This window comes from Paroedura picta, chromosome 2 (genome assembly GCF_049243985.1).
Source record: "Paroedura picta isolate Pp20150507F chromosome 2, Ppicta_v3.0, whole genome shotgun sequence".
NCBI lineage: Eukaryota > Metazoa > Chordata > Lepidosauria > Squamata > Gekkonidae > Paroedura > Paroedura picta.
Genome location: NC_135370.1, coordinates 56,038,526 through 56,110,614, shown reverse-complemented (window position 1 = coordinate 56,110,614; position 72,089 = coordinate 56,038,526). Strand labels below are relative to the sequence as shown.

Sequence of the window (72,089 nt, the reverse complement as noted above, 5' to 3'; positions counted from 1 at the left end):
GCAGGGACAGAGGTAATAATTTCAGCTGACCACAGGAAAGAGCTATTGGTGCATGGACCAGCAGAGCAGGAGGAGTCCTGACATGGGCAAAGGAGCACAGGCAGCCATCTTGAAAAATGTGGCTGCCTAATAAAACCACAAGTCTGGAGGTAAAAGAGATGAAATAGAACTTCTCAACCTCTTGAGATCTCATAGCCTGCCTTACTTCTGAAATCCAGTGAGGTATGTTTAACAGAGGGACAGAAGGACTGCATTTTAACCAAATTCTTTTAGATTCTTTTGCTTACATCTGTTCCATGCTAAAAGTATGTTTGTAAGCCTTTTCTTTTAATAAATCTTTTATAAATTTGGCAGGGGTTCTCTGATCCACATAGTGCTCCCCTGTCTCAGAAACACTATTCCAGAAAACTATATCAGAGGCAAGGAGCTTGGCAAACACCTACTCTTCTAGGTACCCTGCCATTAACTGATCCTATTGCTGCCAACATACTGGGGAGATGGTGGTAGAAAGGCTAAGCCTCAGTGTTAGAGAAGGGAAGCTAAGAGTCTGGCCGTAGCTGGAAGTCCCATAAACCGGACAGTGGTGATGGAAGAAACCCTAGAGAGAATGAGACAAACATCGTGCCAGGAATTAGCAGCTCCCAGGAGTGGGCAAAGAGGAATAGTGTTTGCAGAACTAAAGCAGGTCTATTCTGTCACAAGTATTCATGGCAAAGGGGAAAAGGAAAGATCTTTTAGAGTAGCTGATGGGGATATATACCTTGGGTGTAAACATTTTGATATACACCTGAGCTGATTCTGCACTTTGTTTATTCCATTGTAGATCCCGCTGAATTCATATTGATTTGAACTCGGGTCTTCCTCAACTCCCTCCCCCCCCCCATTGAAACAGAAAAGTGTTCTGCACATGATTAGGGAAGCTCAGGAGCCAAGCACAGCAGGAGCCTCTTTCTTTCTTTTCTTGAAAAGGGGGGGGGAGGATTGGACATAGCAGAGGAGGGGGAACAAATCCGAGAGGAAAATCTCTGGCAAGAGAAGTTACGTCTTCCCCTTTAAAGGAAACTTTGCAGCCTGAGAACGAGGAAGCCTTTGAACTGACGCCCTGGCCAATCAGGGCTTTTCTACAGCATTGGAGGCTTGAGGCAGCTAGTTAGTTCAGAACAAGTAGACAACTGCATGCTTTCTCATGCCAATTTTTCAAATATTGAGGGTTATATCCAATTCCAAGATATTGTGGGCAAAAGGTAGGGTCACTCTGGATCGATCCTGCTTGTTGCAGAGGGAAAATTTAAATTGCCCCAAATCAAAATGGAAATCGCATTCAGTGTAGACGGCAGGGACTAAATCGACCTGGGATTGGAATAAAAGCTCCATGCAGATTCAGCCCTTTCCTCATACATTTTGGTCTCTAAACCCCTCACCATCTTTGTTGCCCTCCTCTGGACATGCTCCAGCTTGTCTACATCCCTCTTCAACTGTGGTGCCCAAAAATGAACACAGTACTCCAAGTGAAGCTGTACCAGAGCAGAGTAAAGCAATACCATCACCCCCCGTGATCTGGACACGACACTCTGTTTGATACAGCCCAAAATCCCATTTGCCTTTTTAGCCACCGAATCACACTGTTGACTCATGTTCAATGTGTGGTCTACTAAGACTCCTAGATCCTTTTCACACATGCTACTGCCAAGACAACTCTCCCCCCATCCTATACTGGTGTAGATGGTTTTTCCTACCTAAATGCAGAACTTTGCATGCATCCCTATTGAACATTTTATTCAGTTTAGCCCACTTCTCGAGCCTATCAAGTTCATCCTATATTCTGATTCTTCTGTTGTGTTTGCTACCCCTCCCAGTTTAGTATCATCTGCAAATTTAATAAGTATCCCCTCTAATCCCTTATCCAAATCACTTATAAATATGTCGAACAACACAGGTCCCAGGACAGATCGCTGGGGCACTCCACTTAGAATCATAGAATCATAGAATCATAGAGTTGGAAGGGGCCATACAGGTCATCTAGTCCAACCCCCTGCTCAACGCAGGATCAACCCTAAGCATCCTAAAGCATCCAAGAAAAGTGTGTATCCAACCTTTGCTTGAAGACTGCCAGTGAGGGGGAGCTCACCACCTCCTTAGGCAGCCTATTCCACTGCTGAACTACTCTGACTGTGAAAAGTTTTTTCCTGATATCTAGCCTGTATCTTTGTACTTGTAGTTTAAACCCATTACTGTGTGTCCTCTCCTCTGCAGCCAACAGAAACAGCATCCTGCCCTCCTCCAAGTGACAACCTTTCAAATACTTAAAGAGGGCTATCATGTCCCCTCTCAACCTCCTTTTCTCCAGGCTGAACATTCCCAAGTCCCTCAACCTATCTTCATAGGGCTTGGTCCCTTGGCCCCAGATCATCTTTGTCACTCTCCTCTGTACCCTTTCAATTTTATCTACATCCTTCTTGAAGTGAGGCTTCCAGAACTGCACACAGTACTCCAGGTGTGGTCTGACCAGTGCCATATACAATGGGACTATGACATCTTATGATTTTGATGTGATGCCCCTGTTGATACAGCCCAAAATGGCATTCGCCTTTTTTACCACTGAATCACACTGCCTGCTCATGTTTAGTTTACAATCAACAAGTACCCCAAGGTCTCGTTCACACACAGTGTTACCTAGAAGCGTATCCCCCATCCAGTAGGCATGCCTTTCATTTTTCTGACCCAGATGAAGAGCTTTACACTTATCTTTATTAAATTGCATCTTGTTCTCATTTGCCCATTTTCCCATTGTGTTCAGATCTCGTTGAACTCTGTCTCTATCTTCTGGAGTATTTGCCAATCGTCCCAATTTGGTGTCATCTGCAAACTTGATGAGTAGTCCCTCCACCCTCTCATCTAGATCATTAATACATATGTTAAAAAGTACCGGGCCGAGCACCGAGCCCTGAGGTACCCCGCTACTCACCTCTCTCCAGTCTGATGAAACACCATTGACAACAACTCTTTGAGTGCAGTTCTCTAACCAATTCCCTATCCACCTAACTATCTGAAAATCCAGATTGCAGTCCTTCAACTTATCCATTAGAACATCATGGGGAACCTTATCAAAAGCTTTACTAAAATTCAAGTAAACGACATCAACCGAATTTCCACAATCCAGCAAACCTGTTAGTTGGTCAAAGAAGGAAACCAGGTTGGTCTGACAGGACCTGTTGGAGACAAATCCACGCTGACTTCCTTGGATCACCAAATTGTCCTCCAGATACTTGCAGATCGCTCCCTTTAACATCTGCTCCATTATCTTCCCCACAACAGAGGTCAGATTCACTGGTCTGTAGTTTCCCGGGTCATCCTTCCTCCCTTTTTTGAGGATCGGAATAACGTTTGCTATCTTCCAGTCCTCCGGGACATCTCCAGTCCTTAAAGAGGTCCCGAAGATGACGGACAAGGGCTGTGCAAGTTCTCTGGAAAGCTAAATGCCTCTCGACAACCTCTCTATCCATGTTAACCTGCCACCCAGACACTATCCTTTGGCTACTGCCATCTCTAGATGTGCCTAAACCCTTTGACCTGTGGGAGAAAACAAATGTAAAATAGGCACTAAGCCTTTCTGCTTTCTCTGCATCTTCCGTTAGAGTTTGTCCATCTGCACCCAACAGTGGGCCTATTGCCTCCTTTACTTTACGTTTGCTCCTCACATAACTGAAAAATCTTTTCTTGTTACAATGGGCTTCCCTGGCCAATCTTAGCTCACTCTCAGCTTTGGCCTTTCTGATGATTGATCTACAGTGCCTAGTAACCTGTAGGTACTCTTCTTTAGAGCTCTATCCTTTCCTCCATTTCCTGAACATTTTCCTTTTCTTTCTTAGTTCCTCTTGAAGTTCTCTGTTCATCCAAATAGACTTCTTAGAGCTCCTGCAGTGCTTTCGTCTTTTTGGGATAGTCATTGATTGAGCATGCAATAGCTCTTGTTTGAGTAGCGCCCACCCTTCACTTGTTACTCTTTTTCCAGTTACTTTCTTTCCATATCAGTTCCATTGAGTTGAAAGTCCTCTGCTAAGGATTCTGCCGTAAGTCTGTCAGCCTAAATATATTGTAATATTTATTGTTATGCAGTATAAATAACTACACAAGCAAATTGAATGAATTAACTGACATCCCCAATGTGATCACCACTTAATTTTTTAACACCTATTTCATATTGACACCTATTTTTAACACCTATTTCATATTCATATAGGATTTTTCTTTTTTTTAAGGACTAAAATATATTATCAACCTGTAGGACAAAGTGTTCCTTTTAATACAAGTACAAATGTTCAAATGAAAAGGATTAATATCTAATTTTATATCTTCATTTACTTGATGTACCAAAATTAACTTACAATATTTGTTATGGATGAAATGGCTTTCCGCCTATTTGAAGCTTCTTCTTCTCTTTTTTTACCCCCCTCCCCCCAATTCTAGAGACTGTTAACATAAATTGTAGCATAAATCTTTGCCTTGTAAAGTAGCAGAAGGCGCATATAAAAACCCATATCTTTACTGCACATATTTCCCATTAACCATAATCTATTAGTAATTGAAGTTCATTACAAATTCTTTTAGGCTTTATTGCTATCATGCTGCATGACATACTGAACCTGGCTTGCATAACAAGAAGTCCTTGCTGGGAAATATCCTATTAACAATGACAGTGAATTTGTCATTGTGATAATAAACCCAAGAGCTGCCTGTACATTATAAATTATTGTGGTGCCATTTGCAACGCTGTAGTTTAAAGTTTTGTCAGCCCTTCCATTTTCAGCTCCTTGTTTTTCAGCGAGTTATAACTCAACCATAAAAAATCCACAGCCTGCTAAAATGTGGTTTACAAGGTCTTGGTCCAAGTGGGTTTTTTTAAAGGAAAGAATTCAATGAAAGCTGGGTTCATTCCCAGTCAAATCATACAAAAAGAAGCCTTGTAATTGAATAGGATATTGTTTCCTTTGTACAAACATCCCAATTCATTCTGTTTTAAAACATACTATTTACAGAGTAACTGAGAGCTAGTGGCTAAGGGCCAGTGCAAATGTAATTCCCTGTCTATTAACCATCGTAAGTAGATCACTGTAGTGGGCAGCAAGATTATGCAACTGTTCCCAAACTTGATCAGTGCCTGTGCAAATTCATCAGTATTGTTATATATGGCAATTATGAACAGGCTTTGGCTACTTTGTGTGTCCTGCCCTAGCAGACTTCTGCTGACAAAGCTCCCTTACTATCCAGGTTTGGCAACCCACTTCAAACCCACATTGAGATGGTTTGAATTTTGCTTAGCAGTTCATTTTTCTTTTTCATAATTTCTATCTCCTGACTATGATTTTCCACAGCAAATGTTTCCTCTCCCTCACCTCCATGTGCCTCTTTATGTCTATGTGGTGGTGCCATTTCTGACATCAATTCTGTGGTAAGTCCTCACAATTTTATAAAATATTTTCTTATAATAATTTGTATCTATGGTGGGACAAACTAGTTGTGGATTTTATTTTCATATCCCACTTCTTCCACCAAATATGATGATGCTCTTCCATTTCCCTCCCTCAGAGTAAAGATTTTCCCTCGGTTTCTATTTGCCTTCCTGACTGAGCAGCCCTAAGTGGTCTGTTTTCTTCTTTCCTTAAAACTATGGTTGTCCTACCCTGTCTCAGACTGATATTTGGAAATTCAAAATTAGCAAAATATTTTATTCAAAATATTTTAGACATTAGATTTTGTGTTTCAGGATAATGAGAGTTTCTTTTCACAGTTACTTAAAAACTTGATGTTGAGAGGCTTTTGTTCCAGTATTTTCCAACATTCCAATACACTTTCTTTGAGTTTGTGCTGACCTATTTTAGAGCAGGCTGGCATACTCTTTCTAGTACCCAAACCCATTCTCTTGAGACATCAGCACTTGTCTTGCATTTTTAAACTGACTGTTAAGGTCTCTAAAAGCAGACCATGGATCTCTCCACTTTTCAGAGCGAATTCCCTGTTTAACTGAGTAGGGAAAGTCTCTTCTCAATTTAGAGGGTCTATCCCCTTTCCTTTGCGCAAATGAGAGTCTTTGTCCAACTTTCAAAACTTCCATGCCAACTTTCCCCCAGTTTTCCATCTGTGTTAAACTGTTCTCAGCTAAGGCTGAATTAAGACCCAGTTCAGTCAAGGCAGGAACCTCAGGTTGCAGCTCTTAAGTATTTCTCTGCTCAGCTGATGCTAACTAATCAGAGTGCTTGGAGCAGCCTGTCACTCAAGGTTCTTTGTTTCTGTGAAGAATTAACCCTTTACAGTTCTTTACTCTGTGTCTGGCAAATAGATGGGGAAGATGGGGAAGAAATGGAGATAGTGACAGATTTTATTTTCCTGGGCTCCAAGATCACTGCAGATGGGGACTGCAGCAAAGAAATTAAAAGACACTTGCTCCTGGGGAGGAAAGCTATGGCAAATCTAGACAGCATCCTAAAAAGCAGAGACATCACCCTGCCAACAAAAGTGCATTTAGTCAAGGCTATGGTCTTCCCAGTTGCAATGTATAGCTGCGAAAGTTGGACCATAAGGAAGGCCGAGCGTCAAAGAATTGAGGCTTTTGAACTCTGGTGCTGGAGAAGACTCTTGCGAGTCCCTTGGACTGCAAGGCGAACAAACCGGTCAGTCCTAGAGGAGATCAGCCCTGACTGCTCTTTAGAAGGCCAGATCCTGAAGATGAAACTCAAATACTTTGGCCACCTCATGAGAAAGAAGGACTCCCTGGAGAAGAGCCTAATGCTGGGAGCGATCGAGGGCAAAAGAAGAAGGGGACGACAGAGAATGAGGTGGCTGGATGGAGTCACTGAAGGAGTAGGTGCAAACTTAAATGGACTCCGGGGAATGGTGGAGGACAGGAAGGCCTGGAGGATCATTGTCCATGGGGTCGCGATCGGACACGACTTCGCACCTAACAGCAAACAACAACACTCTGTGTCTACAGTACTTCTATGTTTTTAAAAATTGCAGTCCATCACACTAGCAGTCTCAGACATCACTAGTCTGCCCTGGTTTCAGCTAGCCTTATAAGGTGGAAAGACCTGGGTATGTGTAGTTTGGAGAAGAGGGCAAGGGATGATATAATAGCGGTGTTTAGCTATGTAAATGGCAGAGATGTTGAAGAGGAGCCCAACTTGCAGCTTTAGAGACAAGGTCTAGGAGCAATTGATTTAAATTAAAGGAGGTTCCACTCAAGTATGACAAAACATTTTCTGAAGGTGAAGGATGTTCTCAAATGGAATATGCTGCCTTGGAGGGTAGTGAAGTCCCCATTCCTGGGGGTGCTTAGGAAGAGATTGGATAAACACCTATCAGGAGCCTATGATTTAGCAGCCACTCACAATGATAGCTGACCCAGTGATTCCACTGCAATATCTTGATGCACACCAATAAGCACTCTGGCTCCCCAAAGGGATATCTGTTAACACTATGAAGAAGAAGAGTTGGTTCTTATATGCCACTTTTTCTCTACCAAAGGAGTCTCAAAGTGACTGCTTGGTGTAGTGGTTAGGAGTGTGGACTTCTAATCTGTCAAGCTGGGTTCAATACTGCACTCCCCCACATGCAGCCAGTTGGGTGACCTTGGGCTGGCCACGGCACTGATAAAGCTGTTCTGACCGAACAGTAATATCAGGTCTCTCTCAGCCTCACCTACCTTACAGGGTGTCTGTAGTGGGGAGAGGAAAGGGAAGGTGACTGTAAGCTGCTTTGAGACTCCTTCGTGTAAAAAAAAGTGGCATATAAGAACCAACTCTTCTTCTCTTTCCTCTCCCCCTGTGAAGTAGGTGAAGCTGAGAGAGCCCTGATATTACTGCTCAGTCAGAACAGCTTTATCAGTACTGTGGTGAACCCAAGGTCACCCAGCTGGTTGCATGTAGGGCAGCACAGAATCAAACCCAGCTCACCACATTAGAAGGTTCACCAGATTAGAAGTCCACGCTCCTAACCACTATACCATGCTGGCTGTCTATGGAGCCTGATATTAGCTATGCACCTGTTGCAGTGAGCTGACTGTCTTACCTCCTTCCCATTTTTATTTCTGATTTTTTTCTTCTATGTCTTTTTAAAATATAAGACCAACTTCTTTAAGAAAAGAGGTCAACTATGCAATTGAATTTATCCAATGTAATGGATAAGACAAATCTACAAAAACTGCACACTGGGAAATCCATGCAAATAGTTTCACAGGACATCTGATTTCCAGTCCTATGCCTATCCTGACTGTGTGCCAGACAGTTCAACAACAGTGAAGACTTTTCTTTGGATAGAGTCACTGTTATTTTATTGATTTTTTAAAAAATTAAAGTTGCATTTTTGGTAGCTATTTTCATTGGGTATCATTTTGAATGTTCTGACATTCTACTGGAGCCCCTTAAAAGCCACAAATGGAGAGTCTCCAGGCACCTACCTTGTCTCATTACATTTTTCATGTAGAAAGAAGGGAGTGTTTTAAGGGATATCCTGGCCAGCTGCAGCTAAGCTATTTCTTGACGTTATGTCTATAAAGTGCATTCAGTCTTAAAATCTAGCAGATGTGTTCACCAGTTTCAAAATATATTTTGCAGCATGTAATGGAAGAATCTTGACTATAGAAAGCATTTCTCATCTCCAGTTGTCCCCAAATGCCTTACAGTCTTTAAATGTGAAAACTACTTCAGCTGCCACTGAGGTGCTGCAATTTCTGGGGTGAAATCTAACAGCTGTTTAATGGCCCTGGCACCATTATCTAACAATTTATGGCAGGAAGTGGAATGGAAAACTGTAGCTGAAAAATGTGAAAAATTTAGTAAAAGGGTTCTTAGAGCTAATACTATGGGAAAAGAAAACATAAAGAGCAATCCTTGCAGCCTGTAGTGATTGTGTTGTATAGGAGAACACACCCGAAAGCATATTGGTGAGACCAAATGCTTGTATGGTGCAGGAACTACTTTTAAACAAACAAATAAAAAGGCAACAATATTTGAAAATTTTATCACAGTTTTGTTATATCACATGCAATTTAACCCAGATAAGCACATGAGGAAATTCATGGAATGTGAGACCTCCTGCAACTATCCCAACCCAGATTTTGATAAACTTCAGTCAGATTTTGTCATCTAAAGTTGACTGCATTATAGTGCAGTAAAAAACTAGATTCAGCTTGGGAAGTGCTACACCTATAGAACAGTAGATATAGTCCTTGAGCACAGAAGGTATGGCTTTGAGAGCTTTCCTGTGCAACTACCAGATAGCACTAGAATCCCCCCCCTTTTGTTTTGTTTTGTTTTACTTTCACAAGGCAAAAGAATCAAACTGGGCATGTGGACCTAAAAAATTTTTTTTTTAATTTAGATTTTGGGAAGAGCATAAATGCCATTATTCTGGGTTATTTGTACTCAATTCTGATTTTTGTTTCCTGGTCTATTAATCCCCGTGAGGAATCATTTGGGGGAGGGGCTGAGGGAACTATTTTTCAAGCAAACACCAACATTGCAGAAAAGCTAGTCCTGCCTGTCTACAAAAGACTTTCTAAGTTTCAAACAATTTGGATCAATATGTTTAATTGTATGGCACCCTGAACGAGCAGGATCCAACAGTCCTACTTGTCTCAATATTTTTTGTATAAGACAGAAATTCAAAGAGGCCAATAGCCAAATACATAGAAACAAAAAACCACTGGCCCAAAATCTCACAATGCTAGCATAACTAACAAAACCAACAGAAAATCCTAGCAGGACCACAGATCAATGTGGCAATCCTAACACAACCAAGGTCAAATTCAATACCTTTATTGGCATAGTTAAAACAATATCCATGTAATAAATATGTAAAAAAATATGGAATTATATTGACGTCAGTCTTAATGTTAGGGTCAATCTTAAGGTTAGGGTCAAGGCTATGGTCTTCCCAGTTGCAATGTATGGCTGTGAAAGTGGGCCCATAAGGAAGGCCGAGCGTCAAAGAATTGAGGCTTTTGAACTCTGGTGCTGGAGAAGACTCTTGCGAGTCCCTTGGACTGCAATGCAGACAAACCGTTCAGTCCTAGAGGAGATCAGCCCTGACTGCTCCTTAGAAGCCAGAACCTGAAGATGAAACTCAAATACTTTGGCCACCTCATGAGAAGGAAGGACTCCCTGGAGAAGAGCCTAATGCTGGGAGCGATTGATGGCAAAAGAAGAAGGGGACGACAGAGAATAAGGTGGCTGGACGGAGTCACTGAAGCAGTCGGTGCAAACTTAAATGGACTCTGAGGAGGAAGGCCTGGAGGATCATTGTCATGAGGTCACGATGGGTCGGACATGACTTTGCAACTAACAACAACAACAAGGGTTACGTTATGTATGGCTCACGTTGGGGAGTGGTTAGGTTTAAAGGGAGTGTTAGGTCTAGGGAAGAGTTGGAGATATGGTTAGGAAAGACCATGGGATACATAAATATTTTGTACATTTTTTTCCATGTTAATATTGAGTTAACTTAGGTATGGTTTGGGTGGGGGAGTGGTTAGTGTTAGAGGGAACATTAGGGATAAGGAAGCTAAGCCTTACCCTAACCTTAAAATTGAACCCGATATGAATCTATAATTCTTTTCATATGATAAAAATATTTTACAAATATGGATTTATATTGAGGTTCACTTTAAGATTATGTTTAGGATTATTTTAGGCATAAAGGAAGTGAAAGGGCTAGGGAAGAGTTAGCAATATGCTCAGGAAAAATTCTTTTTACATTTTTCCCATGTCAAAAATATTTTTAAAATCATACATCCCCATGGCCATTCCAAACCATGACCCTACCTCTTCCATATCACTAACAGTCCCTCCAAACTACTCCCCATCCTGTACCATACCTAAGATAACCCAAACCATAATATTAAAATTAACCCCAATATGAATCCAGATTTTTTCACATTGAAAATAAGGTAAGAAAAATGTTTACAAGTGTGGTCCTGCTAGGATTCCAGTTGTTTTCAGGCAAACCAGTTTAAGCAAGGGACACAGCTGGAAAACCAACAGAACTAATTTCAAACCACAGAATTAGAACCAAACTAACCTGGCAAGCCAATACCAATAACTGGCAAAAATATGCTGACAAGACACACTGAAAAACTGAAGGAAAAACAACCCTGAGTCATAAAATGACTGCCCCAAGTATTTCCATACATCCCTCAACATTTCCAGAATTTTAGGACCCCATTTACCAGTATCTGAAAAAAGCTAAATACCACCCAGACACGTAATTTATCCAAAACATACTAATCAGGTATTTTTCAATACATATTTAGACCAGAAATATACTCATGAGTCATCATAAACTGTTCAATTTCTCAGCATGGACTTTAGATGGATGAATGAACTGCTGGTGAGAGGAGAAAGTGGGGAATATTTTTGACAATTAACACCTTCCCCTGACAGCTCACCGGACCCAACCAATGGTGTCAGACAAGAAAATCCATATATTTAATGAATTAAGCAGTGACACTTGCACTGTAAATGTCTAGAGCAAATAAGAAATAGCCTGGGAGACCAGCACCCACAAATGTGATAAACAGACCTTATAGATTGTAGTGAACATACATAATAGAATTCATTTGACTTCCACTTTCATTAGATATCAGGGGATATATCATCATTTCTCTCCTGAGATGTACTATCCAAAAGTTAAAAGAATAGCTGTAATCATCCAATTAAGAAAAACTGTGATTGATTTCACATGTCTAATTCTGAGGGGCCAGCAGTGCAGTAGCAGCTTTCTTTTTACTGAAGACAAGCAGGCAGACATATAGGGAGAAGTGCATTGGATTCCAAGGCCAAATTGTAATGTGTAAGGCCAGGACAAACCCCTCTGCTGGTGTCACCTTTACATTAACTTTGAATTATTATTTTCTAACTTTAATATCTGTAGGAGAAGCACCTAAACAATTTCAAATGTCAAAAAAGAAACAAAGGAAATTTATTTTGCTCCCTGTTAAAAAAAATTGTCTCTTTTTGACATGATTTCTTTCTAACATCCAAAACTGTGTAGGTGCTTCTCCTACAGATATTCACTAATCAACAAATTCAGGTTGTATCGAAGTAGCATAACAAAGTTTGAATCCGGTGACAACTTTACGACCAACCAAGTTTTATTCAAGGTCAAACGCTAACCCAAACCCTAACCATAGCCGCATCCTAACCCTAACCCTAACCCTAACCCTAACCCTAACCCTAACCCTAACCCTAACCCTAACCCTAACCCTGCCACATTTTAACCCTAATCCAAAACCTAACCCTAGCCGCATCCTAACCCTAACCCTAACCCTAACCCTGTGCTGCATACTATCCCAAACCCTAACCCTAACCTTAAACCTAACCCTAGCCGCATCCTAACCCTAACCCTGTACCGCATCCTAACCCTCACCCTAACCCTGCCGCACCCTAACCCTAACCCTGCCGCACCCTAACCCTAACCCTAACCCTGCCGCATCCTAACCCTAGCCACATCCTAACCCTAACCCTAACCCTGTGCTGCATCCTAACTCTAACCCTAATCCTAACTCTAACCCTAACCCTGCCGCATCCTAACCCTAACCCTCGGTGGGTGAGTCACTCCCCAGGCATAAACATCCTCGTCTCCTGGACAAGGGCATCTAAGGCTCTCCTCTGCTCCACCAAGCGCTCAAGCATGGCGCGGGTGGAGTTCCAGCGCATGTTGACATCTCTGATAAGGCAGTGCTGCGGCACGCCCATCAGGACCTACTTTCTCTCCAGCCTCGAGACGTCGTACGAGCTGTGAGAGAAATGTGTCATGATCTTCCGGCACTTCTCGATGAGATGCTGGAAGTCAATGGCTTCGGCGGATGAACCGGTTCCCTTGGAGCCGATCCCAAGGGCATCCTTAACCACAAGGTGGAGAAGGTGGGCCGCACAGGAGATGTGCTTCAGGCCCATGCCCTTGACCGCCTTGGTCATGTTGAGGGCACCATCTGTCACTAAGAAGCCCTTGGTGAACCCCGTTCCACTGCCTACCCACCCATCTACCATTCTAGGAATGGTGCCCTCGATGTTGTCTGCCGTGTGCCGCACATTGAAGGGCTCAATGTGCAGCAAGGCATGGCGATAGCCTGCCCGGCAGCCCTCACCCTGCCTAACAGGCTCAACCCCACCCAGCACTTCCCGTACGTCCCACCAGTGCGCAGTCAGCGAGATGTACGCATCCTGCGCATGACATGACGTCCATATGTCGGATGTGAAGTATACGGTCCCTGAAGCTCCGAACATCTCTACCTCCACGCGGCACGTGGCTGCCCTATAAAGAGAGGGCAACACAGTCTTGCTAATCGTGGTACGACTAGGAGGCGTGTACCAGGTGGATATGCGACGGCATAGTCGGTGGAAGTACATGTCGCCGGCCAGACGAAAGGGGTACCCACCCACGGCCATGAGCACAGCTAGGTCATTGTTTGCGGCCCTACACCCTGCCTCAAACCCCCCTTTTGGCATGCCACGGCAAGCCCGGGCAAGCATCTCCACCATGGTCGCTTGCCTCCCTCTAACTCCACCCGCCCCCTGAGCAGAACTCTTAGGGAGAGCTCTCGAGGTGGAGGTCCCAGGTAGACTCTCCAGCCCCGTGCTGGTAGGTTGTGCCTGCGCAGGCACCCCACTGCCAGCCTGTCTCTCCCCCTGAAGCAGGACAACCTGGTGGTGCCTCTTCAGGTGGTTCATGAGGCCGCTAGTCATGTAGTAACGCTCTTGCCTTCCACGACTAACCCTCTGCCTACAGAGCTGGCACTCTGCTAGGTGGGTTCCTTCCACTGTCTGGAAGTAATTCAGTAATATTGAGTCTGCCATGAAAACGCTAGAGGACATCACCCCAAGGGTCAGACATGACCCGGTGCTTGCACAGGGGATACCTTTACCTTTACCTTTTTACTATTTCTAAAGCTGTCATTTAGATTAGAAATAACACTTGCCAATTCTATTAATTTTAATGCTTTGTTTTTCACACCAAATAATATACCTTATGGCAGGGGTAGTCAACCTGTGGTCCTCCAGATGTTCATGAGCTACAATTCCCATAAGCCCCTGCCAGTGTTTGCTGGCAGGGGCTCATAAGAATTGTAGTCCATGAACATCTGGAGGACCACAGGTTGACTACCCCTGCCTTACGGCATATGCTTAATAAAAATGCAATATTTTCCTCAGTTAAGTAGATCCTTAAAACATATCTGTGTTGTTGCACTATGAACCTCCAGATTAAGTTAGGGCCAGTTGGTACAAAGAGCACAGGAAGATGATTCATAATGAGCAAGACTAATGGGTTGAACAGGCCTCTTATTGTTTACTTGGATTATCTGTGGCTCTATAACTTCTCAACTCTAACATGGGTGAGTCAGACGAGCCTGAACTTGCCTTGTTTTGAAAGCTAAGAAGGGTCAGCCCTGGTTCGTATTGGATGAGACCACAAAAAAATTCCAGGGTTGCTCCGCAGAGACAGGTCATTGCCAAATAACCTCTGTTTGCCTCTTGAAAACCGTACAAGGTTGCAACAAAAACAAGAACTGGTGTTGGCTCTATGCTTCAAACATGATAACCATAGATAACTACGACCGAACGGATAACAACAACAACAACCATGGAAAAGTTATCTCGCATGTTCAAAGCATAAAGCCAACACAAGTTGTTTTTCTCATTACTCATTGTGCTGTGTTTTCCAGAAATCTTCGAGGTTGCCATAAATTATCTGGGAATCCCTCAGTGGTGTTTGGCACACACTCCAAGATCCCAAGCAGAAGTCTTCCCCAGTTCTGTTATTTTTTGTCATTTTAGTTAGAAGTGCCATGTACCTTCTGCGTGCAGCATGTGTGTTCTGCCACTGAGGGAATGGAACTTTCTGTTGCCCAGAAAACAGTACCGCAGCACACCCCGTTAATCTTTATTTTAAAAAAAAGATTAAATGTGGCATCTAGTAAAATAGCAGAGTACTGACTCCAGTCTAAAATCAGTGAAATCAACTGATTTTGAAACAACATTGCATATGATTCTACAGTTTCTCTATGAAAAAAAGAAATCTGATTGCAACAAGAAATGTCTAATAAGAAATGTCTCCACAATGTTCAAGTGGAATAAAACTTTTCCTTGGGAAGAGACTTAAATTGCAGACAAGAGTTCCTGATAAAGATAAAAATTGAAGGAAAAGAGGAAGACCCAAGAAGATTGATTCAGTCAAGAAAGCCACGGCCCTCAGTGTGCAAGACCCGAGCAAGGCTGTTAACTATAGGGAATATTTGAAGACGTTAATTCATGGGGTTACCATAAGCTGGAAGTGACTTGACATCATTTAACACACATACACACGCACACACACACACACACAAAGAGGAAGTACAAAGCCTTTAAAAAAGACTTAATCAAAGGAAATAAAAGTATCATCAGGCACTTATGGAGCACTTATAGAACAGCCTGGTGTAGTGGTTTGATGCCCCACTCCTCCTCCACATACAGCCAGCTAAGTGACATTGGACCAGTCATAGTTCTCTCAAAAATCTCTCAGCCACACTTACCTCACAGGGTGTCTGTTGTGGGGAAAGGAAGGGAAGGCAATTGTAAGCCATTTAGAGACTCCTTTGAGTAGTAAAAGTCAGGATACAAAATCCCAGTTCTTGCACTCCCCCCGATGCAGCCAGCTGGGTGACCTTGGCCTGGGGAGAGGAAAGGGGAAGCGACTGTAAGCCACTTTGAGCCTCCTTTAGGTAGAGAAAAGTGGCATATAAGAACCAACTCTTCTTCTTCTTCTTCTTCTTCTTCTTCTTCTTCTTCTTCTTCTTTTTCTTCCTTTCTTCTTCTTCTTCTCCTTCTTCATTGCTAGTGCAACTGCAAATGCTGATTGTGCATGTTCCATCATAACTAAATACTAAGGAGTTTCTATAGAAATGGAGTACAATTGCATATTAACACGAATGGGGAGGAGGAAGCAGCTCAGCCTCTTACCACCACAATAAGTAGTGCCTCTTATTTAATGCAACTCTTCATTAGTGCTTTTAGGCGACACTGCAAAATGTGCACTTTTTTGGATCCTTCTGTTGCCATTCAATGTATTTCTCCTCACCACGGCAACTCTGAAAACTGTCACTTGATAAAAAGATGCTGGGGGTTGAGGTCTAGAGGGTTAATGTAAATGATCTAAGTTTTCCTTTAAAATACAGATAAGGTACACTCAAAAGTCACACTGGTCTTTGAACACATCACAAATGAAAATTATTGTTTCCTGTGGTTTTAGTACTGAAAGTCACTCCCAGAGCCTGACCACAATTTTGTCTGCACATTGTTAAGCAGAAAACCACATTCAGAAAAGAATGAAACACTGTGGCAACAAAACAAAGGAGCGCAGATGCCACAGCTAACCATTCAAATGGCTTATTGATGTGTGAGGTCATTCATCAAAGAATGTTTTAGATTTCTAGGCCAACTAGCGTAAATAGTCCACATCAAACCAATGACAATCTATTGCGCTCCCAGCTGTGCAGATCAACCCTTCCAATATTTGCTAATTACCCCACTGTGCATTGTTGAACCGAATAAAGCACTCCTGAAAATCTATAAATATCCTGATGCACTCTAAAGGTAGAATATGCCAAAAATTAAAATAGCTGGTCATGAACGGAGAGAAGACCTCAGCAGATGAACCTCCAAAGTAGGTAGCTCTAAATTATAAGCATTCCTTATTCGGCAGAAGTGTTTTCAGAGCTAATCAATGTATTTTAAAACTTGTTATTTTTTTTTCAAAAGAAAACTAATGTTCTCGCACTTGTTATAGTGACTGTGAAATGATATCATTTGATCATATTTGCCTGACGTTTGAGGTTTCACTGAAAAATTACGAAGAATGTTGCTGGACTTCATGTAAATCCTGAAACAAATAAACAGATAAAATTGGCTTATTCAAACATTGCTTATAACATTTATATATGGCTCCTTACTCTTATTTAATTTTAAGGTACTACAAATATCAGTAGATTTGCACTGCAATCCTATGTAGAGTTATTCCAGCTCCATTTACTGTGCCATCCTAAACACAGGTATATCCTTCTAAACTTGTGGCTTTCCAATGCAATTTATCTCTAGTATCTGGAACTCAAAGGGTAGGGAACATTTAGATATAGTAGCTAATACCCTGACATGGGAATCTCCTGGTTCAACTATCAGCCTTCCCTGCAAAAGGATTTCCATTTCAAATGTGACAAATTTTCTGCAGAAACCAGTCCAAGAACAATGCTAGGGATTATTTAGTTAGAAAATATATATGCAAATTTGCTTGACTAGGATTCCTCTTGGTCACAACGAAGTGCTCCTTCCAATGAAAGATGCTGTGAAGACTGTACTGCCTCCACTGTTGTGTTCTGCAGTGGCCTAACATCGACAGATTCTGTCTCTCTTTTGATACAATAAAGATATGGCAGAAACATTGTCCCATCCCTAGCAATCCCCAGCAATAGCTCTAGAGAGGAGGAGGGGGGGAGGAGGGCGCAGATGGAACTTGCAAGCTGCCACTCCCATGGAGGGGCCATGATCTTCCTTACCGCCCAACCTCAACCATAGACCTGGCATAAGAGCTCTGTTTTGCAGGCCCTGAGGAATACTGAAAGCTCCTGCAGGGCCTGCAGCTCCTTTGGGAGCTCATTCCACCAGGTCAGGGCCAAGATCAAAAAGGCCCTGGCCCTATTCGAGGCTATACATGCTTTGCTGGGGCCGGGAATGGCCAACAAATTAGAACTCACAGAGCATAAGGCCCTGCGAGGGGCATAGGGCAACAGGTGGCCCCTCAGATATGCAGGTCCCAGATCGTGTATGGCCTTAAAGGTCAAAACTTTGAAACGAATCCAGATGGCAACTGGCAACCAGTGCAGCTGCCTCAGTACTGGCTGGATATGTGCCGTCCACGGTGTTCCTGTGAGGACAGTAGCAGCTGCATTTTGGACCAGCTGCAATTTCTGGATCAAGCCCAATGGCAGGCCTGCGTAGAGCGAGTTACAGAAGTCTATTCTGGAGGTGACTGCCACATGAATCACTGTAGCCAAGTTTTCAGAGGACAGATAGGGCACTAGTAGCCAAGTCTGGCAAAGGTGGAAAAACCCTTGGCTAGCTACTTGTGCCTCCAAACTTAACGAAGCATCAAGGATCACCCACAAATCCCTGGCCTGGGGCGTGATTGCATCCCTGCCAGGGTGGGTAAGCACACTTCCTGGTCTGCCTCCCTCCCTCGCAACCACAGGACCTCCGTCTTGGAGGGGTTGAGTTTCAGGCAGCTCTGCTTGAGCCATTCAGCGATGGCTTTCAAACATCTGGTGAATGGATCTGGGGGAATACACAAAATTCTGCACATCTGCCCTAAAGCACACATAGAAAATGTAGTAAGGTACAATATCTGTGGGCTTCTGAATATGATGAAGGAAAGTTGAACAAGTCACAAGTTTTTTGTTCAGACAGGGAGATTCAGATGATTTAAAAATAAGAATAGAAAATACCTCTGTGATGGCTGGCTCTTACAAATCATGCTGCCTGGTTTTAAAAACAATAAACAGATGCAGTGACATAGTGCTGTCATTAATTTCTGTTCTGTTTCAAGATTCAAAGTGATACATATAGTCTGTAAAATAAGTTTTGGTCTACCTTTTTATCCCTTTAATTAAGACTGGAATAGGACATCCATAACATGGTAAGCACCTTCTGTGACTATCAGTTTTCTGATGGAGGTTTTCTCATGGCCCAGCTGCTATAATCCATATGGCTAGATTTTAAAAACTTGCATGGCTAGATATTTAAAACTTCAGCAAGGTTCAAAGTGAATGGCACATGAATGCAGGAGACAAGGAGTTAAAACTGTTAGGCAGGCAGTTTGCTATTGGAGGCTGTTCTCTGGTCCCTGGCCTGTGAACTTGTTTCAGCTGCCTTATTTGCTATATGCAGAACAGCCAAAACAAGACCATACAAGCTAAATAGCTGAGAACAGATGAAAATGGAGCTGATAATACAGTCATTAGGAAGAGAGCCAAAGTAGAAATTGCAGATGTCCAGGACAAAAGCAAAAAGTTAAGACAAAATTGAAAAGATAAAGGGAGACAATATGGGTGTTGGGTCTTATGAAATAAATTAAGGTTGACTTTAATCTAATACCATTTGCTCCAATTTCAGTAAAAGGGGGATCCTATAAAGCAATAAAGATATTCAACACCACCACTTTGGGTCTACAACCTACATTTTGTAAAAATGAGGGCACCGATCCTTATATGGTTATCTGTACAGTTTGCCCTGGTTTAGACAAATCTTGACTCCTTTAGGGCTTTTGCTCGGATTTAGGGATAACATCTTTCTCAACCCTTCCCCAACCTTCTAGAAGGTGTTAACCTAGACCAATCTTGGATAAAGAATACTTTGTGGTCTTGGCATTAAGAGCTAATATGAAATTGCTCTGATGCTGATAAGTATTTTGAAGGTATAGTTCATCTTAAATCCCTGCTCTCCAATGACAGACACCTCTAAAACTACAACTCATTCTGGTAATGGGTGTTTGACTGTGGAACTGCCAGGAAAGAGTTCTATTATACTTGACAGATCTGCCATTGTAAGAAAGGAACATCTTTAATCCTCTCATCTCATTAAGGTCTGCGTAAATAAACTTCTAAAACAATGTCAAACTTTATTGCACTAGGCCATAGGACATTGCAAAACTTCTAAAACCAAAGAAGTTTGATCATGCTAAATTACCATGGCAGGAATTAGGACTGACAGTACAAGAGATGAAGGCAAAGTGTGCGGAACTTGTTTCTTTTGGGTTAGGTAGACCTTCTCCTTTGTTCGAAGCCCAAAGGCTTGCATGTCCATTTTAGCCAAGTATTCAGACTTCTTCTATTTTGGAGAATGGGATATCAAAGAAGATAACTCTCCATGATTTATCCATTCTGCCACAATGGCCCCTCATCACTGAGCCTGAAATCAGAGGTCTCATTTCATAACTTGTTTCTGTTAAGTCCCCTGGTGAGGACTTGTTCCCACCAGAACTGTTCAAAATCAAATTGCCCCCCCAATAGAAAATCTCCACTCAGTTGATGTATTGAGTGTTCTATTGTTGAGTGAGAGCCAGTTTGGTGTAGTGGTTAGGAGTGTGGACTTCTAATTATTATTATAATTATTATTATCATTCGATTTATTGCCCGCCACTCCCTTGCGGCTCGTGATGGGTTACATCTTAAAAACCCCATTAAAATCCATTAAAACAACACTATAATTTCAACAATATTAGTTAGCTAACTAGCATGGCAAGATCGGCTAAACAACTTCCCCCTCCTACTACTGGCAGGTGGAGAGGGGATCCTGCTGGTACCAGTCCCAATCCCAATCCCAGATCCAGGATCCCGGGGGGGCATAGGTGTTAGCCTTGGCCTCATCCATAAACCTGGCGGAAGAGCTCCGTCTTGCAGGCCCTGCGGGACGATGGAAGATCCCGCAGGGCCCGCAGCTCTCCTGGAAGCTCATTCCACCAGGCAGGGGCCAGGACCGAAAAGGCCCTGGCCCTAATCTGGCATGCTGTGTTCGATTCTGCACTCCCCCACATTCAGCCAGCTGGGTGACCTTGGGCTCACCACAGCACTGATAAAACTGTTCTGACTGAGCAGTGATATCAGGGCTCTCTCAGCCTCACCCACCTCACAGGGTGTCTGTTGTGGGGAGAGGAAAGGGGAAGCGACTGTAAACCACTTTGAGCCTCCTTCGGGTAGAGAAAAGAGGCATATAAGAACCAACTCTTCTTCTTCTTCTTCTTCTTCTTCTTCTTCTTCTTCTTCTTCTTCTTCTTCTTCTTCTTCTTCTTCTATGCTAGTAACAACTAAGGACTGCACTGGTAAATGAAACTTAAATGTAATATGCAGTTTTTAATGTTTAATGTTAATTATTTATATGCTTGTTATTACCATTAATGTACAACATCCTGAGCCCGCACAGGAGGATGGTATAAAATAAAATAAAGTTCTTTCTTAATTGGTGGGTACTCATTTTAGGTTAGTTAGGGTGGATACTATTGTTGTTCTAGTATTTAAAAGGGGGAGTAAAGCAGACCCTCAATGGAGTCAAGGCACTGAAGTGCTAAATTGGTTCAGCACTAGGTGCTCAACTTAGAACATTGTAAAAATGTCCACAGACACATATTGGTAATACAGGATATATACTCCATGATTCCTAAGAGAAAAATGAAAGGGAAGAAAAAGTATGGAGTAGACGCACAGTATTTAAAATAAAGCCCTACCTGTTCAATGTCAGTGAAAATAAGGTAAGCGTTTTGTTATGTAATTATGCCACTCTAAGGTCTGTCTTCAATCTTCAAGTTAGTTTTCGTGTATATAAGGTTCCTGATTAAGTACAGGGTTATCTCAGATTCTTTGTGCTGTTCCCACCACAAAATGGTGGCTACCCTATCTTATTTGTAACACTCAGTCACTATTTAATCCTGCTCCTCTCCCCGGTCAGATGGTTAGTGAAAACATCTGGGAATAAATTGTTTCTGTGGCAGGGGTTTATTCTGTGTGAAGTAGTCCCTTTCTCAAGCAACCTGTTCAATTCTGGCCTTGTGAAAATATGTAGAGAACAGGCCTGGTTAGCGTTGTCAACTCTGGGTTCTGAAATACTTGGGGAGTTTGGGCTTTAGACACGGGAGGGTCTTGGTACATTATAATACCAAGCTGTTCACCTACCAAAGAATCAGTTTTCTCCAGGAGTATTGGAATAAATATTTTAAATAAATATGTAATAACTAAATAAGTAATTTATATAGTCTGGAGTTCAGTGGTAATTCTGGGATATCTTGAACCCCTACCTGGAGGCTGGCAACCCTAGGCATGCTCTTTTGTTTTTGAGTCTAAAATGACAGGGAATGGCAAAGAAATAAGAGTGAGTGCTCTAGTTTAATATGGTTTATGTAAAATACCCAGTAGTCTTAGTGTCTTCAATTGTAACTGTCTTTCTATAATATATATGGAAAATGAGGCTAAGCTAAGCTTTGGATATATTGACTAGAAGGCTTTATCTGAACTTCTGTTTTGTTCAGATTTCTCAGGTGAATTCCTGGGGTGCCTAAGGCTCCCCCTCCCCCCAAAAAATCTTATTTCTTAATTACATGTTCTGAATTATTATTTCCCTCAATACTCCTCTTGCCCCGAGGGAAATCCTCTCTAAGCTTGTTTATGGCATCTGCTTTCCTTAATTCCTTGTGTACACTAAGGCAGATAAATTATTTAACATTTTAGAAATGTCCATTTCTTAAATGATTTTTTGTTTGTTTTGTTTTGTCTTAGCTACTTGCAAGCCTTGGGGATTTAAAAAAGTTGTTAGATGACAGTTTCATCTAAATGCCATTTCTTTTAGAATTTTTTTTCATACTACTAATGTCAGCAGGAACTATGAAGGATGTATTAGCAATAATGAATTTTAGCAAAACTTAAAGATGCAGAATTTTACTAGGGAGATTCAAGTGAAGGCAGCCCAGTTGATTATGGGTGAAAACAACATATAGAAAACTCAAGGCATGTTGTGGACAGTGTTTGAGGATGAAAAGTAATCTTCCCTTTGTTTTTGTTTCAGAATGACACAATTGTTGTTTCTGCACCAGCTGATGATCAAAGTTCTGGGTGCCCCATAAAGGTTTTACTAGGTCCTCCTTTCTTTATTAGACTCCAAGCAAATGGGAGTATCCAGTGGAATGTTTCAATATGGCCCATTATGCATGGGGGGTATAGCGTGCATTCGGGGTGGAATGGTGGTTCGTTCACACACAGTGTTACCTAGAAGCGTATCGTCCAGTAGGCATGCTTTTCATTTTTCTGACCCAGATGTAGAACTTCACACTTATCTTTATTACATTGTATCTTGTGTTCAGATCTCGTTGAACTCTGTCTCTATCTTCTGGAGTATTTGCCAGTCCTCCCAAATACTCTTCTGGAGTATTTACCAGTCCTCACAAACTTGATGAGTAGTCCCTCCACCCCCTCATCTAGATCATTAATAAATATGTTAAAAAGTACCAGTCTGAGCACTGAGCCCTGAGGTACCCCACTACTCACCTTCCTCCAGTCTGATGAAACACCACTGACAACAACTCTTTGAGTGCGGTTCTCTAACCAATTCCCTATCCACCTAACTATCTGAAATCCAGATTGCAGTTCTTCAGTTTATCCATCAGAACATCATGGGGAACCTTATCAAAAGCTTTACTAAAATCCAAATAAACAACATCAACCGAATTTCCATGATCCAGCAAACCTGCTACTTGGTCAAAAAAGGAAACCAGGTTGGTCTGACAGGACCTGTTGGAGACATATCCATGCTGACTTCCTTGGATCACCAAATTGTTCTCCAGATATTTGCAGATCGCTTCCTTTAATATCTGCTCCATTATGTTCCCTACAACAGAGGTCAGACTCACTGGTCTGTGGGTTCCCGGGTCATCCTTCCTCCCTTTTTTGAAGATCGGAATAACATTTGCTCTTGTCCAGCCCTCCAGGACATCTCCAGTCCTTAAAGAGGTCCCGAAGATGATAGACAAGGGTTGTGCAAATTCTCCAGAAAGTTCTTTGACCACTCTCGGGTACATTTCATCTGGCCCAGGGGATCTGAACTCATCCAGTGCAGCTAAATGCCTCTTGACAACCTCTCTGTCCATGTCAACCTGCCACCCAGACTCTATCCCTTGGCTACTGCCATCTCTAGATGTGCCTAAACCCTTTGACCTGTGGAGAAAAAACAGATGTAAAATAGGTGCTGAGCCTTTCTGCTTTCTCTGCATCCTCCGTTAGAATTTGTCCATCTGCACCCAACAGTGGGCCTATTGTCTCATTTACTTTACGTTTGCTCCTCACATAACTGAAAAATCTTTTCTTGTTACAATGGGCTTCCCTGGCCAATCTTAGTTCACTCACAGCTTTGGCCTTCCTGATGATTGGTCTACAGTGTCTAATCACCTGTAGGTACTCTTCTTTAGAGCTCTGTACTTCACTCCATTTTATGAACATTTCCCTTTTCTTTCTTAGTTCCTCTTAAAGTTCTCTGTTCATCCAAATAGACTTCTTAGAGCTGCTGCAGTGTTTTCGGGTTAAAACGGTAATGACTGGGGAAGGCACTGGCAAACCACCCTGTATTGAGTCTGCCATGAAAACGCTGAAGGGCGTCACCCCAAGGGTCAGAAATGACTCGGTGCTTGCACAGGGGAAACCTTTATCTTTACCTTTACTTTTTAAGAAAAATTTCTCATCTATATTCAATTGAAATACACTTCAGAGCTCTGGCTGGGGAGTCTTCTTGATTATGCTTATTCCAGGTTTAGTTTGTTTTGTACCATATCCCATTGCAATGTGTACTGTATAAATCATAAATAAAACTATCTTTAATAATCACATCCCTTTGCCATTAATATTTGTTGTTGTTGTTGTTGTTGTTGTTAGGTGCAAAGTTGTGTCCAACCCATCGTGACCCTATGGACAATGATCCTCCAGGCCTTCTTGTCCTCTACCATTCCTCAAAGTCCATTTAAGTTTGCACCGACTGCTTCAGTGACTCCATCCAGCCATCTCATTTTCTGTCGTCCCCTTCTTCTTTTGCCCTCAATCGCTCCCAGCATTAGGCTCTTCTCCAGGGAGTCCTTCCTTCTCATAAGGTGGCCAAAGTATTTGAGTTCTTCAGGTTCTGGCTTCTAAGGAACAGTCAGGGCTGATCTCCTCTAGAACTGACCAGTTTGTTCCCCTTGAAGTCCAAGGGACTCGCAAGAGCCTCCTCCAGCACCAGAGTTCAAAAGCCTCAATTCTTTGATGCTCGGCCTTCCTTATGGTCCAACTTTCACAGCCATACATTGCAACTGGGAAGACCATAGCCTCAACAAGATGCACTTTCATTGGCAGGGTGATGTCTCTGCTTTTTAGGATGCTGTCTAATTAATATTTACTACTTATTAAATGCACCAACAGGAAGCCAAGTGACTTCTGCTTTAATGACATTTCTTTTGGATCAGGGTCATGGAGGGGCAATAGTAGTTTTTGTCTGGAAGGCCCAAGGTGGTTCTCAGCAGCCTTCCCTCTTCATGCTCCGAGACTGAACTGAAATTCAGTTCCTGCACAAGATGAAAGTTGATTGAGTGAGTCTGCTGAGACCTATGGTCATTCCTTTACCTTCTCCTGATTTCTATGTTATCCATAGCTTCATTTTGAAAAGAATTTTTTTTTTACTGTGCTGTGGACTTATTGTGTATGGACACTTCTATGCTTAAGTAGTTTGTCCATGGAAATGCCAATTGCCACTTTGGGGTCGGGAGGCAAATTTCTTCCAGGCCAGATTGGCCAGAGTTTCTGTTTTTGTGGGGGGCTATCATCTGGCCATGAAATTGGGGCCACTGTGGGTGGGCAGGTAGTTGTGAGTTCCTGCATTGTTCAGGGGTTGGACTAGACACCCCTGGAGGGCCCTTTCAACTCCATGATTCTAATATTTAATAGAGTGTATGAAACAGAAAACTTTTCTCTCCAACATCCTCTTCATTATAATTATTAAGTTATAGTCCTTACTTCTGTTAGGGTACATTGATATCCAACATTTTAAATTTCTAACTTTTTAACTATGTTTGTTTTGCAACTGCATCATTGATTTCTTCAATATTGCAATTAAAAAGAGGCTCTCCCTAGAGTCCACTTCCTTGCATGCATTAATATTCAGGATATTACATTTAAAACAGATTCTTATTCTACTCCTATCTCATTTAAAAAGAAAACCTTTGAATATAACATTTTAAACTGCTTCTAATTCTAATTTTGTCTCCTGCTTGCATAGTATACATAATGCACATTCCATCTCTCCTCTCGTCCAACTATAGGGAAAGTAGGCCCTAGCCATGATTCACAGCCTTCCACGTTTTTTTCAACAGTTATAGAAACTTTAGTCATTTGTTTCAGGGACAGAATAATATGTACTAGGACTGCAGTTGCTTTTAAGAGTTATAAAAGAAATTCTTGTCAATGAAGAAATTGTTTTCTGAAAGCATTTACAGAGCCAGGGAACGCTCTGGCAAGTCTTCTACCTGTTTACTAGCATTAGAGGACATCAAGAAATTTTAATGAAGAAGAAGTAGTATTGGTTCAGGGTTGCGTTGCAATTTCTTTCACATTGGTGTAACTTCTGTATTGGACAGTCTTTGGCTAGATAATTCAATGTATTTGAATAACTAAACATTTGGTAATTTGTTAGGCAGTATACCTAGCAGCATATTCTTGGCAACCAGTGAGAGCCATGCATTTCGATCCAGCATTTTTTTTAGTTTTTTAATCCACCACTTATGAAAAAAGTTCCATTTACATTTTGACATTTTCAGCCATTTTCCTTTGTAGTTTTTAATCTGCTTTTTTGATGACCTTTGGAGCATCTAAAATTTGTTAAGACCACACCTGAAAAACATTTTAAATTAATTTTCTCTTAATATATGGCTGGCTGTAAATTTGATACCTCTTTCGCATATTCCTATTGTTGCATAGATACCCGTTCTTTGAAAGGTTTCATCCATTAAATCATATTTTTCTACTTGTTCTTCATCTTCTCTAGCTGGAGTAAGATTTTATATATCCATCACAGTAACTGTTCTTCTTCTTCTTTTAATCAGCTGTTCAAATTCAGTTGTGTCTTTTAACATTCCACCTTCAATGTTCATGATCTTCTTTAATTTTTATTAGGTGAATTTATTTAAAATTCACCCATATATGTAGAATCATAGAATCATAGAGTTGAAAGGGGCCATACAGGCCATCTAGTCCAACCCCCTGCTCAATGCAGGATCAGCCCTAAGTATCCTGAAATTTGGAAAGCAGATACATAACCAGTACTTAAAATCTAAGAAAAATGTCTTTGTAAAATGATCTTTAATTTTGACCCATTGTATGTTTATAGCTTCATTTCTGCTATGTTGCCATAACTTGATTTTCTCTTGAACATTTATCATCATGCCATATGTTAAATCAGTTTTATATCTCGTGTTCTTATTGTGGTATGCTTATATTGGGAACATAAGGATAGAGTTGTGGGGTCCTCAATAAATTCCAGTATACGACCACATTCTCTCAAAAATCCATCTCTATTTATGTATAATATTTTTGTTGATTTTTTAAAAACATCATAAATATTGTGTATGCCTTAATCAAAGTATGCTGATTCTAATGCTATTCTTAGTTTTGGATATTTAATCCAGTCCACAATTCTGGGACCCACATATCTGAGGGATGGTATGCCAGAGTCATCTATGGCAATGGTTATGGCTTTCCCCTTACCACTTCCCATATTAGATTGGATGTTGTTATAGGGGGATGGATAGTGGATAGTGGATACCACCATTTCTTATTATTTATATGTTGTGTTTTTGTCCTATTTTTGATATTTTGATTGGGTTTTATTGGGGCTTATAATTTTTGGACTATCTGTAACCTTCCATGATCCAGTTCTGGGAGTGGCAGAAAATAACTGATTTTTAATTGTTTGATATCTGCTAGTATTTCTATATTAAGTTTTTTTATGTTCTTGTTCTAATCCCTAAATTTTTCTATTGTCTTCTTAGTTTGGTCTGATCTTTCTCGCTTTTTTGTGTGTGTGTGGAGGCTAGTACAATTCCTCTGATAAATGCTTTACTTCCTAAATTGTGGCTGAGAATGTTTCTTCAATATTATTTCTTTTGAAAAATACTTTTAGATATTTTTTACATTTATATACCACCTCTTCTTGCAATACAAAAGCATCACTTAATCTCCATGTTCTTCTTTTTGATTTTCTTCCCCATTACAAGTATTCTATGACCTGCACATTTCTTTGGTTGCATCTCTACTTTTTCTAGATTGGTGGGGAAATGGAGGTGGAAGAACAAGAAAATATATATAGAAAAATAGACTGAAAAAGGGATATCAGAAATAATGGGTGTAATTATAAACATGAAAAAGTTTTTAATTTTTAAAAGTTAATATTTTAAAGATATAAAAATTAAAAGGATATTTGTATATATTATATACATAATAAATGGTATGAAAAAATTATGTTAAAAGGGGGAAAATTATTGTACATTAGTCCAATTATTTCTTGTTGTTTTTTATTCTAGGGAGTATCACGTAGATAAAATATATAAAAAGTATAAATAAATTTTGACTTTCCATTGAGCAGCCAAACTGAGTGTTGGGGCTTTTGTCTCCCCCCTTCTTCGTCTCCTCTGTTATGCCATAATCAAAACAATTCATTTTTCAAAATAAGTACCTTTCATCTGAGAAAAGGAAAGAAAATAGCAGATTGCATAATCCAGAGAGAGGATAATCCACAATTATTTGAAATAAAATTCATCCAGAAGAAAGAAATGGTGGGAAAGATAACAATACAGTTAAATTCAGTTAATATTTTGCTTTGTTATTAAAACTGAAGGTTTCTTAAAAGACAGTTGGATGCAGTTCTTTAATCTATCTTTAATTCTTTAATTGACATAATTCTTTTGTAAATTAACTGTATTTTAAAAGCCATAAAAGAAGCAAGAGGTTTCTTCTCATGCTGCTGGCAGTCTATCCAGCTGTTATTGCTGTCCTGGGAGTTATAAGATTCAAAACAGAATATTGCACAGATTGAAGATTTTAGACTGATAAAAAGAACAAAAGCTGTGGAGAGGCAGATTTTGTCCCACTTAGTCTCCACTGTCCTTGGTATTTTCAGAACCCTGTGGAACATGATAGATCATCCCCATCTGCATTTATCTGTCAGTTGGGTCTCCACAATAGGGAAGAGGTATGGACAGAGAAATAAAGTCTCTTCCTCCCTGGTGTGTTACACCTCACGAGATAGGTACGGATCCTTGAAAAGTGCTAATTTTTAAATCACCATCTGCCCTGCACCCTTTTGAAATTCCAATGTTACTCACAATGTCTGTAAACTTAAATATTTTTTAAAAAAATTGACAGCTTGATTTAGGGCTGAGAACAATACTCCAGCTAGACTTGCCAATCTGAATATCTCCTGGAACTACAACTCATCTCCAGATGACAAAGATCAGTTCCCGTGAAGAAAATGGCTGATTTGGAGGGTGAACTCTGTGGATTCTATGATGTTATGTTTGCACCCCTTCCCAAATCCTGTCCTCCCTTCAACTTCCAAATGTTCAGGTATTTCTAAGACAGAAGTTGGCAACCCTAGTTGCAGAGTTATGTAGCCAGTCTAGCCAAAACTGAAGGTAATCTGTCTTTGCTGACTCACAGAGTTGTAAAGCTGCAATGAGATATGATTGCCAGTTCCAACTTGAGAAATTCCTGGAGGTTTACTTTGCTTGGGGAGAGCAGAGCTGGGGTGGGAGAAGAAGCTCAACAGGGAATCGTAATTCTAGGAGAACTCCTGGACCCACCTTGAAGTTGGTAACCTAACTCAGAGATATAACTTCCAGAGATCCTGGAAAAGGAACTGAACTCTGAAGAATAACCACTCCAACAGCTCATCTTAACAACAATTTAATGATACATCCACAATAGGCAACAGGGATAAAATAGGGAGAGTCTTTAGAGACAATTTGTCTGAAATTACAGTAGATCTGCTTTGCTTGTAAAGCACTGGTCTAGCACCATTACACCCCCAGAGAATGCCCATTTTTAGAAGCTTTCCTTCTGTGCTTTTACCAGTAGTCTGATCTAGCTGGAGAAGCTTTCATCCTCATGCCAACAGTCCTTACAAAAAAAGAAAAGAAAGAAAAGCAAAGCATACAACTCCACGATTTACTGATGTCTGTATTTTCATGTTTGTCCCTTGGGATGTTTCTGTAGGCCTGGTTTTGACCCTGGCTCCTAGGTACCTAATCAAAAGATGGTAAAAGGGAGGAATAAGAGCAAAGGAACAAAACAGCAAAGACAAGGGAACACGATGATAAGAGTGTAGAAAACAGAACAAAATTATGTTAAGGATGTAGAAAATAGGCTAAAAATACATAATTCCCTGCTTGTTGTGTCTGCCTTATCACAGTCAAGACACCAAAGCCCTCTGCTAGTTCTTTTCCTTGTTTGTGACAAAACAAATGGAAGGCAGGCAGAGCAGGACGTTCATATGGCTAAGCCCTTGATTGACTTCATCCAACACTCTTTGAACAAAAGATTTAGTTTTAATCCTCCTTTTGCTCAATTTGCTGTTCCTCATTTATATGAGATCTTGTTGTTTAATCCCCCCCTGCGTTTCCCGCCCCCACCATGGGTTCGCATAAGAAGCAAATTGCTAATATTTTCAGACAAATAACTTTCAGGGACTATAGCCTTTGCAAAGTTCTCTCTTATAAGGTTTCTTCTCCGAGCACAGCAGCTGCACACATCTAGTTCTGTTTTGTTTGACAGGGTGCAATCTTGCATTCTCTTGCTGTGCTCTTATTGCCTTCCTTGCCCTGACCTGCTGTTACTGGGCATTTTGATAACAGAAAGCAAATGATAATTAAAGCTGGCTTGAATGAGAATGGAGTCTGCCAGCCCTTTCAGCTATCCCTTAAGTATGCACAATAAATAGGTAGTGTTGCCTGGTGGTTTGAGGGTTGTGCTTCCCATATTCTAGACTGAAAAGGAGCATCTATTAAACAATTTTAAAAAGGTAAGCCCTAAGAACTGTGGTCAGCACATTCTAATTAGGCCTTACTGTCTCCAACACAGTTTTCGGTAATGGACTATAATGGAAACATAATGCCTAGACAAATGTTCCTATCATACACAATAAATTAATTGTAAAAGTATTAAATAGTGGCCAAAATTCTGCTGCTGCAATGTAATGGCCTTGATGGTTAATTGTTTACTGCCTTGACATGTATTTTTGGTTCTGTATGTGGTCTGTTTACTACCCTGGAAACATTTTTGTTGAGACTAGAAATGCCTATATATAAATAAACATTAATCCAACTGTTAAGCAGCCAGAGAAATCTCTGAGATAGTAGATTTCTCCTATCTATGCCTCTTCCCAGAATTCATTCCATGCCTGCCAGGTTTAACCGTGGCTTACCTATAAATTTTCAGCACTTCTGATGTTCCCTTTTGCTTGCAAATCAGGATAAGCTATTTAGATTTTGGGCTAGGAAATTCTTGATTTGGAGGTGGATCCTGGGGAGGGCCTGTGAGGCATTCTAAGGACAAACTGGTCTTACTTTTCACGCAAGGCAGTACGGCACGTTCAATGGGAAAGATAAAACAGCTTCCATAGTAGAGCCAAATTGCTATTTGTGTGTTTGTTTACCTGGACAGAAATCAGTTGATGCCTTTAGGACAGATACTGCCACAGTCAGCCTATTCTGATGCCATGGCATTCTCAGCCTATCTGCCATCTGGTGCAGATAACTGTAAACACACACATAGCTGACTTTCGGCAACCCTTATGGCTTTCAAGGCAGGACACATTTGGCCCTGTTTAACTTCTGAGATCTGATAAGATCAGGCTTGACTGGGGCTATCCAGGTCAGGGTCAGTCCTCTGTACAACAAAATTATTTTCATTAACAATCATGAAATAAAATGAATAATAATAAGGACAAGAACATAGGTGGGTAGCCATGTTGGTCTGAAGCTGCAGAAGAAAGTTTGGTTTTAAAGGTGCCACTGGATCCAAAAGCTAGGCCAAAGGGAGAAAGGCTAGGCTATTCAGCAGCCAGAAATGAAATGCGGACAGTGAAAGATTTCTTGGACTTAACTTGATATATATATATCCAGTTGAAATCTCAACTTATGCCATGGAAGCTTGATGGGTGACCTGGATCTTGTCAAATCTCAGAATCTCAGCAGAGCCAATGTGGAGGCAGGCAATGGCAAACGGTCTCTGAATGGGAGGGCTTCTTTTCTCCATTTTGAAGCCCAAGAAATGACCACCCCAAATATCTCTAAGGCATTTTTGAGAGCTAGGAGTCTGCCTTTGTACTGACTTTTACTAATTAACCAAAGCAGCACAAAATAGTGATTGCAAGCTTCACCAGAATGGTGCTCCCATTCATCACTGTTTCTGAAGGACTGAAGCCAAAAGTGAAAATCTCTGCCATAGAAACTGAAGGGAGGGAATTTTTAATGCCAGCAGAACTAGTGTGATGTACAGAGTACCCTGCATAACATTAACAAAGATTTGCTACTATAGTACTCTTGAATGTATTCTGTCACCAAGCAGAATAGGGATGAGAAGGTCTTGAGACCAAGAAATGAAAATAAAAGGGGGAAGGCATAGAAAAATTAGATTGTTTTATCTTGCTGAAACACCCTAATTACTGCTTTGCAAGATCTGGCTGAGCTGGTTACAAGGAAAGGGAGAGAGAAAGGCTAGGCTATTGGAGAAAATGACCTGCAGGCTGTAGCAGTTATTAGCACAATGTGTTAAGGACATTTGTTTGAGTCTTGTAGAAAAAGGGTAGCTTAGCTGATCCTAAATCTTTTTGATATGGACCAATTCTGCACCGGCAGTGCTGCTCCAGGCCACCAGCAGTTAATTGTGACAGGGCAGCATGTCACGTTGCTTCCTGTGTCCCTACGGGGGACCATTTACCGTGGCACATACTGGGCACCTTAGATTTATGCATCCCCATAGTGCAGCAAGGGTGGAATAGTTCTGTCATGTGTGTGTATGTGGGGGGGGGGGCGGTTTAAAAAAACTTGCATGAAGGTGGGATTGCATAGCAACACAATCCTACCTTTGTGCCATTTTTTTAAATGCCCCATTCAGCCGTGCGCTGCTGTGAAGCGCTGTGTATCCAAATGGGGCATTTCTTGTCCCTTCTGGGACTCAATAGCATGGCCATCAATGGCACCCACAGCACAAAAAGGAATGCAAAATAATCCACGTTCTCTTGCCACAGGAAGATCAGGGGCCTGCAGCTGGTGCCGAAGCGGTGCCAGTGTCATGGGGACATAGGGATTTTACCCGCCGCCAGACAAGCGGTAAGGTGGAGCTTGTTCCCGAAGCAGAATCAGTCATGGTCAGACTTCCCTGCATCCCTACTGGCTGTAGCCAGAAGTGCATTTTAAAAGTAGAAGACAATCCTGGTTTCAAGGGCCCCCTTCAAAGGCCTCCCTTAAGCCTCATCCTGGGCAGACAGACCCCTCTCCCTTTTGGTATGCCCCTGTTCCAGTGAGCCTCTGTTGAAGGCAGTCAGAGAGATGGATTTGTGAGAAAAAAGAGACTCTTAAGTTCTGCCTTTTGTGTATTTCTTTTTCCACTGCAAAGAAATAGGAAATTACATAACATGAGAGGATGCTAAGCTATATTTATGTTTTTCTTATATGTTTATGAGTACTTCAGTAAAAAACTAATTTGTGACTCTGGAAAGAAAGTGCACTTCACTCGGGACTGAGAGAGACAGTATATAGATACTTTTAATCACCTGGTGTACCCTGGCATAGTTTTCTTTCACCTGCCAGGAATGGAGGTATTCCTCAAGCATACATGAACACCTGTTTGCTAACTGAATATTCAGTCCATCCTTGCTGGTTGGTTTCAGAGACTGGAAATGTATCAGCTTGTTTTCAACAGCTCTTTCCCACTACCAGAAGGTCCCTTTGGCTGGAAGACAATGAGTGTGGTTTCTGTAGCCTCTCCCTTCCCACTGCAGACAGCCCTGCTCTGTTTCCAGCTATTTTAGAGATACCATAAACCCTGGTGCCATCATTTCAGGTTTGACTTGTTTGTGGTTCTGACTGGAGCCAGGCCAAGATCCAGAGCTGTCCTAGGAATGACCGTGTTTTGCCTTGGTCATCCAAGCAGAGATAGTTCTATGAGCCATTACATTTTCTATTTGTCTTATGAAGGTCCAGCAGCCTTTTCCTTCTTTTTCTTAGAAAGACACTCTTTGGTCTCCATAACTGGATTTTAACAGCACATCTAATTTTCATTACTGGCATTATTCGGTATATATGACTTCAATTCTGATTTCCAATTTAAGATTGTGAAGGCTATCAAAATACTGTGTAGGCACATTTGCTCTTTAAAGTAAAAAAAAAAGTAGTTTCATTAATATCTAAATGAAAAATAATCTAGGGAATTCTATGAAGTATAATCTCTTAATTAACCCATTTCAAGAAATGGGATGACTATAATAGAGTCCAGTGCTGCATGTAACTTGATAATTCAAGGATAACACACAAAATCTATGCACTTTATTTCTCCATCTGAACTGGCTCAGTAAATGCCCTTAAACCATGTGAAGGAGGGGAGGCCAGAGAAGAAGATTCAAATTGTATCTAGATTAATTTGGAAAATTAGAACATGGTCTTCTCTAAATAACAGACAGAGACCCCGAGGCACCTTAGATGTTCAAAAATTAAACTTACAACTGGCTTACATCTGGCAATGATCCTGTGCACTAAATCCATTTGGCTGGCCAGATGGCCAGAGACTTGAAGCTTTTTAATCTCACACACAAAGCACTTTGGGCTGAGGGGAAAAAAATAAATATAGCACTGTGACATAAAACACCCTCTTGATTGATTTTGGAGCTCTAGTTGCAAGAAAAAAAATTGTAGGCAAAAATAATGTTGTTTATACCACTTAGTTCCCAAGCATGGCTTGCCTGGTCATTGTCATTGACAGTCAATGTGGAGTGGTGGCCTGTAATCTGGAGAGCCAGGATTGATTCCCCACTCCTCTGTATGCAGTCAGCTTGGTGACCTTGGACTAGTCACAATTCTCTTACAGCTGTTCTCACGGAGCAGTTCTCTTTGAGCTCTCTCAGCCCCATCTACCTCACAGAGTGATTGTTGTATGGAGAGGAAAGGTGTTTGCGTGCCACTTTGGCCAGTGAACCAGCTCTTCTTCTTACTTATCAGAGAAGCAACATGCAAGAGAGCTGTATTACTTGCAGACCTCTCCCCATTTGGAAGCTGCAAATACTTAACCTTCCTTTGAATGTCAATATACTTCCTGCAAATCAGGTTTTCCTTTCCTCTGCTCAATGACTGGCCAGAAAAGGAGATGATTTTTAGTTTTGCCTAGTCACCCATTTAGTTGAATGAATACTGTTTTTATGCATCAAGTATTTCTGTCTCCAAACTCATGCTAAACTGATTGATGGGATCGGTCCATCAGCAGCTACCACCCATGATAGCTTCCAGACAATATACCTGTAAAGGTCAGCTGATGTGCTATGGGGGTCTGCTTCTTCACTGTGGAAAATAAAATGCTTTACCAGATCATCCTTTGGCTTGAACCAGTATGGGTTCCTCTTGCATTCGGAGGGGTGGGGGGAGGGATCATGGTTTTCTGGACCTTCTGTGGGTTTGTAGATCTCCTCTGTGCATATCTATATATCTATTTCACAAGCATGGTCAGATTTGTGGCTATCTAAATCCAAGGATCAGGGCCACTCTTAGAAAAATCCCATCCCCCAGTTTGCAAAAAAAAAAAAAAAATCTAAATACATAAAACTATATGGGGGGGGGTTTAAATCTCTTCACAAAGCAATTACCAGAAAGGGGTTCTGAGGACCGTGCAGTGTTTCCTGGGGTATTACTCCAGCTGCCACAGCTCCTAACTAATCTGTTGACATAGCAGCTCCTGGGGGCCCTGCTGCCAACAGATCCCAGGGACCCCAGCACAGCTGCTGCAGTTCCCATGGCGAAGAGAGGAAATGGATGGTGTCTGAGAAGGTGAAAGAGGGAAGAGGAGAGGAGATATTGTCTGAGAAGAGGTGTTTTGGGGAAATATGTGGGGAATTGAGAAGTGGGAGGAGAATAGAGGGGGGAAATTGTCTGAGGAGTAGGGGGGGAAAGGGTGAGAGAGATGATTTCCACATAAGAGGGGGGAGAGAAGGAAGACCAACATGTGGCTAAGGATAGAAAGGAGGATCAGGGATGAAATAGGGGCAACATTAATAGAGAAAGAGAGAGAGGAAAGCAAGGAGGGGTGGGGGGATGCTCCCTCCATTCCTCTTTTTTGTAGGTCCCTGTGTGATTACAACCAGCCACCAATGTTCTTAGTCAGTGAGACACAGAACTGAGGACAGCATTCTAAACCAGGACTGAAAACAAGACCCAATTTTACCTGCTTTTCCAATTCAGGTGTTCCCATTTCAATGCCATTTTTTTCTTGTGAGAAATAAATTCTTAAGCAATCCTTACTGGCTATAACCTTCTGCTAAACGTTTCCCAAGAAACAGTCAGCTCACTATTTCCTGGGAACCCCTCATAAGAATACTTTAGCCAGTGTGTGGTGATTCAGTGTTGACACATGTTGGAGCATTCACAAGTCTTGTTTGCTACACCAGGATTGACTGGAGAAGTAGAGGACTGTTCAAACACCTATGATTTCTTTCTCTGCAAAACCAGTCCTTCACTTCTCCCTTTTGCTATAAGTCACATGCAGGATTTTGTTTTTAGTCCAAGCAAAATGAATGAAGGTTGTGGTGCACAGTGGAATGTGCCAAGTATAGCTAATTGCATTAGCATCTTCTCCATGAATGGCAAAATGGCAAATCAATTTGGGCACAATCAATTTGTATGTGATCCAGCAAACAAGATTATCCATTAATCTGCCCCACAATGTTTAAAATGTTGGCATGGACTAAATATTTGCTAGTAGCATAGTCCATTGAATTTACAGTGGTAGGAAAGAAAGCTTTTCTCGGAATTTTAAATGCATTGATTTGAAATCTTTGATGTGTGCTTTAAACCATCATCTTTTTTTTTATGATGTCCTCAGTACTGGATTACCTGTCAAACTGGTAGCCAAGAAGCAAGCAGATGGTTGAACAGACAGTCATCATTCAGATGCACACTATGCAGGGATGTGCAAGGGAGAAAAAATTCAGATTGTTTCAGAAGCAATTCAGAGGGCCATTCTGCACCCAGAAAATGTAGTGAAAGGGTTACTTCTTGCAGACACTTTTTTTTTTGACGTTTAACACGACGTCATCAGCATCCAGTGTTCCAGCAGCAAACTGGCAGTTACATCCTCCATTTTAAAATGCTAGCTGGGGAATCTAAAAAAATAGATTCCCCCAACTATATTGTGTGAGCGGGAGGAGAGCAACGAGCAGCCACTAGTGAAATTTCTGTGTGTAGCCAAAGTGGTCAGAAGTAGTGTGCTTTGTCTCCAGTCCCTACCCTTGTGCCTGCCTCCCTTTCCCTTCTCCCTGGAATGGTTTTTTTTTTTTGTAGCAAGCTGCCTGGAGCAATGAATACACATTGCTCCACAGAAGCAGAACAAAGCATGCCTCTCACCCCCCCCCCCAAAAAAAAACATGTAAAAATTACTTTTGTTCATCTTTAGGTGTCAAACTTCCAAAATGGGCTGGTATTAAACTATGCACTATACATCTATTATTATATGCATAGACATAGCACTGGAGAGGTTTCTTTTTTTTAAAGATTGCTTTCTCTTTAAAGTTGGAGAACATTAATTGGGTAGCTGCCATGATTGACAGACCGAGGAAGACTCTGGTATTGCAAGTCTCTCTCCACAGCCATTTTAATCAGCTTTGCAGAGTACCTGGAAATGTCAGAAAGCGGGAGAAGAAAGCGAGAGAGTCAGGTGGTGAGAATTGATTTGGTGCCATTAAAACCAATGGCACCATTGGAGTCAGTATGAATTTTCCCCTTTTTGTCTTTTGCAGGCCCTGGGGACTGAGGTAGATGCACTAAATTTGCGGTGGGGCTGCAGGAACCTCTCCTTAACCCCCCACCCCAGTGGCAAAACAACTGGACCCAAAGAGGGTGGCCACATCCAAACTCCACTATTTCCTATGATGAGAAAAAACAGATTCTCCAGTCTCTTTGTAAATTCTCATAGAGGACTCATAGAGGAGTAAAGCCAGAGTCATGAGCACTGCAGGTTAGATGGAAGCTAGTATGGCACTTTGTGTAATTTGATCTCTGCTAGGCTAGAAGGTACAGTACATCTGTTCTAGTGGCACTCTAGTGGAGGTCCGCAGTTCCCTTTGAGTGCTAGATACTGTGATAGTACAGTGCTTAGGCAGCTGAAGTCCCACTACTAAGACAGCCAGTGCTTTACACTACTTTGTACAAACACCTTAACCTGTGTTTGATAGTGGTGGAAAGTTCAATCAAGTTGCAGCTGACTTATGGGTTTTCAAGGCAAGACACGTTCAGAGGTGGTTTGCCATTACCCACCCATTGCACTGCAATTCTGGAATTCCTTGGTGTTTTCCCATTCAAATACCAACCAAGCCCAATCTGCTGGTGTGATCATGCTAGCCTGCTTTCAGCAGCTGAAAATAGATATCTCTGAAAATATCTCCCCTGGAAATGACAGTAGACTATTGCTTCAGATATAAACACCTCTATAGTTTAAAAAATGGCATATTTAATTTCCTTAATTCTTTAGATAAACTTATCGAATAGATCATTAACATTAACATTTAACTGATGAAGACTTTGGTAGAGGGAGAGAAAGAGAGAAATCAAGAATGTTCAATAAGACTTTATCTAAGAATATTTTACAGAAAGAGATGAGGAGTATTCAATGAAAATTTGCTTAAAATGAGATTTGAATCCAGAATCAAACTTGACATGCTGCCTACTAAGCCAATTGGCTATTAATCACTATTTCACTGGTATAAAAAAGGGCAGTAGCCACAAAGAAATAAGGAATTCCAGTCTAATGAGATATATGATAGTCAAAAATATAATCAGTGTGTTACATTGATTTCAAGTTTGAAGTTGAGTAAGTTTCATTGGTAGAGTTTCAATTAACTCTTACTTTCAGATTTAAGGCCATAGTTAAGAAAGCAATCCCAAGCATTTCTACTCAGTATCCTACTTGGATCTATCCAGTGGGACATAGAATTTCACATTAACTTTCCCACTTAAATCAATGGGACTTAGTAAAAAATGGTAACTTTGGCTGGATTGTGTCCAACATTACATAAACAGAGGAATTAAAATATATGCTATGCGTATTATATTTTGACAGAAAATACTAGATGTTTTTCTTCTTCTAGGTCTTCAAAACAGAGCATTGTAATATGTATTTTTCTCAGCTGTCTGTGTACTGGCACATTTCAACATAACCAGTCACATACAGACGTTCTGCAAATGCCACCAAAATTAGTGCATGACAACAAACAAAAAACACAGATGCTAAAAATCATTCCTGCCTTTTTATATTATTTCTGACAATAATGCAGTTTAGACTACCAACATGCTCATTTGGGAGTCTTGGATAGCTCAAAATAAACCTGAGCCAAATGAGGTTCTGGTTGATCAGAGAGTCAGTCAGTTGTATTAAAAGTCTGTGGATTGTGTTGTCCTCAACCTTTTGAGCAATGAATGAAACACCATCTGGATACTCAGAGCGACTGGAATGTAAATGGTTTTAAAACTACCTGGAATTGTCCTCACTGTGATCTGGAACACTAAAATAGGCCATGCTAGAATAAAAATTGAGTCCAGGAGCACCTTCAAGATGAACACTGTCAGTCTTCAAGCAGCGGCTGGACAGCTCCTGCTCCTGGATGCTTTAGGCTGATCCTGCATTAAGCAGGGGGTAGGACTAGATGGCCTGGAGGGACCTTTCCCACCCTAGGATTCTATGGCTCTTTTTAATTCTGGGTATAAGGTTTTATGTGTGTGCACACTTCCTCATATACAGTGAAACAGCTTCCCCCAAGCCATATTTATAGGGGAGGGGAGGTTAGTTGCCAGGAAGGGCTTGTTAAACTTAAGATCCATAAGTAACTGCCTGAATCCAGTCTCAGGTATACTTATTGCCTGGTCTTAAAGGTGCCACTAGAATCAAAGCCTGGTCTGTTGCTTCACGCCCACATGGCTACCCACCTGAACTCTGGCACCTTCTGATTGGACCTGTCCCTGTAACTCTCATTGTATATTCACAGTATTCAGTATTTAGTGATGACTGATTGCTGAAATGTGTATGTGTGTGTGTGGATACTGGGGATTCAGCATCAGTATCTAAAAGCTGAAAGACCTATTATGGTGGGAAAGAGAACCATGATGATTTCTGTGAAGTGCTGTATGTTTTTATGAGGGTTAATCATACTAAGTCACATAACAAGTGATGTAATTCACTGATGGGGACTCTCTTCTGTTCCCCTCTTCCCCCCTGGATTCCTCAGTTGCCAAGCATGCCCTCAGTGACCAAGGGGTGCTATCGTTTCCCCATTGCAAATCCCTTTCCTCTAGTTGTGTATCTTCTGGTGGGGCTCTGGAGAAATGACTAGCATCTGACCGAAAAAAAGGAGAATGACAGTTTCAGGGGAAAGGTGCCAGGATTTCTGACAGCCACCGTGTCTCCTGGAACATAAGAGCTGGCTCTTTGTACCTCACCTTTTACTATCCAAAGCAGCTGACAACTGCCTACCCCTCCTCTCCCCACCACAGACACCCTGTGAGGTAGGTGAGGCTGAGGAATGTTGTGCCCCGACAGTCCACCCCTCCCAGAAGCCCTGGAAGGCCCATGTGCGTATGAAATATCCCTCTTTATAGGAACTAATCATGAGCCTCATTGTAGTATGTGAAGGATCAGGCTTAACGTAGCTGCCCCACTGGTATATTGGTACTGGACAATCTCAGCTGTCCTCTGGGGAAAATATTTTCCGTTTTTCTTTAGCACTGCCATTTTCCGTTACTTACCACATTGATGCAGTAAGCAGCTTTAGTTGATTAAGCTCTCTGAATTCCATAGGCTCTTTAAATCCTATCTGAAGAATCATCTTTTGAGATGTACTTTTAATGTTCTTTAACCCTGTTTTTGTTCATTTTAATAGGTCTTGCAAGGTTGTTTGCCTAAAGCCTTATGCACATGTCATCCCTACTAAGCACCCCAAAATACAGCAGGCCTTGCTTCAGCCTGCACAATTGTGGTCAGCCTGCCCAATTCATTACAAATGCACTTCAGGTTTACAGTAAAGTCTTATCTTCTTGTTATCCATCTTTTCTTCGGGTTGGTTCCTGGAAATTATACAGGTAGATTTATTATAATTGTGAATCAAAAGGACAAGCTGAACAGCAAGATAGATATTTTATCTATGTTCTTGTTTTTATTTCTTTGTCCCCCTGAAACCTCTTGACCTCAAATCTAATTTCTATCTCTCTCCATAGCTCAAAACTACATGTCTTTTAACTCTCAATGTTCTGTATTTCTGCTCCCAAAACAGCCACTGTTAGGGAAAGAGATGATAGATAAACTGCTAAAGATCCCTCAATAAGTAAGGCATGATTTTCATCCATGTTTAAGACCCAGGCATTGTTGCTAAAATGTGATATCTACTGATATTATTTTAACCAAAAGGTACAGTAGTTCTCTTATGATTTGTCCAAACAGCTGAGGATTACAAATGCTGAGGATTTGTATACCACCCACAAAGTTTCTTGGACTAATTCCAATAAATGTTTTTGTTACTTCAATATTCATAACAAATACATCTTCTGTACACCGCCCGTGGCGCCGCGGGCGCCACGGACTAAATAAATGGTTAAGGGGCCTTGAGGAGGGCTCTGTCCGTGATGAGGAAGGGTCCGAATTGGACCCTTCCTCACGACAGACAATCGGAGGGACCAATTGGCAGGCGCGAAGCGCCTGCCGATTGGTCCCTCCGATTCCCAGCCCCAGCAACTGCGAGCCGCGCTCAGCGCGGCTCGCAGTTGCTCCCGGCCTGACGTGGTGAGAGGCGCGAAGCGTCTCTCACCGCGTCAGGCCGGCCCCAAGGAAGCCCCCGCCGCAAACACAACACAAGACTCCAGCCGCCGAGAAGCTGCAGAACAAAAAGAAACACCCCCGGAGGAGCCTTTCGCCGCTAGCGCGACGAGAGGCAGCAGAAAAAAAAACCCCTGTAGGAGCTCCAAGCCGCCGCGCCGACGAGAGGCAGCAGAAAAAAAAAACCCTGTAGGAGCCTTTCGCAGATCCAAGCAGCAGAAAAAAAAAACCCTGTAGGAGCTCCAAGCCGCCGCGCCCACGAGAGGCAGCAGAAAAAAAAAAACCCTGTAGGAGCCTTTCACAGCTCCAAGCAGCAGAAAAAAAAACCCTGTAGGAGCCTTTCGCAGATCCAAGCAGCAGAAAACAAAACCCTGAAGGAGCCTTTCCCAGCTCCAAGCAGCAGGAAAAAAAACCCCTGTAGGAGCTCCAAGCCGGCACGCCCACGAGAGCTAGCAGGGAAAAAAAACCCTGCAGGAGCCTTTCACAGCTCCAAGCAGCAGAAAAAAAAACCCTGTAGGAGCCTTTCGCAGATCCAAGCAGCAGAAAAAAAAACCCTGTAGGAGCCTTTCGCAGATCCAAGCAGCAGAAAACAAAACCCTGTAGGAGCCTTTCCCAGCTCCAAGCAGCAGAAAAAAAAAGCACCTCCTGGTGTCCCCTGGGTCCTAGCGCCCATTGCATTCCTGGTTGCAATGGGCTTTCTTGCTAGTATCTGAATAAAATCAGAGTCCAGTAGCACCTTTAAGACCAACAAAGATTTATTCAAGATTTATTCAAGGCATGAACTTTCGAGTGGTTTTAAAGGTGCTACTGGACTCTGGACTTTAAAGGTGCTACTGGACAAAGAGGTCTGCTACCTAGGTGACTGCACACTCCTTGGTGACCTTTTCTGCCTCTAAGATGGGCAAGTTCCTGGTAGAGCAGAGGGGGGACATAGGGAGATCTGGGACCATGAACCAAAATCCTCCCTCAGGTATTCAACAACAGCCCTACTGAGGTATTGCGCAAGGAGGTGCAAAAGTGGGTGAACCAAGATGCATGCCAGACTTCAATCAAACACAGTTGGTTGAAAGAGCTTATTTGGCTACACCAGTAGCAGTGATGACAGATTTCCCTGATCCTCCTTCCTTGATAATGCCAGCACTGGAGGACTGAGTGTCCCAAAAGGGCTGTTGTGATGCCTCACTATAAGGACAACATGGTCAAGGATGTGGATAAAACATGTCTCACCATTAAAATTTACTTCTGGTCTGGTAGTGCCTGCCTTGTTGTTGTCCTCCCAAAACATACTTTAATTGACATGTGCCAGATCTGAATTGACACAAGAAGTTTGTGAGTCATGATCGCTCTTGAAACAGGATGGAGCATAAATTAATGGCTTGAATGCCCTTCTTGATAGAATAAAAAGGAGAAAAGATGAAATAAGCATTGGTTTATGAAAGAGCAATTTCTTTGGGCTAGGCAGACACCTCTGGGATATTTCAGGATATTCCAAAATTGAAGAGTCTTTTATTATTGAGAATGAAGTCTTATTGTTATTGTGAACCCTGAGCTGGAGAAAGTTGCCCTTAATCAGTTTGTCATGTTTGTCACCTTACCTCTTTCCTGGGCTTTCCTGGCTATACCCAGGTTTCAGATCCCCTTGACAATTAGGCTCTAAAAAGGGGTGCCTCTTCAATCAATTAAGTCCAAAATAAGATGGAGATCTCACTAACCAAAGGGGTCTCATCTGGAAGAGGGGGCAGAGTCCTCACAGGAACAGACAGTCCTTAATGGATGCTGGCCTCAAGTCATATTAGATTTTAAAGAACTGGGTCTGGAAGCAACCAGAGACCAATATAAGTGGGTCAAAACAGGAGTGGTATAGTTCCTATGCTCTACTTCAGTTAATATCCTGGCTGAAGCATAATGTACCAACAGTAGTTTCACTACACTGTTCAAAGACAGCCCCATGTATAGCACAATGCAGTAGTCTAAATGTAGAGGTTACCAAAGCATGTTCCATCTGAATGAATATAACCGTGTATCTGAAGTGGACTTGGTCTCACAAAAGCTTACATTACCAGAAATGTGTACATAAATTAAAGCACCATAATACTTTTTCTTATTCCAGAATGTAAAGTTAGAGAGAGAAAGAGAGGGAGAGACAGCAATGATTTTGAAAGGGTAACCAATCAAGATTAACATTCAGCAGGAGGTTTCTATCACAAGTACTTCTACATTTTGTTTTAAAATGGTTGAAGTTAATCTTGAATAAGCCATTCATGGATCTAGTCTGGTTTAAATGGATTCTGGAAAGGAAGCTGAATTTCCTTTGGGCTGTCTGACTTTTTCTTTTTTTGTAAACAAGTAGAAAGTTTGGGTAGCAAGCTGGAGGCTCAGCTTATCCAGATCTTAAACAAATTGTACTGTCTTCTCACCACCAAATGCCTCCTTTACCATATGATAACTACAAATTCATCTCATGTTGAACATGTTCCCAATTACTTCCTTCTTATACAAATCATATTCTGTAATCATATGAAGAGGGATTCATTCTAACACAAACCAGATTGCTTTTTGGGGGGGAGGGGAGGGATATTGTTGCATTGTTCTCTCTTACACATTCTGTTGCTAACATTTGGCATCATTGTATTATTTGTGTGCCTATATCCCAGTGGATATTTTGGCATGGGTTCTGATCTTGATTCAATGCATGTAAGACTGGGGTATTTGATGCAGACTGACATGTGCACCCATGGGAGTATGGTAGGTGATTGCAAGATCAAGGACAGGACTTAACAGATGGAACTAGAACAAAGACAACACAATTGTTGGTGGATCCCCTTAGTAAGATGTGTGGCAGACCTCTGGATGATTCGTTATTGCATTATTCTGATTTTAAATGAAATATTGTCCATCAGAATCAATAAATGTTCTATGTCATCGATGTGTTCATTTTTAATCATGATTAGACATGACACATATTTATGTCATTATCTCTGCATACAACATCTCCACATCTGTTGATGTTTTTTAGCTATAATTGTGTTAATTCTTTTCCAAATAAAGATAATTGGAAGCTCGTTGATAAGTACCTAATCCTGGAACAAGAGAGGTGTCTTTCCCATGGGGTTCTGGAAACTGACAGCCACTGTTTCTAAGTGCTAAATGGAAGCTGTGCCACTGAAATTAAGGGGGATATTTTTTTGATGAAGCAGATTGAATGCAGCCACTTACGCATATGCAGACAGCAACCATGATCTTCATCATGTCTCTTTTGGGCCGCAGCACGATGTGTTGGATCCAACTAGCTTTTCTATTGCAAAAAAAACAAAAACAAAAGGGAGGCAGAGTTCCCCTTTGACCACCAAAAGGCTATGCTGGGAATCATGGGACATGAAGAAACATAGGACTTGTGAGACCAGGATATTTGTCTATTTATCTATTTATTGTTGTTGATGTTACAGTCTGTATATCGTTCCATGTAAGTTATATAATGTTCAATGAAAACCTTCAAAAGCTGCAAAGAAATGGCATAGAAATCTAGATAGATAGATAGATAGATAGATAGATAGATAGATAGATAGATAGATAGATAGATAGATAGATAGATAGATAGATAGATAGATAGATAAATAATCTATTTATCTATATACTGCCCACGCAGGGTGGTTTACATAAAACGGAGAAACAATACAATAAACAATCCATAACGTATAAATAATCATAACATTAATACTACTAACTGATAATTGTAACAGTGGTAACAGCACAACAGTACAAACAGATCCAGGAGCAGAACACATTGATAGATTTCTGGAAGGGAGGGAGCTGGGGCCTTGCAGATGCTGTTGCTTATGCCTAGTCTCAACCAAATGCCTGATGGAAGAGCTCCCTTTTGCAGGCCCTGCAGAATTGTTTTAGCTCCATCAGGGCCCTGATCTCCTCCAGGAGCTCATTCCACCAGGTGGGGGCCAGGAAAGAGAATGCTCTGGCACTGGTTGAGGCCAGTCTTTAGGGTCAGGGATCATTAGCCGGTTGGTGGCAGCAGAGCGTAAAGCTCTTTGAGGGTCATAGGCAGCATGGCGGTCCCTCAGGTACACTGGACCCAGACTGCATATGGCCTTGAAGGTAATTACCAGAACCTTTAATATGATCTGGAGTTCAATTGGCAACCACTGTAATTGGTGGAGAATGGGACAGATGTGGCCCCTCCATGGTGCTTCTGTGAGGACACTGGCTGCTGCATTTTTGACCAGTTGTAGTTTCCAGATCAAAGCTTAGAGCCAGTTTCAGAAATCCAGTATAGAGGTGACCATTGCATGGATCAGTGTAGCTATGTGTTCTGGGGACAGGTAGGGTGCTGGTAGCTTGACTTGGCAGAGATGGTAAAGTGCCAGGCACACTACCTTTGCGTCCTGGACTTCCATTGTGAGGGAAGCATCCAGAATCACGCCCAGGTTCTTGGTGGAGTGAGTTGAAGAGAACTGCACACCATCAAGGGTGGACAGATGCACTTCCTCACATGGGCCCTTCCTACCCAGCCACAGGACCTCCGTCTTTGACAACTCTGCTTGAGCCATCTCATCACTGCTTACAGGCAGCTGGCTAATACTTCTTGGGGAGAGTCAGGTCGGCCATCCATCAGGAGGAAGAGCTGGGTGTCATCTGCATATTGATGACAACCCAGCCCAAACTCCCATACCAGTTGTGCAAGACAGCGCATGAAGTAAGTTGTTGGTGGATTGATGTTTTCTCTCTTATTGCAACCCTCTGTCCAGGAGGAAAACAGGGAAAGGTTAAGTGGAAAAGTGGCTGGGTCCAACCTGATATCCTTGCATAATATTCATGCTGCATTTGAATAGCAGAGGGAAAGTTGAAAGAAATGTTAACATAAATATTCTCAAGGGCATGCCTTCTATTAAGCGGGGTGGATTTAAATTATAAGCGTCTGATGCTGAGATCTGCATATTGTTTTTCTGAATAATCTTTAATTTTTGTTGTTGTTAGGGCTCAGATATCCCAGATGAAAGTGTTTACTTTTCTTTGTTCCAGTTTTCCTTTCAAATAATTTTAATTCCTCTATGTGCTCACTATAATGAGTTGTGCTTAGGTACAACCATCTGCTATGGCATCATAACACAGTGGCAAGGACCACAGAGCAGGCTGATTTCACAAATGTTGCAATCAGCATGGGTAATATGTGTAAGCAAAACATTTAGTAAATATTCTCTTACTTGGTTTTGCTTGATCATTGAGAAGCAGAATACTCCATAACTGCCTTGTGCCCAAAGCATCTGGTGCTGACAAGACATTGGGAAAGTTAACCATTAATCTGGTCCAGCAAACCAGAGTAGTCTTAGATGGGTTTTTTTCATTTTAAACAAATTAAATCTCCACTTATACTTTAGACTGGAGCAAATCTGTTTGCATAGAAATGGTGGGTGAAGGCAGGGAAATGATATCTCTTCTGGAATCTGCTGGGTTACATTACCTCTGGGGCCTCCAATCATGTTGAGCCCGTGACCAATTTAGCATTTTGACTGCCCATAGAGACACAAAATGGCTGCCATGGGATGCTGGAGGCAATAAAAAAAGGAAGATTGTTTCTGAAGTATCCCCTATGTTGAAAGAAAGCCAGGACTGGTTTTTACTTTGTGGAACAGATACTTTGAGGAAGAAGGAAACTCGCTGGGGAAAGAAGCAAACCCTTGCTGGGCACGAAGGAAACCCACCAGGAAATCTACTAGTGAGAAGTATGAGACCCAAGGGGGCTATGTTTAGAATCATTGCATTAGCTCATAGTAAGATTTTAAGCTGTCACTAGACGTAGACAATATTTATAAGCTCTACATTGTTTTCTGCTCGACTGGGGTTTTAGTAAACTTTTCAATTATGGAATAGTTAAGAGTTCTTTCTGTATCCCTTTGGAAAGGGGAGAACAAAAATGTTATTTTGCCTCTTGTTTATTTAACAACTTGGTTATGGTCCAGTGATGTATCCTGTGGCACGCAAGTGGACTGTCTCATTGCTGGCTGTGGCAATGTGCTTTCAGAAGTCCATCTGCCATGGTCTGCAATGGAAATATTGTGGCCAAGCACTGGATTCTGGAGCACAGCCATTATCACTGTAGAGGAAAGACTGAATGGATGGATCACAGGAGTGCACATATATATTCATACCTTCTGGTCTCTTCAGCGGCTGGTGCACAAGGTGTTAATTTTCAGCACAGCATCCACAGAGAATTTTTAAAGCATCCCTTTTGAAAATATATTTCTCTCGATGTGCTGATAAGCCTGTGTATTTGAGGCATGCTATCAAGGTTAATTAGAAAAATTGTCTCATTGAAGCCACAGAAAAATCAGGTATGTCAAATCTCTTTCCCTGAAACATACTAATCTTCCCTGGCTCTGTTTCAAGTGTGACTGTGATCCATCAAAGTCATTTCCATAGCCTTCCCCAGACAGAATCAGAAGTTTAGCCAAGCTTGGCAATCTTCACATTTTGTCTGCCGTATTAAAAGAAAACAGGGATTTAAGGAAGTCCCAGCAGCCGTATGAAATGGAGAATAAGAGCTGTTCACAGTAATGGGAATGGAAGGAATAAGAATGAGTAGTGCATGTTGTTTGGTAAACCTGCCCTAGTGGTAAATAGCAGATTATGGTTAATTACTTTGTTTACTATAATCAAATATTGCAATAATCACAATGGGCATGATCCAACCACAGCTGAACACTCCTGAGTCCCATTTGTTGACTTATACCTAATTTGTGTGTTTCAATGGCATAGTCTCTCCTACAGTAAGCTTTATATTGTCTGTAGCATGCAGTGGTAAGAAACAACGTGTGAACAAATCTGGCTGGACAAGATGTTTATGGGATTGGGTGGGCTCATGATAATATTGTATTTCACCATGAACATACTGGCTTGCCTAAGCAGAAAGCGTTGTATGGAGACTACTCAGAGCTGTGGCTTACTCTAACAGAATCCATCCTATATCAGAAATATGAACAAGAGCCCAAAGAAGAAATTGCTTACACTGGTTACATGTCTTGACAATAAATTTTATTTACTGCTGAGTTTTCTGTCACATGCATGGTGGGACAGAAACCAATCATGATCCCATTAAAAAAAGACAATAGTGGGTGAGATAAAGTGCTGACCAGCACTGTTGATTCAATAGAAAAGTTAAGCATGTGCCTTAACATCCTTCCATATTAAAAATCACAGGAACTTCAAAATTACTTACCTGTGGATGGACTATGCAGTAGCATTGGGCATAGTCAGCCGCATGTCAAGTCCCTCTATCACCAATGCTGCTTATCCCTGTCCCTTTTTTCCTCTGTGGGCCTGGCAACTTGAGAGTACCAGATGGATCACTCAGATGTCTGGATTTGCTTGATGGATTGCCAGTTGTTAACCCGTAACCTAAGCATTCTGTGCCCCAGGGTTCCTCAGAGCACACTGCGATTCTGTTTGGACATATCTGCGCATTTGGCAAAAGGCAAAACTGCTGTAAGAGCAGCGCTGTTTCAAGACAAGAAGCAGATTTATCGTGTAGTCTAAACCTTTTTAGCTTGCTATTCCTGACTCTAAGAAATGATCCGGCATGGAACCCCTTTATGCATTCACAAGTACAACTGCACGAACTCCGTTTTTGCAAACTACAGCAATCAGAATGGAATACAGAAAACTTATTCTGACTGCATGATTGGCTGCTTCATGGGGTAAAAAATAGAAGTTACATGACTTAAAACTAAGTCTCATTAGGACCAAGTCTTTTTAAGATATGTAAAAGACCCCTGAATTGTTCTCTAGTCTCCCTAAATTCCCCAGCCTTTAATCCTCAGCATTGTTCCAAAAGTCTAAGGGTGTTTATTTAAGGCCCTTTGATGCAGATTAGCTACCCTTTAATGGGTTCTTTACAACTCTTTTGGGTTGTGAGCTCCCTTACCTTTTCAAGTGACATAGGGATTGTAATCCAGATATGTGATTTGCAAGTAGCTTCATCTGCATTAACTGATTTTCATCTACATTAAAAATGCTAACTTTTTAAACATTTGTGACCATATCCGGTTGGCTCTGAGACAAAAGGCGAGATCCCCTGGCTGTGCTCCCCACCATTTACAAATGTTGTTCTCCGGAATTCTGTGTGGGAGGAGAGAATTTGGACTTCCTTTCCCTTTCAAGTGAAATACAAGTGAGGTGGATTGTGTCTGGAGCCTTTGTTTCCTTCCAGTCTGCTGGCCTGGCAGATGGATCTTGTCCTTTGCGTGATCTCTGCCTACTGAAGCACAGTGCTGCGCAGATGCTCGTGAAGTGAACTCTGAAGTGCCATCCTGAGATCAAAAAGCAACAAAACTGTCATCTGCTGAAATCTATTTTTATATTTTGCTAGAGGGAGTCGTCGTAAATAAAGAGGGAGGAAAAATTACTTCAGTGGCCTCTTCTCTCCCCCACCCCTCGATCATTCCCACTCAGGTGTCACCTGTCCTGTTGTAGGGACACTACAGAAGCAGGAGTGAAAACAAATTACATTACTCTATGATGCATGGAATGAAAATGCCATTTGAGCCCACCGCTTCCACTAAAACAGCCGGTTTGCAAGAAGGGAGGGAGGGGAAGAATTCAGCAATGTCACTGCTGCTGATGATAACATAAAGAAAATAAATTGTAGGTATCTTTCATTCTGAAACGCTGCATTTGGAAGCAAAATGTGTCCTTTGTATTCACGCTGATTTCTGAGCTAGGGAGGATATCCATCTATCATTTCTGCAATATCTAAGCTTCTCAGAACCTTTTGTGTTTTCATCCTCTCAGGCAATAGTTCTGGGACATAGGGAATACTATTATCTCCATCACTCCAGTGGAGAGCTAAGACTTAGTAAGAGATCAGCTAATTTCCCCAAGGCTATACAGCAGATATTCTTGCACTTTTTGTGGCTTGGACATAACCAGTGCCTCAACAGCTTGAGCAAAGCACTTCTTCTGTCCCTGTCTCCATAATGGAATTGAGTACTGTGGCTACTCTCTCAGCAGATTGACGTTGCCCTGTTAAGACCCTAATTCTATGTTCATTCCTTAACAGTTTGACAAGTTACTTTTGGGATGGCAGGGGGAAAGAATTTCCAAAGTTGTTTGCAATGATGAAGAGGAAGATATTGTTAGACTTCCACCCTCCACCCCCCAAAATGTCAAAAGTCCTACAATACTTACACAAACCCTTTCTCTATAAAGGGAGTATGTCTCATGTGATACTCCTACATGTAAACACTTGTTTTCTCATCATCACACTCCAATGTGACAACATGTTGGACCCATTCACTTTTATTATAATGAAATCAAAATAAGTGGCAAGCTTAATCTTCATGATAGTTGATGTTAGGATTCTTTTTTAGGGGGTTACAAGAAAGATATATGGGGAGGAGGCTTTCTACATTGTCTTCATGCTGGTGGCTATTGTTCGTCTGACCTGCTGATCGTTCAGCTCTTTTTATGTCTATCTAAGACTTCTTCAGAACATGATTCCATGAATCCGATAGGATGGAGAACTTTAGGACATGATAGACCCAACTGGATTTGGCTAGATGATTCAGTGTAAGCAAACAAAGCCATCTCATTTCTATATGGAAGGTGCTGATGGTTGGAGATCTTTCCTGTGTTATCCTGCACTCCATAGTCCATTCTGACAAAATCATTCTTCCTGCCTTCTTTGTCAATCTAGCTGCATAGGGCCTGCCATAGGTCCTATTTTCCTTTCAATCCTACAGTTGCAAACTTGGGTCTTTACCATCATATCCCCAAACAATTCATCCCCCCCCCCACACACACACCTTATGAAGTGTTCTAGATCAGTGGTCCGCAAGCTTACGCTCGCTACAGACCGCTTCGGCGTAGTGGGGGGAGAGGGCGGCCCAGGGTCCCGCGCACGCGCGGCAGCCCCAGTGCAAACACGCATGCGTGGACTGCCATGCACGCGCGTTTGTGCCCGGTAGGGGCGCAAACGCGCGTGTGCAGCAGTCCGCGCACTCGCGTTTGCGCCGCCGCCATGCCGTCGGCCGTGGCTCCCCCTCCCGGCCGATTAGCTTGCGGCTCGGCAAGCTTCTCTTCCCTCCCCTCCTGAAATAAGAAGCTTGCCAGGCCGCGAGCTAATCGGCCACTTTGGCGGCTGATTTGCTCGTGGCCTGGCGAGCTTCTCGCTTCGGGGGGGAGGGAAGAAGAAGCCGCGGCCCGGCGCCAAGGCCTTCGCAGCCCAGCACCGGGCTGCAGCCCACGGGTTGGGAACCACTGTTCTAGATAACTCAACCATTTGTGTGTATGTTGTGCTGTCATGTCACTTCCAACGAGTTGACCCAATGAATTAATGACCTCCAAAATGTCTTCCTCAGATTTTACAAATTGAGGTTTGTGGCTTCCCTAACTGAGTCAATCCATCTCACACTGGGCTTGCCTCTTTTCCTGTTGCCTTCAACTTTTCCTACCATTCTTGTCTTTTTCAGTGACTCTTATCTTCTCTTGATATGATCAAAATACAATATCCTTGGTTTTGTCATTTTAGCTTCTAGGGAGAGTTCAGGCTTATTGTATGATGCAGCTTCAAGGCATTCTAGTTGGTCCTACGGAAAGATATGACATGCCAGACTCTTGTTTTTGGATGGTGCCTATAGTGAATTGACTGTACAAGGTAGTACTTGCAGCAACTCTGTGAGGTTGCTTAAGTGATACTGATTTGATGCTGCTGATAGTTGGTGGTTTTCTCATGGACTTTGAACCCAGCACTCTACTCATTATGCTCAGGTTTCCAATGGGTCTTCCTTGAGCTGCCAGAACCATGGTCAAATTATTGCTGCCTGAATTAAGTGCCTAGCCAGTAGAGGAAAGTGTTGTCCTCATCAATGAGTTGCAGTGCACCTTCCTTTTCTGGCTCAGTGACCACATACTATCTCCTTCAGGAGAAGAGAGAATAAATTTTCCTTGTGCTATAAACCCTGCTTCCTGAAGTGTGTGCTCAAAAACTCATTTGCAAGAAGAGACTGTCCTTCCATTCAAAATGTGTTTGTTTTGTAATGCAATGATTTTCATCATCCCTGAAGAGAAGTTAACAAGATGTCAATTAATCATGCAAATGAGAAGGAACAGATATTGAGCTGATTATACTACTTGGAGCTAAATTATGTGACTACCAGCTGTTCGTTGTTTCTATAAGGCAGGCCACTTTTAAGAACTTTTAAGAGCTCACAACCTGTGCCTGTCTAATATGCCCTATAGAAAAGTGCACTGAGGCTTGGATCCCTTTAAAGAGAAGAGAGGCATAATAAGACAAGAAGAACAAAGCTTGCATCCGGTGGAACTTTTAAGGCCAACAAAGTTTTATTCTGGGTATAAGCTTTTTTTGGCTACCCACCTGAATCGCTAATAAAACTTTTTTTTCCCCTCAACACTGTCCTCTGCTATTGTCAGCATGGTGGGAGCTCTCCACTTCTTTAAAACTGTAGCCTGACACGGGTTCTATAAATGATGTCAAAGATGTGAGAAGCTGGGCAGTTCTTGGACCAGGATCTCATTTGACAGGGATTTGTTTGTAATACATAGAAAGAGACCATAGCTCAGTAGGCCACTCGTTACTTTGCATGTGGATGCTCCTGGGTATGGTCCCAGGTATCTCCACTGAAACACTCTCAGGTAACCAGGCTAGTGCTGGTGAATACCATCTCTCTCTCTCTCTCTCTCTCTCTCTCTCTCACCAGTTTGGTGTAGTGGTTAGAAATGTGGACTTCTAATCTGGCATGCCGGGTTTGATTCTGCGCTCCCCCACATGCAGCCAGCTGGGTGACCTTGGGCTCGCCACGGCACTGATAAAACTTTTCTGACTGAGCAGTGATATCAGGACTCTCTCAGCCTCACCCACCTCACAGGGTGTCTGTTGTGGGGAGAGGAAAGGGAAGGCAACTGTAAGCCGCTTTGAGCCTCCTTTGGGTAGGGAAAAGTGACATATAAGAACCAACTCTTCTTCTTCTCTCTCTCTCTCTCTCACACACACACACTGACAGAGAGAGAGAGAGAAGCCCTCTCTGCAAGTAACTTCACTAGTCTGATCTTAAGGGACATCTCTTATGTTCAGATCTTACCTATAAATCTTGGATTAATGTTTTATATTGTCATGGCCTATGGTCATACACAATAAATTCACTCCTATAAATCTTGCTTTTTTAGTACCCAAAACATTAGTCTTTTGTTAACGATGGGTAACAATGATAGGCACACTTAAAAGACTTATAATGAATGGAAGAGTCCTATCAGAAATTGTACGATGGTCCAAGTATTCTTTCCCGAGGTAGTTGTAATAGCAAGTGTTCTCCAGGTGCTACCTAGATGTTGGCATTCTTAGGTCAGATACGAGTTATCAGGAATAGCAAGCTATGCAGCATATTATTACAATGAATTTGTAGTAACGTGAGCACATTTTAATGGGACAGGAGTTTTAGAATGCTCATGCTGCTCTACAACAATCCTTTAACGTTATTGGCTCTTACTGATGCAGAACTGCAGGTGAACAATGATTGCTTGCCTCAGGCCATGCTCCTAAGCCTCCAGCTGAACAAAGCTTTGAACGCCAGTTTGTTAGATCCAAGGAGAACATTAGTCACCACTAGATCACTCTGGTTCTCAAGAGCCAGGCAGTTCCTTCAAGATTCCTTCCCTTTCTGCCTCTAAGCACCATCCAATTTGCCTGCCAGGAAATATTTGATTTTCAAAGTTTGCAATTTTTTTGAACATGTCCATTGATTCCTTCTTTCCTTTGCAGCAGCTCTGTTTGGCTATGAAAGTGTTGGGGATGTTCATATTTTTGCTGTTACTATTTAAGCTCAAAATTGCTTTAATCGATGTTGTCTGGATGTCTCATTTTCCATTCCCCAATGACTGACTTAATTTGTTCCCCTTCATTCCTAGTAACAATTGAGTGTTTTGTATTGTATGGATTTTACTGAGATTCTTGAAAGCTTGTATTGCTTCACAGTTCATGTTACCCCAGACCAGGCAAATAGGAGCAGGGCACTGTTTTCCATATTACTGCACAGTGTACCTGAAACTCAAGGAACTTGAAATTGGTAAATTCCAGAGATCCATCTATGTACATCAGGTGACATATTTCTAGGGTCGACTGGAATCCATTCCACATTCCCTAACAACTCTGGATTTCTGATGAATTGGAATGGATTCAGCTACAGCCCTGTCAATGTTTTTCAGAGTGGAATGATTTTCTCTCACTCACTCCAACTCTAAACTCATTTGAATTCTTGTGTTTGTGAATAAATGCAGCATTACATAGGCACACCAGTGATAATATGAAAAAGACATTATTATGGAGACTCATGAAAGCAATTTAGTTGGTGCTAGGATCGAAAACTACACATCATATACAGAAATATGGTATAGCAGTAAACAGAACTGCTGTGTTGACTTCTTCCTTACTCACCACATCGTAGTTTCTCTGTTCCCTCTCTACATCATTGGCTTCTATATGAAATTATGACAACTGGCAAGTGTTTTTATGCATGGGGGAGCCTTGCCAGTGACCCACTTTTGGGTCACCGCTCAGAAAAAGATATATACTTTCTCCTGTATCATATATTTTTACCTTGGAAAGCAATTACCATAGAAGAGCTTTTACCTTTATTATTATTAATAATAATATTTATATGCTGCCTTCCACCAAAGACTCAAGGTGTGCTACATAAAATATAAATCCCATAAAATCATAAAACCCCCTAACCTGTATAACTCCCAGGGTACCAAGATGGCCAGGTCCCTCCTACCTCCCACAGTAACCTAACAAGTGGTGCACTAAAGGTTGTATAATGGAGCCTGAGGGGGGCCCATCACTCTTGCTGGCCTGGACTCAAGAGCTCCATTTCTGTCAGCTCTGTCAGGGCCCTCAGCTCTCCCATGAGCTCGTTACACCAGGTCGGGGCCAGGATCAAAAAGGTCCTAGCTTGGGTCAAGGTCAGGTGTATCTCTTTGGGGCCAGGGACCACTAACAGATTAGTACTTGCAAGGGGCATAAGTAGACAAGTGGTCCCTCAGACAGGCTTGGGAAGGTGCATGGTGTTACCCTTTGCAGTAGTGGCTGGGAGGTATAAACAGATCTCCTTTGAGGGACGTCACCGCCATCTGAGCCCCTGCTCTACTTGCTTTCCTGCTGGAAGTGAGCCAGCAGCAGAGTGGCAGGGCAGCCCCCGAGGCAGCAGCCAGGGAGGAGGACGAAGAGGAGCCACGGCCCGGTACCGGTCCCGGACCGGGAGTTGGGGACCACTGATCTAGAGCATGTTCTTCTGAGCTGCCTCTTTTATGCTAAGATCTGAGCTAGGTTCATCTTCCCTCTGGTAACATTCAGGTCAAGGCACATAACTGTAAACAACACAGCCATAGCTAACAAACTGTTGTCTGATAAATCACCAGTAATTACCAACTCAGTAGCCAGCATATGCCTGATAGTTCATAGTTTGTGGAACTGAGAATTTGAGAATATGTACCTGCAGTCTTCTTAAGCTCCATTCAACTACCCAAGGTTAGTTTTTTTTCCTATTATCTAGATAAAATAGATTTTAGTCCTAACCTGATTTTTAAAATTTTTATTCTCAGATTCTCTTACCAATTGCTAACAACTTATTTCTTTTTTGTATATTAGTAGTAGTAAGTTTTAAAATATATATATATATATATTACTGTACTGTTTTTGGTGTTATACCATAATAAACAGCAAAAAGATTTTAGCAGCATCCTTCATAGTAGATGCAAGGGAGTCTGGTGTATGTGTTCATTCTCAACCCTCATTTCTCAAATGGCTTTTTATATACAAATTGTTTGTTACAGGCAGCAGTCAGAGTCATTGGATTGGATTCAGCAATCTGTGGATGCAAAGATCACAGATCTTTCTCATATCACTTCCTCCTCCTCCTCCTCCTCCTCCTCTTTGCCCCAGCAGTCTGTTCTAACCCTGAGAAATGCTATTCTGAGGGTCATGGGAGCCACTTGAACTAGCAGTGAAGTGGTGGGAATGGAAGGGGGGGGGAGCAAGAGGTCAGAATTGCTCCTTCGTCTTCTGTCAGTGAAGCTGTGCTGAAGGAAGAAGCAGGAAGGGTGATTTCATTCCCTTCCCGTTAACCAGTGCAGCCCTCCCAACCCTGTGGCTATTAGTCCATGTGGGTCCCGTGACCATAGGCATAAATTTTCCTGGAATCAGAAAATACTACTTGGGAGAGAGAGAAATGGGAAAAGATCTGCAACTGTCAGCATATTCTGACGGATCACTGGATGCAGCCCAAGGTAGGAGTGTCTATGATACAGCTATGAAAACGGCCCCAGGAGTATTACACTAAAACTGTGTCCCTAGATACTTAAAGCACCCACAGCCACGGCTAGAAATGAATACTAAAAACTAAAAGAATAAAACCCTTCCAGCTGCTTCTATAAGCAGCTTCAGGAGGGCTCAGATTGGAGTAGGGGTCAGACAAGGATGAGCTCAACTCTTCCCCCACTTGGTACACTCAGCAAATCTAATCCAATATATATGAAATTTATACTAGACCCCAGCAACTACTAGGTGGTAATGACTGTGGAGGGAAAAAAAGGCATAGTATCTGTTAGTTGTAGGATAAGAGAACTGCGTGACCAATTTGCTGGTCACACAGTTGTCTAGTAATTAAATAGAATGGAAGTCTTGATTTCTTAAAACTCTTTCCTTAGCTACTGTGTGCATTTTTATCTTTGCTTCCAGGCTAGTCACTGTCATTTTGTATCTTGGCCATATTGTGTAAGGATCCTCCTCTCACATCTTAAGTCAGCTGGAACTCCTGTTGTAACACTCGCAGTTAGAGAACCAAATATTGTTTCTGCATCATGTACTTACAGTACAATCCTAAGCAGAATTGAGTGATGCCTGATGAAATGACCCTTCACCCAAGCATAGGTGTACTTCGCTTTGTGAATGTTGGGTTTAAGCTCCCTAAATACTCAAGGTTAAATTCAAACTAGTTTTACAGGGTGTCTGGTCAATAGAAAGAACTAGGCATTTCTCTTCTGAATTCCTCCTAGATTCCAAGCTGAAGAAGTGGGCAAATAAAAAGTATGGTAATAGAGGTAACCTGAGAAGACCAAGGTAACAACTTGCTGTCCTGGGAAGACAGACTTTCTTTGAAGAGGCATTCTGGGAAGCCATTCTTGGATACACAGAAGTACAAATGGAGAACAAGGTATGTCTGAGGTGCTCTGAACCTGAACTTCAAACCGAGAAACACTGAGGCATTTCTGCTTATCTCTTTAACATCATAGGAATAAATTGCCGGTTCAGGGAAAGAGGATATGTGTTTGATTCCCACCTCCCCTTTACTCAGATGTTGTAGACTTTTACCATTTGGTTGTATGCTTATACTTCTTGTATTCATAGACTGATTATGTACTTGCTGGCTTTTCTTTCGGTTTTTTTTAATGGTTGCTTGGTTTCTGTAAATCAAAAATGAAGCTACTTACTGGAACTCCTGTAGCACACAGTGGTGTTATGCACTCTTTATTTAGAAAAATGAATGATTCCTCATTGAGTCACTGCTAGTACCTTTATATTGGTAATTAGAAAAAGACCTAATTTCACGCACAATTGCCAGTGCATAAGGAACTTCCTTGATAACCAAAACAGTAAAGAGTTCTACAAAGGTGCATATGTATTTATGATTGTTTAAGATTTTGGTTATAATGAGACTCCTTTAAGGATCAGAGCTGAGCATTTAATTTGCATAAAGACAATCAAAATTCTTACCGAAGCCATTTCTCCTTCTATAAAAAGTGAGAACATAGCACCTCAGTGGCACAGACATCTGTTACTTTAGCAGATGCCACCATGTAAACTCAATCAAGCAACACTCTTTGCCAGTCAGAGACTGCCCAAATGGCATCTGAAAACTAAAATCCAGTAGGTTGCTAGGAATCTCAAAAAGAGCCTAGCAGATGATGGGGCTTTCTTCACAAGTTCATTATGCTGGCTTGAGAGTTGGCTTTTCCAATTTAGCAAACTCTAAGAATCAAATATCTTTATCAACACTAAGGCTTGAGTTGACTCTTGCTGCCTTTTCCAGCAATGGCAATTTATGGCAGAAATTCTGATTCCAGCATTACTGAATTATAGTGGTTTACCATAGCTTTATGGCATTTTGAGTCTCCATATTCATGTTGCTCTCAGCATCTAGTAAACTAAGGACAAGTTTGAGAGAAAGAGACAAAGGAGGACTAATTATGTGTTATGGGTGATGTATGGTGTATGTTTATCCCTCTACATCTTCTCCATACTGTTTGATAAAAGAATAATTGACATGATCTCACAAGGTTCAACATTGCCTCATTCCCTGCAAGAAGGAGTAGATAAGTTGGAACAGGAAATGCTGAAAAAAATAACACTGTAGGGTTTCAATGACAATGTGGTGCAGTTAGGTAATTTTACACTATGGACATGATTCCATATTCATAGGATCTTCTGGCTATACTATATGTGTGCCATTTGATAAATAAGTAATAAATAATACCTACCAAGTTCCCAGAATGACTGACATCAAATGTTATGTTCCTAAAATGCACTGAACTCCTCCTATTCCTTACCCTCCAGAATGCCTGATAGCTAACATGAGGTGTGCTGGAAAATACAACACCTACAGTGGACAGTGGAAGGACATGAAGGAATACAGAAGGATGAAGCTGAGTCAGGGAGCTCGTTCTTCTTTGGCTGCATTTTTAGGTCCTTCTGTTGAGACAAGACCTCAGAATTTAGCACCAAACTCTGGCCCTGTGGCTCAACTTTTGGTGCTGAAAAGTGCCATCAAGTTACAACTGACTTACAGTGACCCCTCATGGGGTTTTCAAGGTAAGACGTTTCAGAGGTGGTTTTTCAATATCTGCCACTGTAGCAACCCTGGATTTCCTTGGTGGTCTTCATTCCAAATGCTAACCAGGGCCTATCCTGCTTAGCTTCCAAGATATGAAGGCTGCTATTACAATGGAGATGAATGGAGATGACTTTTTATTTATTAAAATATTATTCTGCTTGAATCTCTTTCCAAAGAGGGACTAGATAGCTTTCAACACAAAAATACCCAGAATCTGGGGATAAGATTGATAATAGTGAAACAGTTAATCCAATAAAAAATCAATAAAATGAGGAAAGGGGAACCACTTTGAGCTCTACAGGAGAAGAGTGAGACAAAAAAGTGCTAGACAGATATATACATATATTTTGATTATTAATAACCATCAAAACCAACACAGAAAAACAGAAAATTCAATCTCTAAAAACTAAAGGATTGTGTACAGATTTTGCTTCTAGGAGGGATGGGCACAAAATGGGGAAAGCCAGCTTGGGATCCTTCCCAAACCAAACATTTTACTTGCCCAAACGAAACTAATTCAGTATTTCAGGAGCCATCAGGAATGTTCTTTCATGGGCGGCTGTGCACCGTCAATGTGATATATGGGCATGGGCATGGGCATGGCCCTCCCTCCTATTCTTCCCAGCAGGCAAATGGAAATTCCATGGTGTCATTGAACCTGTTCAGTGTGGTATGGCCTGGTCTCATACATGTTTTTTACTCCAAAAGCTGGCCCTGGACATGGCAGGCAAAACATTTTCAGTACATGGCCAGACATGCAAGGGAGGCAGCATGGTAGGGAGGTGGTGACCAATGAGTGCTGTATAAAGTGCTTTAGCAGTCAATGAAAAAGGTCAGGAGGAAGCTGAAGATATTGATGAAGAAAGTAGAGTGAATCGTGGGCTACTAATGGGGTGGCTTAATGTCCAATCCCTACCACATATACCCAACTGTCCATTTCTGCCCATGGTCTGGAAGCCACATGCACAGTACAGATTGGCTGCATCTTCATGGGCCAGCTCTTCTACCAGAATCAAGGTATGCCGTGCATGGCAGGGTCAAACATCCCACTCTGGCCACCATAACACACTGCAGGTTCTAGACATTGGCCTGATACTGAGCACCTACTGCCCTGACCATGAAAGATAAAGTTTGATGGTGGATTGAAGTCACTCCTTACAAAATGGGAGGCGTGCATACACAAAGTGAAAACGTGGGACAGTAAAGGAGGTGGAGAACCACCCAAGCTGTAGGACACCCCTCTGACAAACATCTTGTCCATGAAGTCATGGATACTGGATTTAAAGGCGGTACACCATTTAATACATCAAACATTGTTCCCTGGTGCACTACTATAACACTGGATGACCAAAGACCAGGAATAGGAAGACAGAAAGAGATGGATGGTGTGCCCCACAACAAGTCACCATGACGGTGGTATGGGCAAAGGGGGATGGATGGGAGAAAAATGTGTGGTATGTGAGGGGAAAGCTGCCATGGGATAGAGGCAGAAGTTAAGTGAAGTGGTACTTGGTCTGTTGGCCAACAAAAGTTGGTCTTTGCATCACACAGCTCTCTCCTCACTGTTGGGGTGATGGAAAGGGTATGGCTATCAATGGCTCACCCTCTGCTTATATAGAGTTCCATCCCATCATGATGAATGGGAAGTCTATTATTGGAGGCTGTGTGTCTGTCAAGTTTTGCAGGGTTTTTATTTGTGTTTCCAAGACTGGAAAACACCGCTTACCCACTGTTGTCCTATACTTTTATGCCAGAATTTCTAGGTGGGTTTCATTTACCATACTGTATCCCAAAACACATGTTTTTCAGAGATCATGTGCACACCAAATGCTGCCTTCTGAGGCCCAATCTAAACAAATTTTGGCATACACTTTAGCTCGTTGCATAGTTTGTGCTCATCTCTAGCGTCTAAATATCCTTGTAAACAACATTTTCTACAGATAAATTTGTATAACATTTTCAGGCAGACTATTCCATGTGACTGGGACCATTGCTGAAGAGGCTTGTGATGGTTTTATGCAGGGCATAGTTAAAAGATATTGTGGTTTCACCTTCTGCACATGTTGTATAATGCACTTACAATGCACTTTTAGAAACTTCAAAAGCACACTGAAAGTGTGCACATCCAACATGTGCAGAATGGGCTTTGGTTATGCATTTCTGTGCAACACCATTTTGTAGCTGAACAAATTATTCCTAGTTTATTTTCTGCTGTTCTCACAACAAAATAGCCAGTTCACACAGCCAGCATTCCATTCCCACACAATCACACATCACATATAGGAATGTAATAGGTGCTGCTGGATTTGTGATCTGACCAAAATATTCCCTCTTGCTCTTCTGCAAGCTGACCCATGTGGCTGATCCTCTGCACTGATCCTGAAACCCTAGGAATGATCAGTCCAGGGATCTGAAGGGGCTGTAGAATTATAGAACAATTTGGGAAAACTGATTGTGCACACATTGGTATCTCCATCTTCCTGAAGCTAGCTTTCAAATCTAGTTGCAGTTCCACATACTCCCAAAGATCGGGGGATACCGAAGGCATGTAATCACTACTCCCGTGACTGATACCGAGTCTGTATAAATCTCCTAACATAGGAAACAGTGTTTTTCATTATAAATATCTTATGAACACCATTCTGTCCTTTGATTTATCAAGATATGTGATCTAGATTAAGTGGTGCTTTAATGGTAACAGCTAGCAATGTCAAAAGAGCTGCCTCTGTTTTACCATTAACCAGAACATACGAAGTCCACAACTGATAAGCTATTTTCTAAAGTTAGCTTACACTTTTAAATCAGCACTTCATGAAAGACATTAAGAAAAACTATTATAGTACTATAATGGATGGCAACCGAGTTTTATAAGCTACACCTTGAAGTAAGCAGTAGGATTTTCAATCACTTGATAACCTTGAAACTGCTAAGGTATCAAATTGCTATCATGAATATTATGCAGCAAGAGAAATAACTCAGAAAGCTGCCTTTGTGAATAACAATCCAGGAGAACTCAGCATTTCTATGGAGAAAATAGTCTGCAGATATAGTCGCATGGAAAGGTACATCTAAATGAATACATTTAAACATGCATTGCTACATTTTAATAGGTGGCGATCAGATATTTGTTATATTTTAGAGCTCTGTAGCTGGAGAAATGGTCATGTTTCTAGTGACATGTCATTTTAAGAAAATTCATAAAATGAGTCTCCCCAACACTTTGGTAGGGTTCAAATGATAAAATATGTATTTTAAAGAAATTATATATGAGGCAGAATGTGGTATGAATATAAAGGACAAAAATGAAGTCCAAGGATAGTATTTTGAGGATATCCAAAGCATTCAGATATCTAGGAAAGTGGGGTATTGGTAGCACAATTCTAAAGTCATCCCATAATTTATTTAAGACAGCAACTAAGCTCCAGGTTGGTAAAATGCCCTGCAGATGGCCCCCTAGTGTAAATTGCTGGTGTGAAAATGGACCTGAAATGAGTGGTGCTGGGGACTCGCTGGACAAGAGGGTCAGTCATCATCCTAACCTTCTCACCCTGTCCCATCTCAAGTAGTGGCTTGATGTTGGAAACACTGGTGATCTAAATACTCACTTTGAACTCAACAGAAGTTGAGTTTAAAACCATACTACTTGAATCCCAGAATACATTACCATCAAAACAAAAGAGCCAGTGCATTTATACAGCACCATATGGGGAAGCATGCTTGCCACTACTTCCTCTGAGCAAGCTGTGTCCAATATTTCCTATGAGCAAGTTATGTCCATTATTTCCTAAGGGCAAATTTTGTATCCTCTATGGGCAATTATGTATTGTCTATGGCAATTACTGTCCCTAGTTTTAGTATGTCCCCATCCTGCCTTTTTGTCCCTGCAAAGGGTGCCAATGGTGCAGACAAATAAAAACAGGCATAAGTAGAACTGCATTTCAAAAGCATTTAAAATTACTGAAAATCAAGCCCTCTACAGTTTCACTATCAGCCATGCCATTGGTCACAAATATGCTTTGATGGTCTTGGAAAGATGGCAGCAAGACCAAGGCGGCATCTATATGGAAAGGGAAAGTCTACATCTTCCCAGTCCCACCCACATTGGCATTATTTCCCCTGCTACAATAGCCTGTTATGGCCGCCCCAAAGCAGATGCCAAACCTTATTAGCCCTCCTTCCCAGGGATCTGGCTGCAGTTTGTCCTTGCTGTTGCATCTCTCAGCAGTCTCCCCCTTCCTCTCCCACCTCTGAAGAACAATGGAGGAGGCTGCAGAGAAATACAACAGGCTGAGTCCCTGCTGGAGGGGGAGTCTGCTCTTGAATGGTTGGAGAAGAACAGGGATGCAGAGAAATGCAACAACAGGGAGAAAATTTGCAGTTGGATCTCAGGAATGTTTACTTGCAAGTAAGTCACGGGATGGCTAATAAGGTTTGCATTCTGAGACGGGAGAAGTGCTTTGGCTTCTGTGAACTCCATGTGTTTATGTAGGGGGGAGTTCCTGCAGGGCCTCAGCTAGTCTCCTTTCCCTGCTGGCAGCTCTCTGGCCACCAGATCCACCCCTTTAACCCTCTCAGGGCCATTCCGCCCTAGGGATCCATGTAGCAAATTGTTTGCTGAACGAAAAATCGCCATTTTAAATAGTGGAATTCGGTGTAACACATACCGGCCTTTGTAGTGGAATTCAGTTGCATTTCTATCATTTCCCACAGGGTTCCGGTCTCTGCAAAAATCGCTAGCCAGGAAGCGCTATTGCTAAGCTGTGTCCCACCCCTGGCCGTCAAGCAGCCAATGGGCGGCCGTTATCATGCTCCCAAACAGCCCCTTTCCCTTTAAGGAAGGTTTAAAAAAAACACACCCGTTGCAACGAATATGCATTGATTCGTTGCAACGGAGAGACCCATCCAGCTAGCAGGTGGTGTTTGAGCTGCCGTTTCATTGTTGCCACGCTCCCCCCGAGTGAAAAAAAAAATCCCCCCCCTCACGGGCGCAATTTTTGGCCGAAAACAGCGTGAAAAATAAAGTGAAAATAAACCAGCAAATGGGTCTCTGCGATGCTTGTGCTTGGTGACTTTAAACAGAGGGGCTGCAGCCAGGGAAGCCTCGCTGGGTAAACGAAGGCTCGCTGGTGCGTTGATCTCCGCTCGCTCAGAGAAAAAAAAATGGCGATCGCTTCACCGGAAGATCAGAGGAGAGAGCCAGGGGAAGGGACTTTGCAGAAACCGCAACAATGGTAACACACAGAACTTTCCCGCTAGTGTTGCAGATTGGTTGCAGGAGTGTAGCGCTTTCTAGAGGGTGAATCCGCTACAACGAAGCGCTTTTTGCAGATCGGTTTCAGGAGTGTTGCAGATTGTCAACGATGTTGTGCATAATGGCAAAACTGTAGCGATTTCAATTAGTAACCATTGTGCTATTTTGGATGAATGCGGAACGGCCCTCAGTGCTGCAGAGAAAGGGAAGTTATCCTCTTTAGGAGGAGTTATGTGGAGAGCCTGACTGGATGGAATTCAGGCAGGCTGTCCTGAGCACATCCCCATGCCACTTTTCTGCGCCCACAATGGCTGCCAAGGGTGTGAACAAATTAAAACAGGAATAAGTAGAACATTTTAAAAGCATTTAAAGTGACTGAAAGCCAACCACTCCCCACTCCACAGATGAAGAACACAGAACACAAACGTTTGTGGAGGCTGAGCAGAGCAAATACAGAGCAGCCAAGCAAGGATGATCAGTCTCAAAGCATGATCTATCCTGAAGCAATAAGTTGCTCAGAATGATCCTGGCTAAAATCTGAGTATTTATCTCTATTGAACCCTTTGATCAATCATGACTTACATAGAAGCAGCAGTATTGTCTTTTAGTAATAGTAACTAAGCACAACAAAGGGTGGGTAATATTCACACATTTCTAGGAAGCTACCACAGTACTACAAGAGTCCCCTACCTACAATAAAGGCCCTAAAGAAACATTACTTTGCAACAAATATCTAGCATTATTAGATAATCAAGGTATACAGAGAAGGGGAAAGAGAAATATGTCTCTTAAAAGTTGACATCAATGTCTGATTTGATTTCTACACATATTGTATTGTTGTCAGCCAACTTTTCTACTGGTGAAAAAAGAAGAAAGCCATTGGGGATATATAGGGCCTTCATGAACAAAAGCCATGTAGGAAGAAGGCTGTAATTAAGCAGGGGTATTGGGTGAAATTGAGTGGAAAGTCATCAGGATCAACATTTGCCTATAAAGAACTTCTCTTATGCCATGTATTTTGGTTATGCAATGGAAGGTTCATTGATTTTAATAGGAAACTTGAGCTATGTTCTTAAAGCAAGCCAGAGTCTTCATGCCGGTGCCTTTTTCAGATGCCACAGCATACTAAGACTGGTTGACAGCCATGTGAAAATTCAATGTCTGAAGTGATTCATCATTGTGTCAGACTGCCCTGCTCTTTGTCACAATGACTGACAATAAGAGAAAGTTGGAAATAATACAAAGATTCTATGTTCACTGATAGTTGCCTGCACTGTGATTACAACAGAAAGGGAATGTGCTAGGAATCTCAATTTTTCTTCTTCCTTCTGAATATTGTTATAGTGATGATGTTATAGTGATGATGATATTTGTAGGGGTTTGGGAGGATGTAGTTACTCTAAGTTCCATAGAACTATTAAATGATCAATGCTTGAAATGGCCATTTTCTCTTGGGTAGCCATTTTATAATTTTAATGACATTTTATTACATCAGGAAGCTTGTACTTAAATGTACAGTTTAGAGCTGAAGTGGAGATCTCTCTGCATTTATATCAGTGATGCAGGAGACTTCAGAAAGAAAGATTGTGAAGATTACATAACAACTTGCATTTAAATATGAGTATTTTTAGTCAACTCTCACTTAAATGCCTTGGAGAAGATAATATTTAGAAAAGGTAGTCAAATATACTTAGTTTTACAGTAAACTATCACTCTGATTACCTCTACCCACCAGTAAAAGGCTAACGTTGTTAATGGAAAGTGGGCCTTTGCTGCATGTGCCATCTGCCCCAGGTTCAATGCTGTTGGGGAGCAGGTTTATTTCCTGCTTCCACATAGCATTGTGATGCATTTATGCACCACTGGGGGCCTCCCTGACTTTTCTACAATCTCTCTCAAACCTAATTTGCTTTGAAGTTTGGGGGAAGATCACAGTAGAGCTACGATGGTTGCCATGTAGGTGGGAAAGCCTGGGTCCCACCCACATTGCATTCATTTTCCCTGACCCCTTTCCTGAGGCAGCCATTTCCTCCCACTACCACCAGGGGAAATCTTTCTGTTTACATTTAAAGCAGCGATTTCATATTGTTATATCAATGTATTGTCATAATAGTTAACTGCAATCAATTGTGTGAATTCCCAGCTTTCATTTAAAATAATAAGTCTCTAGCCTCCTGTTATAAATATTTTTTTGTTCTCATGAAAGCTGGGAATGTACAGAACCAGTTACACATTATCATAATGACATGAAATTGTCAATTTAAAAAAATACTGAAAAAGTTCCAGTGGCCCAGAGGAAGGGTGGTGGTGGCTGCATCTGAAGGACTAGGGCAGAGAAACTGTGGGAAAACTTGGCATGTGGAAACTGCATTGTCCCTGTGCTATATTGGTAGCTGCACCAGAGAAACCACACAAATCTGTTCCTATCCCATGTGGAAACCACTGTAACTGATTGTCATATTTTTCTTTCTTTTTCCCAAACCTACAGGGAATGAAGAAAAACACCATCAACACTAGGATGGACCATGAAGAGAATGAAAATTCTGTGAACCTCCCAGGAGCATTTCACTATCTGCTGATCAAGTGTTGGTCCTAATAGTCCTGTTCCAGGAAAGAACATATTCTATCCATCATGGAGTACCAAGCTGTAATATATGTGGTCACTGTTTGCATTAGAACCTTGATGGTCTGTCATAGATGTAAGAAAACTAAGTTTTTTTTTTCTGATTGGGGGGAAAAAAACAGCCAGGTTAACATCTATCCTTATTCTAGAAACAGAGCCTATTTATATGTGAGACAGCAAGGATGTTACTAAAATAAGGGGAATGAGGGAGAAATGGAGAAGCCAAACGGAATAACGGATGAGGAGACAAAGAGTCCTAACACTTTCATTCATAGCACTCCACTAGAGATTGAAAAATGTAAACTTAAATACTGTGTTAATCTCTTACTAGTTCCAAAGTGTGTCTTGTAGCTGACATGTCCAAATCATATAAAGGATGGCACTGCTATCATCATAGACAAGTCTACAGTTGTATCATCACAAGCTTGCTTCATGTTTCTAGAAGATGGAATTCCAGAATAATAGTGGACCTGAATCTGGGTTCTCTTAACTAGTATACTGTGAATCATGAGTCTTGATAGGTATCTTCATGATCAGTTTCCGTTTAATTTTATGTTCTCTGTTGTGTATTATTTAAATGCAATTTTGGATTCTACATATAGTAGACTGAAACTTTCATTTTGACTGCTGAAAAGTCTTGTCTGTCTCATCATATTCATTCACTCATTTCTAAAATCAACTCCAGACTTCAGATATGAATATGATCATGTCACGAGTTATTGGCAAGATATGAGATAAATGTGAGACTTCAACTTGAAGTGTTTTTATGAAAAGCCAATTATCTATCTGTCTACCTGTCTACCTGTATATCTATCTGTCTGCCTGTCATATGGAATGTGTAATATAGCCATCATGACCCTAGTTTTCCTTGGAGGTCACCCTTCTAAGAGCTAGCAAGGGCCAACCCTACTTAGTTTCCAATATCAGAAGGGATCAGGATTGCCTGGGTTATTTATTTAGTCCCAGATTGAACTTGAAGCAGATATTTGTGTCAGTTACTCAAAGATTTACTTAGGTTAGGTTGGCTGTATAGATTTTATGAAAATTACTTGAACAGTAACTGCCACCACAGCACATGGATCTCCACTGCACAACTAAAGGTGAACTGTGTTCATGCAAGATGTTTTCATTTTAAATGGCATCCTGTTACGCAGAGTTTTTGCCTGAAATGTTGAAGAGTTATTAGAATTATGCATGAACTGACATTTCGTGGTTGCCGTCACCTCTTGTAGCAGCCATTTTTTGCACACACCAGCCATTTCAGAATTCCAAAAGTACACACAGGCTCATGAACATTTCACTTGCCTAAACGAAACTAATTCAGTATTTCAGGAGCCACCAGGAATGTTCTTTCATGGGTGGCTGTGCACTGTCAATGTGATACATGGGCATGGCCCACCCTCCTATTCTTCCCTGCAGGCAAATGGAAATGCCATGGTGTCATTGAACCTGTTCAGTGTGGTATGGCCTGGTCTCATAAATGTTTTTTACTCCAAAAGCTGGCCCTGGACCTGGCAGGCAAAACATTTTCAGTACATGGCCAGACATGCAAGGGAGGCAGCATGGGAGGGAGGTGGTAACCAGTGAGTGCTGTATAAAGTGCTTTAGCAGTCAATGAAAAAGGTCGGGAGGAAGCTGAAGATGTTGATGAAGAAAGTAGAGTGAATTGTGGGCTACTAAGGGGGTGGCTTGATGTCCAGTCCCTACCACATATATCCAATTGTCCATTTCTGCCCATGGTCTGGAAGCCACATGCACAGTACAGTTTGGCTGCATCTTCATGGGCCAGCTCTTCTACCAGAATCAAGGTATGCTGTGCATGGCAGGGTCAAACATCCCACCCTGGCCACCAATGTTAGATTGTTATGTTCGAAAAACACTTATGTTAGATAAATATGACTTTGACTGAATGGCAGTTGAGTTCCCGGGTCACTGTCTCTCCCCAAGAAAAACAGATGAACTCCACCAAGGTGGGTCTGTCCTGTTATGGCAAGCTTTGCACAACTGAAAAGATGTCCAGTGATTCCTACAGTATGCCAGTTGTTACCAGCAATTCATTTCAGATTTCCTTATTTACCTGCTGCATCCCTGGCTTTCCTTCAGCTGGTATCCAGAGGTTTAACAGGAACCTCAAGCCTTAAAGGCTAAGTTCTCCATGGGTCCGGTGTTCAGGTAACCGGACCCACACCTTCCTTTCAAATATGATGCTTGGAGCTGTCCTAGCCCAAAAACACTTGCCCAAAGGGCTGTGTATGTGTGATTGAGCCCTAAGCTGAGGTGTTCATCAGCTATGCTCCACTGGAGTAGAGAAGCTATGGAATCAGAGCCCTGAGGCACAGACACTCAAAAATGCCAACAGAGAAAATAAGCCAGAAAATCCCAAAAATGGGTGGAGTATATAAATTTGGCAGCCAAGACACCCACCAGCTGTGTCCCACTGCCCAGTATGAGCAGAGAGGCCTGACACATCACCTCAAGATTCCAGCAGAGAGAGAGCCAGAAGTAACAGAAATTGGCTGCAGCAGAAGCAAAGCCTTTGGATGGGTGTGACATGCAGAAACCATTTGGTCGATAATTTGATCAACCAAATAAAGGGGTGGTATAGAAGGAAGGAACCCGCAAGCATAGCTGCACTGCTCAGTGAGCAGAAAGGCTGTTGCTGTGGCATACAGAGAGTTAAAAGCTAAGCAATCTTTTTTCCTCCCCTTTGCCCAGCAAAGCTGAAGCTGATCGATTTGGTATCATCACAAATTTGCAAAGGCAATACTGATATCTCCTACTAACCACAGACCCCCCAAGGAATGTGGTCCTGTGCTCACTCCTTCTATAGCTTTCAGATCCCACAGAGCTGAATGGGAGCTCTCTAATTGTGATCCAGCAGTACCTATCAAGCTTTGGAAGGCCCCAATTTGTGATTTCCAAAGCTGAGAAGAATTCCACCCCCATCATTATCTAAAAGTCATTTTCATCTCACAGATAGCTTGGACCACCACCAAAGATCAGAGAATGTCTGCAGAGGATGTGTTTCAACAAACATATCTCACAGATTTCAATTTGAAAGTAAGAACCTTACATGATTGGAGTAATTCTGCATAGAACTGCCCTATAAGGCAGACTTCAGGTGGGGGGAAATGAAGTGACATAAAAGAGATGTGGAAATGAAAGTGTAATTACAATCATGACTCACTCAACCTACTCCAATAGCATTCCATTCATCCATTACTTACAAAGCAATATTATGCCATTTCATTGGGGGGGGGAGTAGTTCTTGGGTCTTGGAATTCAAATGTGAAGATTTTCCAGGTTCCTGTTAGATTCTTTCTGTGCTGGGAAGAGGCTGTCTTGGATCACATAGAAACAAGCCCATAAACTTTGGAAAGTTTAGCTATTCTAACACCCAGCTTAAGAAAATTAAAAGCCTCAGGCAAGCAGGAATACTTAGGAACTGTTTGTATGCTTGATTTGCTTTACAGTGCTTTTGGTCTTTAGTTTTGATTGGATTGCTTTACTGAAACATGAAGGGCATTTAGGAGGTAGGAAAGTGAATAGGATCCATTTCCAACAATATGCCCAACAGCTAAATCTGAATGTCAGAAGTAAATTATAACAATGTACATTGATAATGACAATACATTATAATTCATAGCATGGCAAATTCTTGATACTCTAAGAAAGCAATGCTTTTTAAAATTACTATTTAGGCTAATGTACTAGTCATGTTAAAAAATGAGAATCGATTAGTAATACTAAACGTAGTTAATATTTTACCAGTATGGGCCATAGATCTAAAATGTGCATGAAATGGAATACAGGCATAGCTAACATATATGCAAATACCAATTAGATCAATGATTCCTTGACACTAGGGAATAATTCTGCAGAACTTTATTGATGTTCTATACAGTACGCATTTGTTGATCAAAGATGAAACTCATGTACCTAAACAAGAAAAGACTTTCTCCCATCAAAGCCACGTGAGCCATGTGATAAGCAGCCTCTGGACATTGTATTTTTTCATGGTACTGGGGCCAAAGCATGAACTGAGGGAGAGCTCTCAGAATTTCTTAAAATATTGAAGAAGCCATGATATGCTTTCTTAACAAAGGAAGAATCCATCCAGGGTCAAGAGCAAGTCAACATAAAAAATAGGGTGCCAGAATTTATAGAGCAGGCCAAATAACTTATAAACATAAGAGAAGTCGTGTTGGATAAAGCCAATGACCTATCCAGTCTAATACTCTGTGTCACACAGTGATCAAAACCCAGGTACCATCAGGAGGTCCTCTGGTGAGTCTAGAGCTCCAGAAGACTTCCCATTCTTGCCCTCAAGAACAAAGAATACAGAACATTGCTGCCCCAAAGAAATAAATGTAGATATGTACATTTATATCTCACCTCTCTCTCCCCAGTGAAGACTCAAAGGGGTTTACACCATTGTCCTATACTTTATCCTTAAAATTGTTCTGTGAGGTACATTAGGTTGAGAATGTCTGGCCGGCCAAAGCTTACTCAAGCAAGCTTCTATAGCAGACCAGAGATTTAAAAATCATTTCCTCAGATTCTAGTCAGACACTCTAATCACTATATCACACTGAATTCAGGCTGCTCATGGCTCAT

The 72,089-nt window shown here is 41.7% G+C and overlaps 1 long non-coding RNA gene across 2 annotated transcripts; it reads left to right on the top strand.

Moving 5' to 3' along the window:
* Nucleotides 1–14,908: 14,908 nt before the first annotated feature.
* LOC143829391 (uncharacterized) lies at nucleotides 14,909–68,031 on the top strand. 2 transcript variants are annotated; one of them, XR_013228144.1, is made up of 4 exons: nucleotides 14,909–16,692; nucleotides 57,764–57,921; nucleotides 59,322–59,576; nucleotides 67,338–68,031. It is a non-coding gene; the product is annotated as an uncharacterized LOC143829391 (long non-coding RNA). The 2 variants fall into 2 exon arrangements; XR_013228143.1 differs by lacking the exon at nucleotides 14,909–16,692 and adding an exon at nucleotides 56,880–56,995.
* Nucleotides 68,032–72,089: the final 4,058 nt, after the last annotated feature.